The 71,656-nt window shown below is 42.5% G+C and overlaps 2 protein-coding genes across 2 annotated transcripts in view; one reads left to right on the top strand and one right to left on the bottom strand.

Annotated features, from left to right (window-relative positions):
- Window positions 1-18,040: 18,040 nt before the first annotated feature.
- On the top strand, window positions 18,041-56,238 carry EGLN1 (egl-9 family hypoxia inducible factor 1). The gene is made up of 5 exons (XM_071549545.1): window positions 18,041-19,441; window positions 47,658-47,777; window positions 49,759-49,895; window positions 51,227-51,294; window positions 53,566-56,238. Exons 1-5 carry the CDS (start codon window positions 18,524-18,526, stop codon window positions 53,628-53,630), a joined length of 1,308 nt encoding a protein of 435 aa, XP_071405646.1. The 5' UTR covers window positions 18,041-18,523; the 3' UTR covers window positions 53,631-56,238.
- Window positions 56,239-67,313: 11,075 nt separating this feature from the next.
- Window positions 67,314-71,656, bottom strand: part of SPRTN (SprT-like N-terminal domain) — a 5,115-nt gene continuing 772 nt past the window's right edge. Inside the window, exons 2-5 of the mRNA XM_071549544.1 lie at window positions 71,297-71,396; window positions 70,378-70,506; window positions 69,069-69,336; window positions 67,314-68,783 (exon numbers count right to left, since the gene is read on the bottom strand). Coding sequence (XP_071405645.1) covers window positions 68,053-68,783; window positions 69,069-69,336; window positions 70,378-70,506; window positions 71,297-71,396 — 1,228 coding nt within the window. The 3' untranslated portion in view covers window positions 67,314-68,052. The remainder of the gene's footprint in view (window positions 68,784-69,068; window positions 69,337-70,377; window positions 70,507-71,296; window positions 71,397-71,656) is intronic.

Here is a 71,656-nt window from a genome sequence, read left to right as displayed (position 1 = left end):
ATTGCCAGTATCTTCCCTTCAGGCAGTGTTTCTGCCACCCTGTTCCCTCACTGCAGCCAGTGAGGAGGTAAGGAGTGTAGTAGCTCTCTGTGGTCTTCTGTGGTTGAGAGAGAGGGAGGTGCCTGCAGAAAGCAATTTATCCCTCCTAAAATCTTAACCACTTCTCTCTCTGAGGAAGTGCCAAGGACAACTGTGCCCCAACTTCAGTGCTTCATTTTGGACACCTAAAATGAGGTGGGGATAAATCCACACCCTTCTGCTTCTCAGGCATCATGTTTCACAAGCAGAAGTGTTGTAATTCTGCTTGTTGCTCTCTGCCACTAATGTTAGGTAGGATGTTAGATAAATTACATCCTCCCACATTCTGGCAGAGCTCTTTCCCCTAGTTGGCATAAATGATAACTTTCATCTTGCTCACTGGATATTCAACATTGTGTAGTGCAAAGGGTGCATATTTTCATATCTGGCTGTGATCAATAATACAGTTCCTATCTACGGCAACTACTGCCCACAACACTGAGGGCTTGTATTTTATGTGATGGTCGTTGAAATGGCTATCTTTTGTAATCAATAGCCTGAGAGTTTTTCTCAGGAAGATTTGCATTGCATGATCAACAGCAACAGTAGTCCAAGCCAACTTGATGAAAGGGACAGTTAATCCCAAAGAGCCAAGTCATTGGAATGTGCCCTGCTCTGGGAGGGCATCACTCAGCTACGTGCATACAGCTGGGTATGGCTGGCGTAGCTGAAGCTGGTAGTTAGCCAGAGGTTTGAGGGTTGGTTGATGGTTGTGGGGTTTTTTTTCCTGGTTGTTTTTTTTCCTCTCTCCTTTTTTTTTTTTTTTAAGTAAGAAAAGCATCCACGGTTGTTCCACAAAAAAAGAACAAATAATCTACCCACATGGAATATATGTTTTTCTCCTTGTTTCCTCCTTGTTTACTTTCACCTTCTCTTAATGTAAGTTGGGCGACAAGATTTTTAGGATAAACAGTAGTTGGTGCAACAGATGAAGGGGAATAACTGGTAGGCTTTTAAAAAATCAGTAATACAGGCACAGGGCAGACACTGAAATGCATAAACCTTGCACTGTTTTACAAAAGCAGACAAAGGCAAAGCCACACAGGTAGAGTCCTACAGCTGCAGAGTGTCTCTGCTTCACTTTCCACTACTCCCTTTCCTGGAGGCAGCTAGTGCTGAGCTGTAACAGCTGAACTGCATGTGAAGCAGCTCCTAAACCACTGAAGTTTTCAACCTGACATGTTAAATAAACTCCCCCTCACCCAAGCAGGAGAGTTAAAAGAAGCCCCAAGGCATGATTCTTTACGGAGGTAAAACACCTCAAGTGACACAGTCCCTGGTCCCCAAGCAGGGTCATTTCCACATATGAATGAAGGTGGTTTGCACCTGTTTTACCCAGAAGCACATGCCTACTCACTGCCCAGTGCAGTGAGGGACACACTCTGAGTCACATTCATAGCAAAGTAATGGTCTGAGCTGACCACATGTGAAACACCTGCCAGAAGCCAACCTGTGAAACAGGTTCTCCTCACCATTGCTCCTCTGGAGCTATACGCACACTGGCAATTGGGCAGAATCTCTGAAAAGCATCCCAAACCTAAGAGGAAACAAGAATAACAGTCAAAGCTAGAACCACGTGAAACTTCAGAGGTTGGCAATATCACCTCTGATGTCTCAGCATAACTTGCCTGCAAGCAAAACTTTTGATTGACAAGTGTGAAGGCCTGAATTAAATGAGCTTTAATTTGTTACTGTTCTCTTAGGTGAGGTCCAGTCACTGACTGTAGGCACTTTCCTAGGTAAAGTAGGTTGGTGTTGATCTTAAGTGAAGGTACAAAAACATGCCAATCCCATGCATGGTACTTGGTAGAATGGACCCAGATAATGTAGCTCATTAGGGCACCTTGTTGGGTCTGCCCAGCCAAAGCCATTTCTCAGCTCCCCAGCTGAACTGGCAAGGCTCACTTTTGCCACACCACAAGGAAAAAAAGGCCAGGACTGGGACTGGCTTACACTCAAAGAGAGTATGGAAACGGCCAAACTGTTACAGGGAGCTGGCAGAAGATCTTGGAGAGCTGGATATGCTGTCCTAACACCATTGCAGGAGGGGGAAATAGCAGAAGTGGGACTAACGGAGTAGTTTGTACCCTCCCATTCCAGCTGCTTACTCTGCCAATGGTGACTCACATTAGCACTCCCTTCGTCTTGCTGCCTCAACACTCAGAAACAACTGCATTTCTGCTGATGGAGGGAAGATGATGCTTTTATTACTCTATCAGGCTTAGAAAAGCCAGAACATAGCAGAGCAGATAGGAGAGTCCAGATAAACCTCACAAAGGGAAAAGAGCCCAGGCTGAGTGTGGGGCCAGCTGCCCAGCATGTCCCCAAGCCGTCCGTTCGCAGGTAACCTGGCATGCCCTTCACAAGGCCACCTGAGCCCTGGGTGGAAACCAAACCATGGGACTGGGCAGTTGTGCAGCTGAGAGGGATTTACGTGGTTGTAAGCTTCCACTGCCTACATGCTGTGAGTGAGCTCCTCCTGCCCGGCACACAGCTGCCTCAGCCCTGGGCTGCATTGCTGCCCAGCTCATGCCTCGGCCCCACTTGGATTCACACATGCCACACAATGCCTTCACACAGATATATTTATCAAGCTAAAAATGTTCTGTTTAGCTGTTGCGTTGACTGTGAGGCCACTTGGAGCTGTAAAAATCTTGTAAGCCTCATAAGGAGGACAGCATGCTGGTGGGAGGTTGTATACTTACTGATGTGGCAGAATTCCTGCAGCAAGACAGAAATTACTGTCACTGCACAGTCCCTCCCCCAACTATTAAGAATACTTTACTTTTTACATATGTCCTGGAATATGTGATATTAATAAAACAGCATTTTAGGCCCCTATAATGAAAGTGGATCCAGTCCAGTGAGACAAAGTCATTCTTGGAATAACTTTCAATGAATTCAAGAGTTACAACTGGACTGACTTTGGTGTATTAAGTCCTCAGGATACTGGTGGCAGCTGCAGTCATGGTTTTGTAGGCAGTCTGGATCTACTGGTTTGCCTAGTATAATAATTGCAGTAAGAGTTGTGATGTTTTCCAAGCAAACTCATTTGTACTGGCAAAATCCCTACTTTGGGTGATAGAGAGGTGGTTACATTGCTCACTTTTTCCAGTTTTTATCTGAAATGGCTGTTTGATTATGAAATGTCTTTATGATGTCTGCACAAAAGATGCAGATGATTACTTCTGCATTGTTTAACAGTACCCTGTTCTAGCATAGACAAGCCAATATGTCTACACTCTTTTATTTTGTATAATACAAATACTAGAATATGGTTGGGGAAGAAAGAAACTACTATCTTAAGACAAAACAGATTGATGACCTAGAACAGCCTGCAAGGCAAATTCTGTGTAACAATAAGAGACCAGAATTCACCAAAATAATCTAGAATTATTTTGTTATTATTTTTGTTATTTTTATCAGAGCTGGGATCCTTATTTCCTAAGCAATCTGCATAAAAATCTACAAGAACTTATAGCTTATATATGTCTGTTTTCCTCTCTAAGATCCAAGTTAATCTTGTTTGCCGCATGCAGAGAAACTGAGCAGTATGCAAACACCACTTAATGGCATCCCCATTTAGAAATGCAATAGCACTGCAGTATCACTGCCTGGCCAGCTCAAGGGACAGTTGGACTCCAGCAGCCTTGCCATTGCCAGTTTGGCTGCAGATGGTCTAAGGAGCTTTCAGGAAGCAGATGTTCCCTGGTGCATCTCCTGAAAGTGAAAGGCAGTGTTATAGAGAGCACAAAGTTGAAGGGATAAAATTTATATGGGGCATCTCCTTGAAGGTGGGATTTCACCTTTTATTTTGTCATGGAAAGAACTGAGATAGGCTTGGAAGGCTTTAAAAGCAAAGACAAGCAGCTGTGTTTGATGGTTTAAAATTAGGGGAAACTCAATCTGTGCTTGTTGAGAGCAGCTTTACAGTATTTCCACGTGTATGGCATACACCTCAGAAAAACTGCAGATCAGTAGCGTACTGTTCCTGAAAATGAGCCCCAGAAATAACTCACACAACGCAGAAGAGACAGGAGAGCTGATGAAGGAGACTCTAGGTAGTATCTGCCAGGAAAGAAGGGGCTCTGGGGTAGATGAATTTGCAGATTGCTTCTGAGTGGCCCATCATGGATTATATTAATGAAAATCAAGTCCTTTGTCCTAGAGGCTCCCCTTGACAACCTGTTTCTTGAGGCACCTTGGAGCTCACAGCAATCAGGCTGATGGGAGGACTATTCTGGCACCCTGCAGCTGTCTTTCCCCAGGGCTCCTAACTCTCCTGCCCATCATAGGAGTGGTGTATATGCTTGATGAGACAGCAATGGGGCCTTGGGACACCAAGAAAGGTGGTGCTGGAAACAGCCACTGCCGGTGATTCAATGGCCTGCGGCTCATTTGCAGTGAGATCTGAGGGGTGCGCTGCTTGCTGCAGCAGCCTGGAGCACAGCAAAGTCTCTCCACCCGTTGTCTGTGTGCAAAGAGGTCCATCTGCATGTATAGAGCAAGACCATCAGCCACAACATAAATGGACAGGCACAAATTGGGTTGAGTACTTCTCCTGCTGAGATGAGGAGGTCAGTGGAAAGGGGCAACAAAACAGCAATTAAAGAGAACCACTTTTGCAGCAGACCTGTGAATGAGTATGCAGCCACAAAGTAAATGTGTAGGTATCTCACAACCAGAGAAATGATGTTTCAGCAGTCAAGTTATATGAGAAGGAGAGTCTGGCAGTTTTGGCTGTGAGTCTAGCTAAAAAAAGACTGTATCTTGTAGATATTATCCAAAAATAGTCTACAAGACTAAAAATAGCATGGATATAGCAAGTTTGAAAGAGATCAGAAATGAAGCCTATAAAGATTTTAAGTCGTATGAGATGCAGCTTATACAGCTTATAAAAGACAGTGACGAAAATTAAATTATGCTAATTCACACTACCTAGTTTCAGTCACCAGCTACCTGAGGTAAAACAAGCAGATATCTTTATTTACTGTTTTTTTGTTTTTCCTGGGATGTACAAACTAAAGGTACTGCATGCCAGACCTCCCGTGTTCCTCATATACAGACCATGTTTCTTGCTTGCACAGACCTCTCTCCTCTGCCAGCACCTCAAGCATGTGCTGTGGTGGCTACCTCAAAAAGTGGAGGACTAAAAATGGGAGAAGCAAGAAGCTGTCTGTGTTTGGAGGAGCAGGCTGTGTGTGAATGCCACTGCCTTCTGCAGGTCAGATACATGCCTCAGGTTTGCAGCATTTTGCAAAGTATTTCATGTGCCACTTTCTCTTGCCAGTGGGTTAGGATGAGGCTGGTGTCCTGGTCTTGAGCAGGAAGCTGCCAAGCTACCCAGAGACCAGCAGCTCACACAGGCAACTGCCTAGCAAATCTTGATACCACCACAGGTGTAGCCAGCTGCCAGGGGGCATTTCAGACTTTAGTTGTAGACTCAGGACCCTTAGTTAAGCATATATCCTGCTAAGGTACTCTGATCTTTCATCTGATTTAACCCTCCATCCCTGCTCAGGGGTATTAAGAGTTTAATTCTGCATTTGCAACAGCACCCAGATAGATGAAGACCTTAAGGTGAAAGAACAAGGCAAGCTGGGGGGTTACAGCAGAAGCTGATCCTTGTCCCATCTGGGGGACAGCACAGTGCCCTGCCATTTGGTCTGTGTGTTGCTGCAAGCACTGGACACGAGCCGGCTCAGCAGTTTGGCTAGCCCCTCCCTGAATGAGCAGGCAGTGCTCAGTCCTGGGAGAGACAAAGGAAGCCACAGAAGGAGCCTGCAGGCAAGCTGCTGAGGCAGCTGCAGCACCTCCTGGAGCGGCATGCTGGGAGGAAGGGAGGGAACAGCTCTTCTCAAAGCCCTGCTTGGGCAGTCATAGCCTGTACACAGCCACATGGACACAACTGGCCTGGAGATTCAGGTCTTCTTCCAGCTGTTGTTGAAGTGTCAGTACCCCACATCAGCCTAATCCCACTCTGGCTGGTACCATTCTCCTCCTAACCACCAATACCCTCTCAAGTTTGTAAGCAAAACTGCTTGTACGTGCTCCCTTGGACCTCTATAATCAAAGCAATCCACACCAGCTCAGACAACTGAAACACAAGGTCTGCCTGTATTTAGTTCAATGCTAGTAAATAGGTCAAGGAAAGCTGGCGGGGGCGGTGTGTGTTCCTGAGTGCTGGGTGAGTGGTAATCTCTTCAGCCAACAGACCTGGAGTTTAAAGATTGACTTACACACCTCTGATGATTTGCCCCATGCACCCAAAAACTGGCTTTGGTTGTTGTGTTCAGTGCAAGCTACACCAAGAGGGTGAGTCTGGTCAGAGAAACTCCAGATGTGCCTAAAACTTCTTCATTCCCACGTGTTCCCGGACTGCCTCTTCCCTGCCCTGGCAGTTGTGGAGAAGTTTGCATGTAGGTTCACCTGGGGGCAAGCAGAGTCACACTGTCCTGCACACGCTGCCAGGGGCACAGTCCCTCCCTGCTGGAATAACAAGGTGTGAAAGCAGGGGGTGCGGCCATGCACAGAGCACATTCCACCGCCTCAGCAGGACAAGAGGGCAATGCTGCTGAGCTGCCTTCTCGCACCAGCAATTTTCATACCCCTAGTTGCTTGCAGCTAGGGAGAAATTGTTTTGTGCTGCTTTAAACACTTCTGTCTTGACTACTAGGCCCTGGCAATGCTCTCCTCGTACATGTAATACATGTCCTGTGGTGCAGATGGGTTTCGGGCTGAGCTTATGAGAGCACAGAATTTGCAAGTTCTCACCTCTTCCTTCTTTCTCAAAGCACTCTCAAACCAATATGCCACAAACAAACCACTTCCTTGCAAGCGACTGTACCATGTTTTATGTAATTCAGAACTGCAAAATCACTTTCTCTGGGTACCTCACTGGGCATCAGTGTGAGATACTCTGAAAAGGGATCCAAAGAGACCTCGTGCTGACTTCTCTGTACAAGCAAGAATCTTATTCTCTCTAAATAAGATAATTATCAAGGGGGGGTTTGTGCCCATTCTTGTTTTTGGGGACTCTCCTTTCCCTTTGCTGCCATGACTCATAAAACTTGTTAAACCAGAGTATGCCTAGCAGGAGAACATTTAATTACACAGCAGTTGCACGGTAGTGATGGAATTTATGCTTGACAGACTGACAGCAAGATGGCTTTATCTACAAAGTTGTTTCGATGTCAGTATAGCAAATGCCATCCATAGGGCTGGGCAAAGCCATACCAGGTATCAAACCAGCAAGGAGGAAGGTAAAATATGTGCCATGAGGAGGCTCGAGACGCTAGTGATTTGCATGGACAGCCTGAAAACATGCTTGCCATCACCATGTCTGGGGCAATGTGTGGAAACATTATCTGGTAAACCAATAGCCTTGCACTGCACAGTGACCTAGATAGAAAATGCGATGCAAGGAGGGAGAAAGTGAGACTGTGCACTGTTGTAACACATAGATCAGGTCATTTGCTGTTGCTTTTATCTGGCTATAAGAGTTTAATAGTCAATGAACCACTTGAAAACAAGTTCTGGCCTCTCCCTTACCTCTCAGGCACTCTCACAGCAACACAGTGTGCAGTCAGACCAATTTATGAATAATGTATTTCAGCACTTAGCAAAATATTAACAAAATATTCTGAAAATCACTGCACATCTCAGCTGCGTGTGCGCCACTTCAGGAGTACAGCCCTTAAGGTGTCTCTGAAGGGGCTCAGAGGGACTACACTGACGTTGGAGTGACTACTGATCTCTTGTGTGTGTAAACAGGTTTGTTTACATGAAGAAAACACTTTCCACTCTGGCCTTTGAGATTGCAGTAGATGATTCAGTTGAAGCAGGCTAGAATATGCAAGGATGATTTTGCTCACTAGAATAAAAAAGCAAAGGGAAGTGTCTGGGAACTAATGCCTGATACTTCCTGAAATCCTTGCCCATTTGCAAATTTTGTCACAATTACTTAGAAGCCAAGCATGACGAAGTGATTTGTCATCAGTTTTGGTTTTGTGAGTTTTTTTAAACTTGTAATTTACCTTATAATTAGCACATTGTATCATATATGCTATCCTGTCTAAGATCTGATTTTAAAACTGCCATAAAACCTTAGCATGCTGAAAGCAGTAAGTACTGCTCAGGCACAGAAAACACAACTCCCTCACCTTTAAAGAAATTGTAGCTGGATGACACTTTCAGGAAGGCAGAGGAATAACCATGTAGGGCAATGGCTCAGTGTTCCCATATTATTATATTCACATTATTTTTATATCAACAAAATAAAAATCTCTCAATGATGAAACTCTGCTAGCAGGAAGAAAAACATTTAAAGATTGCGTATCAAAGGTCTTTGAGGTCAAGCAACTTATCTATAGCCCAGTGTGTACAATATGAAGTCTGCGAGTGGGAAAATGATTTGCTTTCATTTTTCATTCTTCTGTAGACAGAATATTGTCTCCCAAATTAGCATTGTTGGCTCCATTTCACTGTGCTTAGCCAATATTAAGCCTCTTTTTTATATTTTCAGATTTTTTCCCCAAAAAGTAAGTAAACAAGTAATGGAGTATTCCTCTTTCAAATGCTCAGTAAAAAATACTTTGATATTACCATAAGGCTGAGCAATCAGAAAACAGAGTGAAATTTTCCTTTTTTAAAGTTATTTCTTTTGAACATAATACATGAAACTTGACCCCAAAACAATTTTGCTCCCACATTTAAATTGTAGCTAAATCTTGGAAAATACACAGTACCTAAATTTTGGAAGACAATGCTTTTTAATCTGCCACCACAATCAAGGGCCCTACATTGATGAAATGGAGAGTGTTGGGGCAGATTCTTCTAGCTTCTGTAACAGTCAGCTGGTTTTCTTCTATATTTACATATTTTTTAGAAACAAAATTCCAAGTGTTTTGCTCTTGGGACTTAGTCCAGAGTTATGTTTGTGACTGTTCTGTCACATATTCTCTCACTCAGGACAGTCCATCAGAGCAATTCAATAATTTCTGTGTGGTAAACTACAGTAATCCTTACAGCATATATTGCTATTTTCACTGATCCCAGTGAAACCATATCTCCATTTGTCACGGAGAGTGAAAGATCCTCCTTCCAGGAGTGTTTCTAGACAGATGGAGGCAGGTATCTTTGTCATTTTCCACACTGCTGCCAGTAGTTTCTGCATAGCATCCAAGGAAATTTCACCCTGCACATATGTACTTGGGAAGAACTTTACACCCTAATTATTCTCCTCTCAAGCTGTCCTCATACCTCATCTCACAATCAAGGAGATCCTGTTCCCTTTCTTGGTCCCACCACACAGCTCCTTAAGTCTTCCTCCTCTGCCTCCATCGTGGCTCAGCACTACTCCCCCGCAGAACAGCAAAATCTCCTCAGGGATGAAGACCTCCTCTATTTATAGTGCACTGAGGCTACATGAAAGTTTCCAGAAACTTTTCTGGAAGAGCTCCCATCTAGCTGCTCTGAAGGCTTACAAAGGGAAATTAGCTTGCACCTTGCTTCAAAGCTTTACTCTACATCTGGCAATCACTAAACCTTTGCAGTACGACATGTACTGCACCAGTCAAGCATTTGATGTTATGTATTGGCATTTATAAACCTCTGAAGAGGTTTTCTTTCTGACATGTCTTGTCCATATCTGGATTACAAATGCAAAATCAGAGGCTTGGGGCAGATTGTCTAACACGAACCCGTATTCTGAATTGATTTTTGTCCAAGGTCTGTCATTCAGGGCCATCTTAAGATAACAGAGGAAAAACTGTTTGTAGTATTGTGCTGCAGTTTTTTGTTAAAAGGCCAAGGCCAGTATTTTGAAATCAGAAATAAGGTTCCATTAACAAAAGCACTGCTGAGTGTTGCTCCACAAAGATTTGATTCAGCTTTTCTCATGTCATAAATGAAATACACAATAAACTAGTGTAGAAATGGTTACCATAGCTAAAATAAGGTAGGAGTCAGGCTGGATGCACAGAGTGGGCATACCTACAAACGAGTCTCTGTGTGTATATGAGCTAGCCATGGTTTATTTAAGAAAAAAAAAGCATCAAGCCCTTGACTACTTTTGCCCACAGCACATGACTTTTATTGGAGGATGTGTTTGCATAAAGGGAGGAGCATTGTCTCTCCCACAGGAATTTCAACACCCATTTTCACCATTTGGTAAATAGGTGAGGACAGTCTCTATCTCTTGCCTCCCTATCCCCTCCAGTTCAAACTCAATCACACAGTGAGGAAGCTCTAATCTGAAGAACCCTTTTTAGGAATCTGCCTTTTAATGAAAAGTCCTGAACATGGTCCAAGCATTATCAACAGTCTGAGCATACACACACAAACAAATAAACAAATAACACAACAAACCCCAAACAACAACAACAAAAGAGAACAATTGAACGGAGTAAATACCAGCCTAATGAAATAGTAAGGAAAAAAGTGAAAACCACCTCCTAACAAGATAAGCATTATCACCTTCCATTGCACCGTGAGTGGATGAAGAGTGTGCAAATTGCTTGTTGACCTGTTTTTTGTGCTTCTGCATAAAAATGAAAGGCCATTTCTTCCAGTACCAATAAATGCCACCTTATCTGTAGGTCACTAATTAGCTACCTGGATGAGCAAGGAACAGGTTCAGAAGTAGTAATTCTAAGTGACAAACTGATGCAGCAGGATAGCAAGACTCAGATACAACCCAGCCCTAATTACAGCTCTGTAGCACCTACTATACTCTGAGGAGAAAGCAAAGAGGTTAATAATACAAATTCAGCTGTGTCCTTGCACAAACTCCTGGTAATTTTAATTTTCCAACACCTAATATTTAGGTATTGCTTTGTAAAAGCTCTTCAGTGTACAATTCCAACGTTATGTTTCGGTGGATTCATTCACAGCATTGTGCCACATGAATGCCCATTGAAAGAGATGAAATGAGTAGTGTCAATTTAGATCACGCAGTGGGAAGAAAACAATTTTTCATAAGAATATAGGAATTTAAATTACTGAATATCCACTACTAGCATTCCTGGTTTAGTAAATATCTGTCCTTGGTATAAGTTGCTTGGGATGTACTTTAAAACATGATGAAATATCTTACTCTGGTATTAGTCTAAAAGTATTTGCACAGAGGGTTGTGTTTGTTAGCATAGGAACAATAAGAAGAAACAGAACACCATCATAATAGCTATGCATCAATATCACAATTTTTTCATACCGTATTTGTTCAATTCTAAAATATCGAGAACTATTTTAATCAATAGCCAAAACCTTTCAACTGCTACAACCTGAAAAGTAAAACAAACAAAAACTTAAAAAATCTGAGTCATGCTGTTACCACCATCAGTAGCTTGAACACCTCTCCTTGCATCCTTAAATAGCAGAATGAGCTCATGCTGATTGCATTATCCTGTCTTATATTATCCCATCCTATACAGAATATACTGCACTTTGAATCTGCTGATTCTCTTAATAGAGTTTCAAAATGAAAAGCTTCACTTCAGTAAGGGAGAAAGTAGAAATGGGTCAACTTACATAATATGAAGTAAATAAGAGCAGAGTTACATGACAGGACTGAGTCAGCTTATCATTCTGACTTGGGTGGTCTTGCTTTTCCCTCCCCGACTCCTGGCCCTGCTAGTCCACACCCTCTCTTGCACCACATCAAACCACTTGGTTATCTGATTCAACTTGTTAATCCAAAAGAAAACTATTCTCCTGAACTGACTCACCAAAGGGCTTGACAAGAGTGGTGCCAAGGAGGGAGCGGAGCAGAACCACCCCTTCTGGTGGGCAGCAACTCAACACCATGTCTTTTACTCAGGATGGAAACACAGGAATAGGCATCACAAAGCCCTTGGGCTGGGGTAGACACTGAGAAGGGCAATGGCAGAAGAGCAACGGGACACTGCATCCTGGTATGCATCAGACAGTAGCATGGGAACACACAGGCACTATCCTGGCAGAAGGAGGAATGAGGAGTGACAGAGAACACAGTGCTGAGCTGTATCAATCCCACGTGGATTGCAGCAGCTCTTCAGGGTTCAGGCTCACAATGCTTGTGCACATGGGTGGGTCAGTAGCCAGCCCTGGAAAAGGTGAGCTCTTCAGGACAGATATACTATCTTGATAATTTTAACAAAGCACAGGCTATATTTTATCCCCATTAGTCAAGAAAAGAGGGAGGACACCACTGTTCACTCAGAAAACAAGTGAAAAATAAGGCCTGTCCCCATTCTTCGCAAGAAGCTGCCTTAAAAAAACCCCACAAAAACCCCAAAACCCAAATCCAAAACAACCCCACTAAGTGGTATTGAGGAGTAACACCTAGTTGGTCTTATCAGCTCAAACCCTCAATCACTATTGTCTTTTCCTTCCTCTCTTAAATTGTTGAGACAGGTCTCTCCTTTCATAGCAGTAAATGTTTTAAGTTTGATGTTTTCTTAGAATCTCTCCTACTGGAACAACTGCCTCAATAAGAAAAATTAATTTAAGGATATCAAAAATTATGCTAGTCATTTGGAGAAAGGAAAAAGAAATTGCATCTTCAACAAAAGATAAAATGTCCAGTCTTCTCACAAGTACATCTTCATAGTTTGAGGAACAGTTCTTGAGTTCCTCTCTTTGAGCTCTGGGTAATAGTTTCTAGGAAATCAGGGAAAAAAAAGAGGGGCGACTGTAACACATTAAATAGCAGGATATATTGCAATGCATGAGCTGAGGTACTCCAGGCTTCCCAAATCAAGGGGCACAGGGCAAACTGTCCTTGCCTACACCCCAGGGCATCCCTGTTCTCTTTACTGAGTACAAGACCAGAAACTGGCAGAAGTAAGAACTACGTGCCTGGCAGCCAAAAGATGAGGAAAGAGCAAATATGATGTGCAATAAATCAGGTAGATGCAAAATAATCATGGTGCACCACATCATCCTAACACTGCTCGGCATTGTTTCCACCTTAATGATCTTTCAGTATGTCACAATGCTGAATCATGAGGACAGAGGGGCAGGAAGCACACATCAGATGCAGAATGAAAAGGTCTTTTTATGATTGTGGCCCTATGAAGCACTGGACTTTCTAGAGTGGAATCCCCCGTTCTCACTCTGGAAGACTTGTCCGCACCAAAACTGAGAAAAGCTTCCGGAGCAGTTCAGATAAATTTGACCTACACACAGATAAAGAAGGAAACTCTCTTCCCCACTCCCCCACCCCCAAACTGCTTATCATTGTGTCAGTATATGAATTTCAAACAGGTTTAAAAATACTCTTTAAAAGTAATTTTCTGTTCATAACTGGACTTTTAAGCACCCTGAGGGCCTTCTGACTTGCTTAAGTTAGAGGCCAAAAATGAACATAATTGTCAATCTTTAGCAAGACAGGGAGTTCTTTTCTAACCAGAGCCAAAAATACTCCCTCTGGAGAAACCTCACAATGTGAAAAAAAGCTTTTGAACTTTCAATGGTAGAAACTTTGAAATGAAGACAAAACGGGAATGAGTCAGTCTTGACCATTTTCTAAGCTATTCTGCATTTCCATAGTTTTACAGATACAGACATCTGGAAGCAGCATTTTCAATAAAAAAGAAAAAAGACATTGTTTTGTACTTCACTAGCATAATTAATTTTCCTTAAACATGAATAAAATTATTGCAGTAGACAAAAATTTTAATATGTATAAATCTCTCTGGATAAACCCTCACCATATTTTTGGTGTAATAAAAATAGGCTATATTCCCAGATATTAAAATGCATATCATTTCACACAGATTCAGGGGACAGCAAACACAATTTTAGTTGAATAGCCTGGAGGAATCCTGCAATATTAAACACAGTATTAAACACAAGTTTATATAAAGTAATTGCAAATACTTCTCCTTATAATTTAGCCCAACCCTTATAATGTCAGATTATAATGAAGGGTTTTTTCTTTTAAACACTAGACCATTATGATATTCAGTGACAAACAACCAAATTATTCTATTACTTTAATTTCAACAAAAACTTTTAGAGAAACTCTGCAATGGCATTATCAAGCACTAAGTGGGTTGAGAGGTGTTCCAGCGTACTCCAGAGAATTTTCAGAGCGCAGTTCTGCACTGTCCCAAGGGCTGGGTGCCACTTCTCACTGTGGCAGGAGAATACAAAGTTCTTGGCATATCAAAAAGCTAAAGCCTGGATCCTGATAATTTCTGAGATCCCTTAGGCTGTGCTGGCCAAGTGATTTGAGGGGACCCTGTGTTTGGTCATGTGCTCTGCTGTGATGACCAGTCAATACCCCCACACCTTCCGGACCACCTCTAATAGGTGACCACCCCCTGCCCCCTTCCTTCTCCTTGCAGAAACGGGGGCAGGGGAGGTGTTTGGGAGATGAATAAACCACACTAACCCTTTGAGTACCTCAGGAAAAGAGTGTGCACTTAACAAAGAAGCACTTACATAGCCTTGCGGAGGTACTTTGTACAGTTTGTCCTGATTAGAAAGGAAGTGAGTTTAACAGAGAATCGTACTCAGACAAACAGTTCTCTCATTTTATTTGGAAAAGCTGCAAACCTGTTACAGTTCACTTGCCAGTATGAAAAGCAAGCTTGAAAAATGGCACTGTTGTGATCAGTGAATAATGGTTTAAGTGGAATAACAGCAGTCAGGCTGAAGAACACAGTGTAGTGGTCTGGGTGGAAGAGAACAAACGCTACGAGCCCCAAGTTCTGATTTTAACCATGACACTGTTGTGGACACACATCTGTCTCACTGACACCTTACACTGCCACCCACCTCAGGAGTACGTGTAGCTTCCAAGTGGCCTTCTGGCAGCTGTGAAAAACTTAGCCTAGAGTCCCAAGGACTTTTTTCTGTTCACAGCAAAACTATATAAAGATGAGATTACTTTTCATTTAAACTTTATTTCTAAGTGGATTTTTTTAAGCTTCTCTAATGTTCTTATTCTGCACTCCCCTTCTCCAAAGGCTTCAAAGATTCTTTTTTGGTTGCTTATACAGCCTCACCACTGCAGTACGCCAGATATCTAAAGCATGGCATAAATGCAGCTGTTATTACTACTTAATAAAAACAGAAAAGTTATTTATTGGCCAACCTTTTTTTTTCCCTTTCTAATAAGCATATCAGATTCATATCTAAGTGGTGATAAAAAACTATGACCTTGCACGAAGTTTATCCCACAACATGGTTCTTACAACTGGTATTTAGTTTTAAAGACTTTTCACCTGCATTCCCTGCAAAGCAGTATGTCTCATTACCTAATCACAAGTTCTTTGTCAACATTCACTGACACAGACAAGAAATTAGCTGTCTTAGAAAGTCCACATTAGGGAGCAAGTGAAGGGTAACCAGCAGAAAAGAAAGAGGGGGAGTCCTTTCCCCTTCAGTTCTGGAAACCATCATGTTGGTCATTTTGCTTTGTGTACCATATTTGCTTTTTGCCATGCTTTGTCCTTATGCTGTCTTTTAAGGAACAAGCTCTTTGGCAATGAATGGTCTTTATATGCTTGGAAAATATTTCTACAATGTTGTAGACACTATTGTAATACAAATACTCATTGTCTTCCAGAGTTTCCTTACCAACACCACTCTTCAGCACAGCTTTGTCACTGTAAAACAACCGCTATTAAATTGTTTTGTGCCACTGGCAAAGTGCTGTAAGCATAAAATATGGCAAATGCTTCATACACTTAAAAATGGATTTTGTTGAACTAGGTATTTCTGTTGACAATATTGTGGAACACTATGATGTCAAGACAACCTGAAGTAGCTTAGCACATTGGCAAATGCGAAAACTAAGACCTTTAACTGCATCCCAAGACGTGGAAAGAAAGAGAGAAAGAACAAAAGATTTTTGAAGCCAAATTAGACTGTAAATTAACAACTATCATTACATTTTAGCCAGGCACCATACTTGTATCTTGGTCTTAGTTGTTTCACAGTTGGATGATTGAATTTTGAGTCTGTGACTTTCATCTCCATTATTGCTGAAAGACTACACAACAAATGCAAAAAGTCTTTAACTCTTCAGTTTCTATCTAGTAGAACATCATTGCTTGCATTTCTGAAGTTTTTGAAAATAACAGCCTTGACTCTTCTCATGTAGCCCAGTTTAACAACACTGCAAGACCAAGGAAATCAGCTGAATTAATCTCTGTTCAAACCAAGCTAGAGAAATGCCTAAACCTAGTATTTCTGACATATCTCATATACCTGTAGTTAAAGAAAAACTCTCATTAAACCTACATTAAAAATATGCCCACTTTATGCTCTGGACTTAAAACTTGCTTTTAATCCACTTGCCTCTGCCTTTACCACTTTATTTTCCTTCCCTTTAAGAGTAGTGAACAAAGAAATGACTAATCTGAAACTTTTAGTACCCAGCTTTTCCAGTCCATTCACCATTTTGTTGTTGTTGTTGTTAATTGAGCCTTGGATCTTGTTGGTCATATTCTCCTTGAGAGCTTTCATGACCTTGTCCTCTCAGTACTCCTTTTACCTTTCTAATAATTCACTCTGTTTTTCCTTCTCATTTTTCATGTATGTTCCACAAGCACTTGTAGCCTTGGCACACTATTTTTCTCCTACAACTTTCACGTAGTACATTCAATACCCAATGTTCCTCCAAGCCCTAGTGCTATGCCAATTAATTTTAAATCCAGTTCTACAGGAGCGATGATAAGAACCAAACCATTTTAATTGCATACATAAAACCATCTCACTGCAATACAAGCATATTACAGTCTTAACCTCACAACAGCCTGTGAGGAGCAAAAGCATTAGTATTTGCCTTTTATAGTGACAAAGAAAAAATCACTTATCCAAAGTCATGTGAAAGCCTGCGGCAGCCTGAGTTACCAACCAGGGCACTCATTTCACCTTTCTGCCTCCAGATCTGTATATGGGCTCATGTATAATTACACTTCTTGGGCTTTAAAATGGACTTGCTTAACTTACAGGCAGTGCAGACCAATGGCAGGCTGTGTGTCTCACCAGCCCAGCCGATGGAGTGGAAATTTGCTGTCTGTTCACCAAATCATTCTGTGAGAAGATGAGTGGGAGAACCCATCCAGGAGGAATCCTTGCTCTGGCTTATTACAAGGCTCTGGAGCACCAAGCACCATGTTGGGCTGCACTGCAGGGAATGGCAAAATACCCTCCACTTTCATAATATACACCCAAGGCAAGAAAAGGCATGGTTAAGCAGATTGATTGGAGCTAAGATATCAGGAGGAGTCTAGGTCCCCATCTGGCTTCTGACAGTCGATGTGATTATGTTGGGGCTTTTGTCCCTCCACCAGCACTGCTCTGCCAAACCAGCTTCCTCTTCCCTGTCAGGGGCTTTGCCACGTTGATCAAAGAATGGGCCCCAGCTCCTGGCCTCTCCTTGTTTCGACAGCCACATCACTTGCTCCTTCTTTGTGCTTTTTATTTTTTCTTTTATTAATCGGCTTGGCTCTGGCCTTCATTATCACGGAGTTAGGTGGGACACAAGCCACGTGTTCGGAGGGAGCCAGCCCACGTCGCTCCCGCTCTGCCAGCTTTCTGGCAGGGATATATTGGGGCCTGTGGGACTGACAAAACCTGGCCCTCCACTGTGGCCATCGCCGCCGCCATCCTGACTGTCATTCAAGGCGACAGCGCCCGGCTTCCATGTCTCCCCCTGCCCCTCAATGACCTGCGGTGGGCCTGCACCCCCACGGGGCAGCGGGACAGCTCGGTACTGGGGTCAGGGGCACCCACAGACTAGTGACCCATTACCCGCCCAGCGACGGCGGGGCGTCCGAAGCAGCCCGGACCGCTGACATGCCCCCGCAGTCCCGTCGCTGCTGGGAAGGCATCGGAGGGAGGCGACAGGCCCATCCATTCGCCGGGAACGCGGCGTTGCCGCTCAGCCCCCCGGCAGCGTCGCGGAGGACGCGGCCAGCCCCGGCTCAGCGGCCCCGCCCGCCTGGCCCCGCCCGCCTGACGCGCCGGCGGCGCTGGCGGGCTGGAAGTGGCGTACGTGCACAGCGGGCCGCTGGAGTGGCGCCTCCTCCTCCTCGCCCGGCACAGCGGCGGAGGCGCAGCGGGGACAGGCGGCGGCCGCGCCGTCCGCGCTGCACCGGGCACAGAGGCCGGCGGGCAGCGCAAGGCAGCCCCGCAGCGCGCCAGCCCGCGCCCCCTCGGCCGCTCCGCCGCTGGCGGGGCGGCGATGAGGCGGTGCTAAGCGGCGGTAGCGGCGCAGGGAGGGCGGCGGGGCCCCCGCGCCCCGGCCGCCCCAGAGGAGGCCGCGGGCCGGCGGAGGCGGAGGGCGGCGGGGCCCGCGGCGGAGCCGGAGCCGGAGTTGGGCGGCCATGATGCAGTGAGCGCTCCCTCCCCGCGCGGCCGGGCGGGGGCCGCGGTAGCGCCGCTCCCGCCCGCCTCCTTACATAACACAGCCCCGCGGCGCAGCGGCTGCGGCCGCACCACCAGCGCCATGGCGAATGACAGCGGCGGCGGCGCCGGCCAGGGCGAGGGCAGCGGCGGCGGCAGCGGCAGCAACAACAGCAGCAGCAGTAGCAGCAGCGAGCGAGATCGACAGTACTGCGAACTGTGCGGGAAGATGGAGAACCTGCTGCGGTGCGGGCGCTGCCGCAGCTCCTTCTACTGCAGCAAGGAGCACCAGCGCCAGGACTGGAAGAAGCACAAGCTCATCTGCCGTGGCGGGGGCGCGGCGGCGGCGGGCGCGGCAGGGGGCGCTGCAGAGCCCCGCGGCGGGCACCCCCCGCCCCGCGCCCACGGCGGGGCCGCGGCGGGCGGCGAAGGCCGGGTCGGGGCCGGGACCGGCAAGGGCGCAGCGCCGCCGTCCCCGGAGGGCCCCGCCGAGGCCGCCCAGCTGACCAACAACCATGTCGCCGCCGCCGCAGCTGCCGGCGGTGAGGCGGAGGCCCCGGCTGCAGCCCAGTCCCCGTCGCCCTCCGCGGAGGCGGTGCTGCTATACCGGGACAAGTCGAACCTGTACCCGGGCGGCGTGCAGGCGGGACCCGGCGGGGCCGCGCTGCGCCCCAACGGGCAGACGAAGTCGCTGGTGCCGCAGCGGCTGGCGCTGGAGTACATCGTGCCCTGCATGAACAAGCACGGCATCTGCGTGGTGGACGACTTTCTCGGCAAGGAGCTGGGCGGGCTGGTGGCCGAGGAGGTGCGGGCGCTGCACCACACCGGGCGCTTCACCGACGGGCAGCTCGTCAGCCAGAAGAGCGACTCCTCCAAGGACATCCGCGGCGACAAGATCACCTGGGTGGAGGGTAAAGAGCCGGGCTGCCAGACCATCCGGCTACTCATGAACAGCATGGACGATCTCATCCGGCACTGCAACGGCAAGCTAGGCAACTACAAAATCAACGGCAGGACGAAAGTGAGTGTGGGCGGGAGGGACCCCGCGGCGACCCCCGGCCCTGCCGCCGTGCGGGGCTGCGGCCGAGGGGGCGGGAGCGGGGCCGCGGAGCCGGCGCTTCCCCGGGCGCGGCCGTGTGTGCGCGCACGTGTACGGGTGCGTGCGGGTCCGCACGTCCGTCCGTCTGTCTGTGCGGGGCTGTGTGTGTGCACTCGCTGCCGCTTGGCTCCCAGGAGCCCACTCATACTCCTGAGTCCTTCCTAGTGCTGGGCTACCGTGTCCACTTCTGGGCTCCTCGGTACAAGAAAGGCAAGGAGCTGCCGGGGAGGGTCCAGCGGAGGCCACAAAGATCATTAGGGGGCTGAAGCATCTCTCTTGTGAGGAGAGACTGCGGGAGCTGTGCCTGTTTAGTCTAGAGAAGACTTCTAGGGGATCTCGTTAATGCATATACATATCTCAAAATCGGGTGCCAAGAGGATGGTACCAGACTCTTTTCGGTAGTGCCCAGTGACAGGACGAGGAGCAGTGGCCATAAACTAAAACACAAGAAGTTCAACCTCAGTATGAGGAAGAACTTTTCATTGAGGGTACCAGAGCACTGGAAGAGGCTGCCCAGGGAGTTCGTGGAGTCTTGCTGTCTGGAAACATTCAAAACCCACCTGGACCTGTTCCTGTGTAACCTGCTCTAGGTGACACTGCCTTGGCAGGGGGGTTGGACTGGATGATCTCCAGAGGCCCTTTCCAACCCTACGCAGTTTTGGTTCTGTGACGCCGGGCCAGCCACGGCAGGATTCGCAGTTCCAGGGCGCCCGGGCCGCAGCCTCGTCGGTGGGCGGGTGTTGTCCTGCGCTCAGCCCGGGGCTTTCTCTCGGCCGGGAACGGGTGAAAGGGTTTGGTTGCCTCTTCACTATTCTAGAGCAGGAATATAAGGCGATCTCATATCCGCGCGTTTTGTTAAAATACTTCACTTGGAATCTTACCTGCTAGGTGATGAGTATTGAAATGCAAGTTTTCTTGTGGTCTTCTGGAGAAGAGGAGGTGTAGAGGTGACCTCATCACTGTCTATAACTACCTGAAGGGAAGTTCTGGCCAGGTGGGGCTTGGTCTCTTCTCCCAGGCACTCAGCAATAGGACAAGGGGGCACGGGCTCAAGCTCTGCCAGGGGAAATTTAAGTTACATATCAGAAGAAAATTCTTTCCAGAGAGAGTAATCAGGCATTGGAATGGCCTGCCCAGAGAGGTGGTGGATTCACCATCCCCGGGGGTTTTTAAACTTGAGATTGGACGTGACACTGAGTGCCATGATCTGGTAAATGGACTGGAGTTGGACCAAGGGTTGGGCTTGATGATCTTGGAGGTCTTTTCCAACCCAATCGATTCTATGATTCTATGAAAAAACGGGTAAGGGTGCTGTGATGGGCTCCATAAAGGTGTGGGTGGCACGTGCAGGGCACTGTGCGAAGCCTCCCGGCAGCGGCGCTGGCTGGGCAGCGTGGAGCAACCTGCGTGTAGCGTTTGCAGGCTTGCATGAAGGGACCACGTTTTGCTAAGCCTTGGGTTAGGAGGTGGCGTGCCAGGTGCTGGACTTAAAATGTGGGTAAAGAGACCTGCATCAGTGAGCTGCAGTGGCACAATAATAAACCTGTGAGTTACAGTGCAGCCGTCTGGCAGTGGTGCTGCAGGTGGGCAGCAGAGTCACAGCCGTAAGGAGCAGTACGGCTTCGGGCTGAGATTTTTCTGTTTTACTGTCATCAAGTCTCTTTTCCGCAAAAAATCTTACTCCTCAGCTCTATTTTGAGACCAGAGAACTGAGTCAAAATCTCCCGTTGTATTAGCCTAATTTGAAATTCCCTTCCAGCCCTTTAAATAAAATTCTGGCCCTTGGTAGAGGACTAGTAATGAATATTCATCAATATCTTTTCAGTTAAAAAAAAAAGAGGGGTGAAGCCCTTCACACTTTGCTACCTCTATTAAAACATAAGGAGACTAGTGAATTAGTAGGAGCCATCCCACCGAGGTGGGTGCTCTGTCACAGACGGACTGTTGTTGTTGCAGCTGCAGAATCTCAGCTGGTAGGAAGCTGCCGGAGGGAGGAAGGGAGAAACTGGAAGGCAAAAAACAGTCCTGGATTTGTTCAGGGCACGGGAAACTCCCGTGATAAAGAAAAGTGGGTGGGAATTTATTTTTTTTAAATTTTAAATGCTGTTTTTGCGTACCTTCGGTTAAACCAGTACTGTGCTAAAACTTTTTAACAGGAGTGTGACCTAGGGTCGTCATAGATCACTGTGGCACTTTACTAAGCCAACTTATTTTTCAGACAGTCTTAAATCTCTTAAAGACTTCAAACTTGTACTCGAAAAATATCAATGGTTTTGTTGGGTTTCAGTTTTATGCAGCAAAGAGGAATATCACATCTGTTTTTGTCTGCAGTGGTGTGCTTCTGTTAAGAATATGTGCCAGGGCTTTTGGAGTTGTAATCCTGAATCATGTGTACATTTCCTAGACTACTGTATTTTACATTTCTACTCTTGCTGATTGTGAAAGATAGAGAAAAATCTCTTCAGATGTCATGCTTTTGTGGAGCCACAGCAAAGCAGTGAGGTTGTTTAACCTCACCTGGTTTTTAATCAGGGATGAAATCTCTTGGTATCAGGGAGATCAGAACTAAGTGCAGGGATCAGATCAGTAAAGGTGCAGTACTTGGCTCCTTGGTGGTACAGAAATGCATTGCTTTCTGTTTTCTCACCTTCGCTTGCTTATTTCCCCACAAAAATCAGTGCTTTTAGTGCACAGGAAAGCTCAGTGCCTTAAAATTTCAACAAAAGTAGAATGAAAACTGTCAGTCACTCTCATAGAATCACCCCAGAATTGAATAAACTGAAGCAGATGATACCTAGAGATACCACTTAAAATAACTTGTATACCTGTTGGTGCTGTTGGCATTGAACTTGCCATCACTTCTATAAAGTGTCTAGAAGCAGTTTATGAAAATGAGAAAAGAAATGGGTTTGAGATGTACACTGTGCATCTCTTAGCTTGTAAACCTACCTGTCAAGGGAAAAGCTATGTTGTTTTAATAGAATCTAATTCAAACTGATTTACATTCACCAGAGCCAGTCTCTTAAGGTGAAGGACATGAAATAAGGTAAAATGTTAAGTGTGAGAAACCTGAAATTTTACAGTTGAAAGTCTCTGGTAGATGTTTTCTCTAGACTAACTGGGTTACCTGGAACTGATCTACTTAAGCTGATGTGGTTCTGCTTGGTCCTAACTGTCAGCAGATGACTCTCCAGCCAGAAAGGTATCTATATAGCAGTAGGTGTAAACTAGAGAAGTACCTCTGAGGTGTGTGGAGACTATAGCAGCAGGTATAAGAGAATGGCTTACCATCTACTCATCTTGGAAGTCCTGAATTACTGCATTCCTTGCTTTTGTTCTCTTCCCAGATTCTGCTTCGTTCTTTTCCCTAACAGATGGTGGTACATACTTGCATACATGAGCTGCAGTGTCGTTCTCCTGCTTCCTGTTATTTTCTAGTTTTTTCTTCTTTCATCTCTTCACAAAATACTCTCTTTTTTTCCTTTCTCTTATCACTTGCCACACTTGTATGTGCATGCATTTCTGTTTCCTGCCTGTCCTGTGGAGGTATAAATGTGCTCATCTAAGTCAGGAAAAGAAATGTCTTGAATCTCACCCAGGTGAGAAGGTTTTTCCTCCTTCTCCACAAAGAGGCTGAGAAGGGGTTAAGGGAGGGGATAGCTTTATGATTCTTTTGCTGTTTCGCTTTCCTCTCTTGTGTACTCTGCAGATTTGAAGCTTGCATCCTTCACTGGTCTTGCAATAACAGTGTGACTTCCTAGTCATGAACTGGGTTCCTAATAATCACGGTATAACCGGACATCTGATCCATCAGCTATTCCTGTTTGAGCCCTCTGTTAAACCAGTGCCACCCATCTCCTAAACCCTACCCTATGCCTTTTCTTGGAAGGAGATTTAATAGACAGTTTGACAGGCCCTGTTACATCCCTTTGATTTTTTTCTTCATTCCTATGCCTTGAAACATGTCAGAAGACTCACTGTTCAGATTGCTGCATTTTAATGCTCTCCTGTCTTTACCAGTAGGCCCGTGGCATCTGCTGCTTCTCGGCCACGAGTAGCTTAAAAATTTGCTTTATTTATTATACATCATGCAAGCTTGCTTTTCTGATTTTTCTTGTAATTACTCATCTCTTACTCTCTCCCCACCTCCAATCTCAAAATAAATTGTCCTGATTGGAAGTACTTCAACTGCTGTACATAATTTCCTGTGTGCTCATCAGTTTTCAGTGTGAGCATCCTGGAGTTTTCTGAAGACCTAGAGGACTCTGGATTCAGACTAATCTGAAGGTGCCCTTTTAAATTAGATTCTTTTGAAGGTAGTAATGCTTTTTCAAAAAAATAATTCTTCAGGAGTGAGTGGATTTCCCATACTCTGCTGTTAGCTTTTCTATAAAGTGGAAATAAGAGGTTGTCTGTTCTTGCCGCTTATTTATATTGCGTCTTTTCTACTAACATGTTGGATTAATGCTACCAAGGAAAACCAAGATTTATGGATGTTCTTTCTGCTGTAGCTTATTCTGCAAAGTGTAATTGTTAGCATATGTGGCAGTAAGAAGACAAATGAAAAACGATAGAGAATAAGGGCTTGGCAACCAAACACGTACTGGAAAGTGATGAGGATGATAACGACAAAATACTGGTCGAAGGAAAGGAAAGTGAACACAGGGACAGGTGTGTGGCTGTGTTGCAGCTCAGGTAAGTCTTGCTGTAATTGTAGCTTAGGAATGTTTGTGAAGTGGGGAGCTCCCTCTCAATTTGCTTGTGGCATGTGCTGTTACTGAGATCCTTCTGTATCACTCTGGAAATTAATTTCGCTGCCACACCTTGAATTTATTTCTTGGTAGAAAACTTAATCATCTCTTTGGTTCCTAGTGAATGACCATATGTGTGGGTTTGAATTTGCCACTGAGTTGTGGGAAGGTGCGGCCAGCTCTCACAGTCTTCCAGTATTAGCTTGAGTTGCTTGTCTGTTGGTTCTTTCCCTGACAGCAATATTTCTGCTGGTGATGGTGTTCTCTTCTAGATGAGTGTGTTGGTCAGTGAAGGATTGTATGGTGATTCATGGATACTCAACAGCCCCCACACAGTTCTTATATCCCTGTTGGAATAGAGCCCTGCCATGCAATGAGTATAGATTTCATTTGTTGTTCCTCATGTACAAACATTTCGGGTCCCAAATGGAAGAGATGATCAGAAGACTGGCTGGGGTCTCTCCTGCAGGGTGTATTTTGATAAGATACAGAGCAGCATCCAGGAAAGACTCCTGTTTACAGCCAACTTGAACATTGCTTCTTCATTCCCCTGTGTGTTAGGTTGTGGTTCCGTGAACACTTAAAGCTGGCGCTGCTGGAGAAGCAGTCACCCTTCTGGGCCAGCACAAGTATTTACATGGCCATCCTGTGAACTGGTTGGGGGAACTGATCCATCTGAAAAATAAACTGGCAAAAGAAGTGCTCCTGGTTCAGTGTTCGGATGTTTGTGCTGGCACAGGGGACTGGCAGATGGTGAGACTTTCTTTCAGCAGCAATGCAAATTTATGCCAGTTTAAAGTGTTTGCCAAACTACAGCCTTAGTTTTACACTTGGAGTCTGATTCCTCCAAAATTTGCCCTGGAAAATTCAAGCACAGTTTAAGAAATCTTTGCTAGCTATGTATTTTTCTCTTTCTTAACCTTTCTTTTCTTTATGTTTACAGTATGAGACTCAGTTCTTGCCAGCAGAAATGCATTCTTCTGTCCTCCAAGAATCTTCCTTGTGACAGTTTTATACAGAAACCTTGCTGGTCTACCCACCAGGTGAACCCACGTAACATGTGCAGTGGAAAACCCTTATTTTCCCCAAAACAAAACTGATTTCCCCCTGCATCCCACAGCTTCAGAGCCAACCTCCTTATGCCTATTGGCTGTCCCTATCCATTATTCTAGAGTTTTATTAGCACCAAAGGTATTCTACCTGAAGAGAAGTTCTAGCCAGGTGGGGGTTGGTCTCCTTCTCCCAGGCACTCAGCAATAGGACAAGGGGGCACGGGCTCAAGCTCTGCCAGGGGAAATTTAAGTTGCATATCAGAAAGAAATTCTTTCCAGAGAGAGTAATCAGCCATTGGAATGGCCTGCCCAGAGAGGTGGTGGATTCACCATCCCTGGAGGTTTTTAAACTGAGATTGGACATGGCACTGAGTGCCATGATCTGGTAAATGGACTGGAGTTGGACTAAGGGTTGGGCTTGATGATCTTGGAGGTCTTTTCCAACCCAATTGATTCTATGATTCTATGATTCTTGAATTCTCTGTTTCAAGACAAGAGCTGAACTGGCATCCCCTGCACTGAACAGTGTGCTGCAACTTTCTTCTTTTTGCTGCTGGTGAGGAAGGTCCCTGCTCAGCCCCATCTCTTCATGCCCCACCCACTTCTTCTGCTTCAGGGGTTCTGTCTGAAATAGGCACTTCCAGCACTATTTCACATTTCATGTCCCTTTCCTCTCTTTTGCCTGGTGCATTAGGATAGCTCTATGAAATTCTGGGTTATTTTGTTGCTTGCTTTTTCCATCATTTTTGAGTGTAACTAGAGTTTGGTTTTGAGAGGAGATAAGGAACCTGTAACATTGTAGTTTGTGCACATCTGTGATTTCAGTATGCTGTGGGTAATTAATCTTTCCTGTCAGTGGTATCAATGATTTAATGACTGTGTAGCTGCTTTGATGTTCAGTGCTGTCTCTCCTGCACAGAATGGGCTTTATTCAATACTGCCCAGAAATCCAGCGGGATGCTTCTCGTGATAGCTATGCAGCTTGAGAGGAAGAGCTGACTTCCCTCCGCTGTGGCCTCTTGGACTGAAATTCCTTGGAAGTGATGTCCTGCCAAGTCATAGGACTGTCTGAACAGCAGTTCTCAGATCTCTGGGTTGGTTGTATCAGTAACCTTGACTGACTGAGAGATGTTTTCCCTTTTTCTAGGTGATGCTTAATTTCTGAGTAGGTTACCAGCTATTTCCTGCAAAAAACCCAGCAGCATGTTATTCACTTCCATTGTATTTACTGTGTTCATGGTGTTTGTAATTCAGTTGTGTTTAGACTGTCGTGGTTAATATCTGACAGCTTTTAGGTGGAACAGGCTAGGTTGCTATCGGAATTTTGCAGGATGCCGTCTGTATAGTTGCTACCGTCTTATTTTGTACTGAGTACTAGTGTGTATGTTTGGACCTCTAGGTATATACATAGTGTACTTGGAGTTTAAATAAAGGCTTTCTGCTGCAGCAGAAAGGAAACTTGTTATAAAAGGGAAATGGATACTCTGTATAGGATAAAAATTTCTTCTGGCCCATCCAGAGACTAAATCATTTTTCTTTAGACTCCTTGGAGAGCTCTTTTACAATGACAGCACTTTTTCACTGCAGAAATTCACTTTGGAACTGTTGTGAACAGGTGGAATAATTAATTCTTCAGTGGGACACTCATAGAGTTCTCTGGTTCTTGTGCTGCAGAAAATGCAAGGATTGTATAAGTGGTTTTTGGACATAAACTTACTCAGAATATATCAATTCAAGATCTTTATTCATTAACAGGTTTTTCACACTGCACTAAGACAGTAATATTTTTGAAGTATTTTCAGTTAACGGAACAGTTGAAGTTATTTGACTTTGCAGCTACTACTAAGTTTAATGGTCATTATTTATGATACCCTTTTTGTCTTCCACATTTGTGACTTCTTACTTATACCCCTCAAAAGAAGGACTAATGGTAGTCTTTGAGACTTTTTGAAAAAGTCATTTGGTGCTCATTAAATCCTTGTAAACTCCTTCCAGTTTCTGAAGATTGTTGGCTAATGATGGGTGGTCATGCATGTTTTCAGAGCAGGCTTGTGCCAGAATTAGCTGGTAAGTGGCAGTCATAAGCTTCTGGTCCAAAAGGAATCCACTCTGGTGTTCCAGGGCAGTGTCTGTCAAAAATAGAGCAATGCTTTTGTGCACGTAACAGCTGCTTACACTTGAAGACTTTCTTGTTCTTTGGTATTTAACTTAAAACTGCTCAAGAGTATTTTTGTTAGCATATGATGTTATAAATAGGAATCTGGTATAAATGTGCGTGCCTGCACGTCTGTGTGGACACTGTGTGTGGAGGCAGGGCAGTTACTGATACGTGTGCATAGTGCTCCAACAAAGAGATGATGTCCATACCTGTAGGATAATTCATCAGGCCTAAAGAACAAGGTTATTTAACACCCAAGGATTAATTTTACACATTAATTTAGGGTCAGACTAGCTTAGAGCACATAGTTTGACCATGAAGGCATTCCGGACTGTACAAATTATGTATGACTGACGAGATGCTGCGATGTGGCCCCAGCGTGCTGCTGTGAGAGCAGAACCCAAGATTGCCTTGTTTCAGCAAAACCAAACATATGTTGAAAATGATACAAAGGTGAACACAGTGAGGCAGTTCAGGAGGCTGTTTTCCCTTTTGGTCCTAACAGGTTGGAGGAATCGTTGCATTAGTTGTCAGATGACATTGAAGTTATAAAGTGCCATAAGCTGGCTGAAGACTTGAGAGGTTTGTGTGTATTTGCTTGTTTTGGTTTTTTTTCCTGGGTTTTGTCTTTTTTTTTAATGTGAATATATTTTAAATCTGTTTACAGTAAGAGCTTGTATTATCAATTCACATTACTTTTTTATGTTGATAGCTTGAAATTCATGGTGAAGTGGCAGCAGCTGCAGATTTCTCTGCTAGGCATAGTCTTGCTGTGGCTTGCTGACCTTGGGGTCTGTTATCATCCTGCTTGCATAGGTCAGAAGGCTGCAGGTAGATAGTTTGAACAATCCTGAAGTTACTAGTCAAATTAAACAAAAAAATTACAATAATACATTAATCCAACTGTTGTGATAATGTGGAATTTAAATTGCTATAGATTAAAACCTTGGTCCATACTAACTTTGAGGCTGGAATCCTCATATGTTTAAGTTCTCTGCACTGTGAAAAAGCCCAGGGATGTGAGAGGTTTCTAAAGCAGTTTATAGTTTGTTAATAACATATCTTTCTTGTTGCTGCTCTCTGTCTTGTTCAAGCATCTGTTCAAGCAGCTAAACCTCGCTATGGATGCCAAGATCCCTCAACAGCTTCTGCTGTATTCGAACAGTGTGTCGTCTGTGCTCTGCTGAAGGCATCGGGCCCTTCCAGTTTCAGTGGTTGCTGCATTGTTTTTCAGGCAGCTGGCATGCAGCCTTGCTGCTGTGAGAAAGGAAGCTGTGGCCAGTTGATAAGGGCATCTTAAACTGACTCAGTTTCAGCTGGCGTACTGGATGATGCCCAGTGAAATAGATGCTCACTTAATGGTACCTCTGTTTGGCTTAACCTTATTTGTGTCTCATTTTAGCCCCTATATGACAGCACATCAGCCAGTCAGTGCCACTCTTCATAGTGGTGGATTTGCTTTTTCAGGTCATAGGGCAAAAGACTGAGAGAGCTAGGGCTATTTCTGCTGGAGAGTAGAAGGTGTGAGGGGACTGATCATACAGGTGTGTACAGATACCTGATGGGAGAAGTGAAGAAGAGGGAGGGGAGCCAGACTCTTCTCAGCGGTGCTCAGTGACGAGGCAGATGCAAGACATTTAATTTAAATGTGAGAAATGCTTTTTCCACTGTGAGGGTGATCAAATGGAGAAGCAGGTTGCCAGAGAGGTTGTGTAGTCTCTTTCCTTGGAGATATTCAAAAGCTGATCACTTCTCACCCAGCCTGCTGTGGGTGACCCAGCTCTTAGCACGTGGCTGGATCACATGATCTCCAGAGGTGTCTGCCAACCTTAGCCTCCTGTGGAAAAAAAAGTGATGCGGTTTGGAGTGGAGGAGATACAAAACAAGCCAGTTTTTGCAGTCAGTTAAAATACTTTTTTCCAACAGTGGCACTGTTGGGATAAGTCCTGCTTATTGCATCTCTGAGTGAAGTGGCCAGAAATCTGTCTTTCTAGTAGTGGTCGTTTGCACCATAAAGGGTCATTGTGGTCAAATATATCAGTAATGTAACTTTTGGAAATATTCCTGCCTTGGATCCCTTTTGGTCATCCAGGTAGTCACTTGTACTAAATCTGTGTTCCTGCCTCTTTCCTGATTTCTCCCAGGTTGCCTGTCAGTTTATGGGTGCCTGTACACATAGCATGGTCCTTTCCTAGCATGGCTTGCAAAGCATGTGTACAGTTCACAAGACTGGTTTAAGAACAAGTTTAAGAAGTTAAAATCAATTACCGGGGGGTGTGTGCGCGCGTTTGTATGTGTGTGTGTGTGTGTGATACTTTCTCTCAAAAATTACAATAGTATTTTAAATTTATAGGTGATTTTGGGGCCACTTTTGTACTGAGAAGGCATAGTGCAGCAGGGATAGGTATCCTTTCTTTGCAAGACAGACAGAAAAGTGAAATATGCTGTTTCAAAGCCACAAACTACCAACAAATGCTTTACTTTATTATTTCACGTATTTTTATTTATGTAGCAAATTTGTTACAAACCTCTGGACAATATTGCTTTCAGTAAGTTTCAGTTTTACTTAAGAAAAATGCCACCTGCTCGTTATTGAAGAAGTTTCAGAGAAGTGTGAGGAGGGAACCTTCAAACAAGTAAGAGTCAGGCTCATATATTTTATTTAGGCTGTTGAATAAAATAAAAACCTGCAGCTCTCAAGTTAAAGTCCTCACCCCCCATGTACCTTCCAGTAATTTTCTTTCCCGTGTCTTGCACACATAAACTTGCTATTCCTGCCCACTTCCATCCTGCCTGTGTTCCCCTGGAGACCTTATTCTGCAGTGGTGGGTTCTTTTTCTGTTGAGGGAGAGAACAGGCAGACTACCCCAGCAGGGGTGCAGAGGACTAGGCTTGCCTCAGTTGCTGTTCTCTACCAGATACTCAGCAGCTGCAGGCACCCTGTCAATGGTCTGTCCTCTGCAGGGGCTGTGCTCAGAAGATAAGAGCCACGTGTTTCTCGGGAGATGCCAGTTTGATCATCTGTGCCATGTATCGAGTTGTGAATTGAAGCCAGATGGAGTTGTGCTCGTCTGAAGTGACCTTCTGTATGAACTACATGCTAGAGCATCCCTGAATTGTAGGTTAAAGCTATGTGGTTTTGAGGACTATTCAGTCTTACTGTAAAAAAAAATAAAATTAAAACCAGTTGTTGTTACTGTTCAAACGCTGAGGACCCACTCTGCTCAAAGACCCACTCTACTCACTTTTTGCACTCTGGCTAATTAGTTTCAGATTCTAACAAGTTGCCTTCTCATGTTTGCTCTGTGGGAGTTCTTCCCTATGAGGTGTCTCCATTTCATACAAGTATTGGTCATGTGTGTTCATACCATTATGTATTTATTGTAAATACTCAGTAATTGGTGTGTACATAAAGCTTCAAGGTGTATATAAACTGATGCTCTTGCCTCCATACACCATCCATCTCTGTTAGTTCACGAGCTCTGAGCCAGAGCTTGCATCTAGACCACTGTTCATAATACATGCAGATAGATGGACATATTTGCCATTAATTTATGTAATCTTGTTTTAAAAGCCATTTGTACTTCTGGCCTCTGCAACATCCTGTAACAGCGAGTCCTGCAGTTTGATTAGGTGGAAAAGGAACTTCCTTTTGTTTGAAACCTACTGATGGTGATTTCAGTGTCTCCTGGACTCTGTATTGTGAAAACTCATTTCCCAGTAGTTTTACTTGTAATGTTTTTTAAAAAAGTCTGGTGTTTGCTTCCATGCATTTTTTCAGTTCCCTCCTAAACTGAAGAACTACAGTGTTTTTAGTGTTTATCCAGTGGATACTGTTCCATGCTTCTAGTCATTCCTGCTGCCCTTCTGTGCAACTTTTCTGCTACTAACATAAGGCAAGCAGAAGCACAGTTTTTAATGTACGAGTATATCACGTGTTTGTGTGCTGGCATGGTGGTATATTCTGTGCCACCTTTCCTTGTTTAGTGATATGACACTGTAGTTGCCTCCTCTGCTGCTCTGAGGTGATGTTCTTAGGAAAACAGCCTATATTTACTACATTTTTTTCTAAAGTGATGTTATCCATTTTGGAAGACATCACTGCATAAGGAAGCTTTTTCTTTTCCCCAGAGGGTATGCCTTTGCACTTACTCTTTCCTGAATTTCACCTGCTATTTTGTTGTCCAAGCATGTGGTATCATTTTACACCATTCTATGTATCTTTCTGCAGCCAGGACTAGGATGGGCTATGCAGCATTTTACTGCATGTAATGTTGTCACTCTGCTGCTCAACTCCTTTTCACAGATCACATATGAAAAGTACAGATGTGGGGATCCTGCTGGTAGCTCCTCGTTTTTCACTGAAAGGAGGTTGGTTTGCTGTAGTGAAATTGCAATTGCAATTTACCATTTTAGTGCTCTGTGCTTTGCCTGGTTCTTTACTTTGAAATGTCTTGGAAGTAAGGTCCCTGCTTGAAGTGCTTTGTACTTAAAAATGTCTAATGTTTGCATTAACATTAATGCCTTGAGCAAAATTTTATTAAATCTCCATTATAACTTGGAGAAAATGACATGTAGTGGCTCCCGAAGGCCTCCTTACACCTGGCACGGACTCAAGAACAACACAGGAGTTCCTATACTGGAGTTCTGACTTTGTCATTTTCCTTAGTGAAAATAGAAAATGGGAGTGGTCTTTCTCATGAGCCAAGGCTATGCCAAAATTAAATTGTAAGAGGTAATAAGATAAACATATTATTTTTACCTGTTTAGTCCTATGGCTTTATAGAGAGCCTTGTAAACATGGAAAATAGTCTGCCACTGCAAGACAAGAAATGTAGATGAAGGTACTATCAACTAGCTTTATTTTCAGTTTAGTCTTCTCATATAGCAACTAGAATTTTGCAGATTTCTTCTTTTTACTGTGTGTTTTACCCTTTACACTCACATCCTGCTACTTTGAAGGAACACACCCATTGAAAGACAAAGCTGCTATTAAGTGATCATTCCTCACCCCTGAGATTTCAGCTTCAACAGTTCAGCTTGTAATAGCTCCATATTAAAACCCCAGAGAAAACAGGCCTTTGAAGACTGAAAATTCCAGTGCCTTTTCCCCCCTGCCTTCAGCCTACCCCTGCTTTTGGGAACAGCTTTCTAGAAGGAGTGATGGAATTTTTCAGGGGCCCAGTGGAGAACAGAATTGGCCAGCAATGAGAAAATTGAGTCCCTTTGAGATGTTTTTCTATGAAAAGTCTCTTAAATGTTTTTTCCTTATCTAGCCTTCATTTTCAAGGAAGGGTTATCTTGGCTTGGGAACCTTTAATTAAGTTTGCCTTTACAGAGGAAGTAGATTCTTCTTTTCTGGAGTAACTTCTGGTTGTTTTCATGGTAGCTGTATATAGCATTGCTTATATTGATCCTGGGGGTAAAATATATTGGTCTTTTTACTGATTTATGTGTGTGCTAAGTGAGGGGTAAAGTCGATAGATGGGCTTGAGGGCAGAGCTGCCATTCAGGCTTGTTGCAAGGCTGTTCCATGTGAACACTTTATTTGGGAGACAGATGATGTTAGCAGCCTCCTGCACGCAGCAGGTGGGCATGAGCATGGTACTGCAGTGCTGTGCATGGAGCGGCGGCTTTTTTGTTGGCTTCGGCCTCAGTTCTGTGTGCTGAGAGTACCCCCCGATGTCCAGCATGTTTTGTGGTGTGGTTCATTAAGGGGCTGGAAGGCACACAAAAGAAATTACAGTTGAGGCCTTGTGGGGTGTCTCAGTCATTAGTGCTTGCAGCTTGATTTCGCGGGGTTAGGAGCAGGGCAATCACAATTAAAACCTGTGCTATGGAACTTACTCCCTTCATTACCACAGCGCATGGTTGGCAAGTGCATCCACTGTCCATTTCGCCTCTTAAAAAATCACGGAATCACAGAATTGATTGGGTTGGAAAAGATCTCCGACATCATGAAGTCCAACCCTTGGTCCACTCCAGACCGTTTACCAGATCATGGCACTCAGTGCCACATCCAATCTCAGTTTAAAAACCTCCAGGGATGGTGAATCCACCACCTCTCTGGGCAGGCCATTCCAATACCTGATTACTCTTTCTGGAAACAATTTTTTTCTGATATCTTCCTATTCTTCCCTGCAGCCTTTTTCTTGGTTCAGAATAGCCTTGCCTCTTCTTTGGTTGCCTCTATCGGAGCAGCTGTGACTTAGGAAACAAAATGAGTTTTGGGATCTGTAGTGTCTCAGGGCCATCTGCTGTGTGTGAGAGAAATTAGTATATCAGCTGGCTGTCAACAGATAATTTCTTGAAATGAAGTCTCCTATTTAGAAACTGCTATCCACTGATATTGTGCAGTACTAGATCGATGTTTTAGAAGACATGTTGTTTGTTCTCAGTAATTATGGAGAAATTTCATTTTAAAATATGGTCTCTGCTTGGAAGACTTGTTTCTGCCTGTCCTGAAATCTGAAGTGATTGCCTGCTGACTTGATGGGGAGGTTGATTTCTTGCACAGAAATCTGGAATCTAGGGTTTTTAGGATTGATTACTGTTCCACTTGTTCATTAGTTCTTGTGATACTCAGCATTATTTTTCCCCTTCCAGTCATGCAGACTTCTGTCAGTGTTGCTTTTCCTTCTGGTCTCTGCTTCTCTCCATCCTCCTTTTGTTTCACTGTGCATTGCAGGTCCATCAGGCATTCCACTGCTGTTGCTTGAGGTGTTGATGAGTTCATATCCTTATGTTGTTTGCAGGTATTTGCAGACTGAGTTAAACACTTCGTCATCAATTATGTTTTTTTCTTTTTTTTCCTGTGTTTTTTTGTTTATTTGTTTGTTTGGTTTTTAATTAACACAACATTAAGCTGGGAACAGTCTTTACTTAAGCTCTGCAGATCTTGCATCTCGGTTGCATAAATATGTCCTGTGGAATAGTCCTCTTGGTCTGACGTGACACCTCTGATCTAGGCTACTATTGTTAATCCCTGCAGTCGCTCCCCAGTAAGTACAGTAGATTGCACAGCCCTAACTGTCCTTTGGTTTACCAGAAAAATTCCTGCTGATTGGATTTTTAGGGACATACAGATAAACTTTTCTGCAGAAACACAAAAGTATGAGGTGTGCACATCCTGTCTTGAAATCCATTATTTCTAGGTGGGGTGTGGAACAGTGTGCTTCCCTTTTTTATCCAATGCAGTGCTTTTAAGAAGGTTTAAGAATATGTAAGTGCTGGCTGCACACAGCTGATGTTGTGATTTCTAACTTTCTCTTCTCTCTGTGTGCTCTTCTGAATGCCTTCAAAGAGGGGAAAAAAATCTCAGTGACTAGTTGTTTCAGAGAGGCTTTCTCATTCTTGTCAGGCTTTTCTGCTTACATCATCACTTTGTGGAATTTGGGTTCCAGCTTTGGATTTTTAAAGTGGGAAATTCAGAGTTTGAGGTTAGCATCTGAATTCTAACCACAATACTTGATGAGTTATAGACAGTCATTACCATGTTGATTGACAGGAGCCTTGTCAGCCTTAACAGGCTTTTTAGTTGCTGTTCACAGGAAAGGGCTGATTTGTGGAGAAGCCTAACTTGCCTTTTAGGAAGGATGACTTTTTTGATTAATATATTAAATACTGTTTTTGTTACTGAAATAGTGACAAAAAGGAAAATAAGTACCGTTTTTTACTGGATTCATTTTCTTATAGCAGTTTCCTAATGCCAAGTATAAACAAACTTGGAACATAACAGGTAGGTCCATTTTAGCCAATTTATATTGCATCATATTTTATTTTTCCCAAAGGCAAGAGAGTGATGTGTTTTTCCATCATGCTGGTGATGCCATGAGAGACCTCAACAAAACAGGACTCTGAGCCAAGTTAGTGTAGGATAAGATAAAAAGCGAAAGTCCTTTAATATCAGGCCTGGGACCTACAGGAATACTTGATAACATGCACGTCCCAAACACTGGTTTCTATGGCTTTTATAATGTGATCCACCCAATCATTACTTTACACATCTCTCGGACCAGCCCCGTCCTGCCCCTGATCCCACTCCTGTTTCACCCTCTCAGGATTTGAGTCTGGGGTCGGTGAGACCTCCTCTTCATCAGTCCTCCTCTTCCTCGGGCTCCCGGAGTTCTTCCAATGTTCTGATTTCTGGGTCACTCTGCGCTGTGTTTGTCTCATTCTGCAGGCCTTTCTGATAGTCTTCAGCTCTTTACCTTGAAGAGAGTCTAAACAAGACTAAATAACTAAAAGAATTTGAGCTACTGATATGTGGCATAGGTTGACATGTATAAACATTGAACTTAAGCTGCTAGAAATATTAGCACACTAAATCTACATTTGACTACAGTTACAAGTACTTCTAAAATCTATAAAAAATGGAAAAAATCAAAAGTCAAAAACCCCATAGGCATTGCTCGTCTCTTGGGGCATAAATGGTTGTGATCAATGTGGGGGAGACTGGGGAAAAGCCTGTTGAAGCAGCACCAGGGAGCTCTGCAGGAGGTCCCACTAACCTGGAGTTGGCCTTGTTGCTGCCTTGAGTGAACACTTGCTGTAGGGTCAGCTGAATTGGTGTTTAAGAAGGAAGAGTGGGGCTTTTGTATCAGCCAGGTGAGCACGGGCAGTTTGCTTGGGTGTTTGTGCTGCTTGGACTCAGTGTTGGGTACATTCAGATCTTTCTTAAGTTCACTGAGCCAGCACAGCCTCCTCACTTCAGCAGAATGGCTCCTTAACCTGAAGTGACGTGGGTGGCTCTGCTGGGACATACAGGGAAGGCTTGGGCTTGGGTATCGCTTTCCTGACTTGCATGCCAACATCACCAGTCCTGCTCCTGGCATTTGTGGTCAGCCTGTAGCTCTGTGGTACCTCGGCTGTTCTTAAGGCTTTCCCCAAGCACTAGTGGGGACCTGGGACAGCTGGAATACCAGCAGATTTGTATAATGCCTTCTTGCATTTAAACTGGATATACTGAGAGTTCTAGTTAAACAAAAATAAAGAACCCCAAATCCTAAGTGTTGTTTATACCAGCTGGGAGAGAGGCCCTATTAAAGGGCCATGGTGGGACTGTAAAGAAAGGCTTGGATGGAGATGGTTTGTGTGAAAGCCTAGAAAAGGTAGTATGGGCAGAGTCAGCATTTTTTGCATTAAATTGTAGCTGGCTTGAAAGCTTATTACAGGCTGTTTGTAGCCATTTGGCTTTAGACTTTAGTCAGACCTCTGTGCAGTGTTAATATAAATTAAGTCAGTGTCTATAAATAAATGTCTGTTAGAATTTCAGTGCATAGTTATTTAATAATTTCAAAGAATTGTCTGGGCTTTATTAGTAGAAGTGAATGCTCTAGTGTATGGTGTGAAGTTTGGAATTCTATGGCCATGATGTGTGGAGAGAAAGATAGTTGAGAACAAGGGTTTTCAGAATTGCAGGCAGGTTCTAAGGCCTGCTGGCAGGTGCAGGTTTAGTTCTGTGAGAAAAAGACCAACAGCTTGCAAAAACAAAGGAGATAGGAAGGCTTTGGGTCATCCTGCCCATGGGAATGGAATGTTTGGAGAGATAAAGTTCTAATGACAATAGTGAACATCTGCCCAAAACTGTCATCCAATTAAGAGCTGTCATGAAGGTTATAGACACTGTAGTTCAGCCTATAGGAGGGAGCTATGGGTGGGAATTCGGGATATATATTGTGTAATTTAAAGTTAGAGGGAAGCTTTAGTTTTGATCTTTGCATGTCCTTTTTCTCTCCATGGAGTTATTTAATAAACTGTCTGTGTGTGACACCTGCGAGCTGTGCCGCGATTAATCTTCTCTCACCACCAAAATTTACTGCTGAACTCCCACATTTGTACTCTACAATGATGAATCATATATATCCCCTTGAAAATATCCTTAAAAACGGTTTAAAAAATAATTTTCCTCAGTATACTCTTTGTGGCAGTAAATCCTTTTGTGGTTAAAATCTAGAGGTGGTGCCTGAGACCTTGACTTGGACGCTTTGGTAAATGTTCTTGTAGATGCAGTAAACGTAGGGAACTTAAGGACATGAATATTTTCAAGTATCTGGCCAACCATAATTAGTGCTAAACATGCAATCCTGTTAGCATGCAGTTGCACAACATTCAAATTTATATAAAGATACTTTTCCTGCAAGCTAAATTTTAGTTACATTGTTATTTTGCTCCCTGAAGCAGAAACAAAATTGCAGTTTTAAGTGAGAAATTAATATCCCTCCTGGTATTGTGAAAAATGGTAACAATTTCTTGTCTTCTGTAAAAAAGAAGTTCCAGGCTTCTCAGTATGTGTAGTTTTGGTGGGAGATAAGTGATATTCCTTAATTGGCAAATTTCTCAGTCATTCACTTTCACAGATAATACAGTGAGGTTTTGTTTAAAAACAAAACCAACCACCTCTTGCCCACTCTTAATCTGTAGTGTTTCTTCCTCCCCCGCCTCTCCTGGTATTAAGTCTCCAGCCTTGAAGTTTGTGCTAGTGCGCATGCTTTATTTTTAAGGTAACATAACACAGATTCATTAAGGTTGAAAAAGACCTCTTAAGGTAGAGTCCAATCATTGTTAAAAGTTCAGTTTATCCAATAGATCTCTCAGGGCTGAGCAAATTCGTGGCTCATATGTAATAATCTTAAAATAGGTACCCAGGCTTCATCATGTCATGCATCAGTGTGCCTGCTGATGTCATGTGATGGGGTCTGGAAACCTGGTGTGCACAAACTGCTGTCAGAATATATTTTAAGTGATGCAGCAGATTGAGACTTAACTTCTATTTTAGTGCCCTGTTGTAATTTGCTTTAGTGTTATTTTTAGTTCTTAAAGATGTTGCTTCTCTGTGCCCCTTTCTGAATGGATAGTGATGAAACCAGTAAGCTGAGTAGTCTCATTTGAAAGCAGAAGGTTCTGCTCCATCTTGGGGAAAAAAGTTTCAAAGTACTTATTTTCTTAATGGTATTATTTATTTCAAAGTATTTCTGATGTTTAATCAAAACCAGACTCTTAAAATCTGTGTTGACTGACTTACTTCTCTGTCAAATTTTTGTGCAGTGCCAAAACAGTGAGTCATGAGTCTGCTTCTCTTGGAGGGAATGGGGAGTTAGCCATGGAGACCTGCCAGTGTTACAGATGTATTTAACCTTATTCAACAGTTGTTTGAGTCTGAAATGTATTGGCCAACTTATTTAATAATAATGTAGGCATATTTAGTCAGACACAAATCAAAGTGTGCTTTAAACCCCTCCTTGCTGCAGAGTGTTGTGTTTTGTCTGGGCTTTCAAGAGAGAACTTTCTGCCCCTGCTGGCAGTGCTTTTCATCTGCCTTCTTTGCAAAGCCTCAGTTAAGTCTATCTGAGGCATTCTCTTGGGTTACTTTGTTCAATGTTGTTGATTTATTTTTTTTAAGTTTGCAGTAGAATTTGATATCAAAACGTGCTATGTTGAACCTTAGGGGGGGAGCTATTAGTGTTTTGAAGCACTGAGATATCTTGGATGTGCTCTTTTTTTTTTAAGGGAATGCAGGTGGCTTAGGCTTGAAGACATTGTCTATATTCAAAGATAAGTTAGATAAACTTTATTTTTTTAGTATCCTATTTGTGCTAGTGCAAACCCTCCATACTCTTTTAGATTTGAACCCCATTTTATTTTCCTAATTTATTTTTCTGCTAAGCAGTTAAGTTAATGGAAACGAGGCTTTCATAAGATTGAAGGACTGCAGGGGTATTTGCAGTGCTTTCACTGATTCGGTTTTAAAACAGCACCTTTTGATGAAACTGGTACAATTTGGAGAATGGGCATGTCCCACCTATCTTGCCTAGCAGCCTGGAAAATGCCAGTGTGTTAACTCCTACTGAAGATACAATCTTTACTTTCCCCCCCTGCAGTTTGTAAGCTGACTCAGCCACCTCTTTGCCTTTGGAGATTTGAGACTTGAAACTTTAGGAGTTCAGGTACAGGAGAGCAGAAAACCTCGTTAATGTTTAAACATTTTTATCTCAGTTTAGTAGCTGCAGTACCTCAACTGCGAGTTAGGAAGTGTGTTTTAGATATTCTTGTTATGTCTGTCTGCACTGGTTTCAGTTGTTTATTGGTTCACCTTTGGAGATGGTTTCTTTGATTGCCCAGCTCTCCTCAAGGCTCACTGCTTTGACTGAGCCTTGAAGAGAGCAGGGCATTTGCTGCCTTCTGTCCCTGCCTTGAGAATCTCTGTCTCCCCCAAGTTAATGCCTCTTGCTTGGTAGTTTCATGAGAGCTTCTATTTTATTTTTTATTTGTTAGATGTATTCACCAAAGTGTAAGCACTCCATGGGCACAGTCATTTCCTGAATATCAGACTTAAGCAACTGCAGTTTTGTTTCTTTTTCTTACTGTGCCACGTGTAAGAACTGATGAATCATCTGGACTTGTATGCACATTTCTTTTGCAGTTGCCAGGTGGGGGTTGGTCTCTTCTCCCAGGCACTCAGCAATAGGACAGGGGGGCATGGGCTCAAGCTCTGACAGGGGAAATTTAAGTTGGAGATCAGGAAAAAATTCTTTCCAGAGAGAGTAATCAGGTATTGGAATGGCCTGCCCAGAGAGGGGGTGGATTCACCGTCCCTGGAAGTTTCTAAACTGAGAATGGACGTGGCACTGAGTGCCATGATCTGGTAAATGGGCTGGAGTTGGACCAAGGGTTGGACTTGATGATCTTGGAGGTCTTTTCCAACCCAATTGATTCTATGATTCTATGATAAGAGCTCAAGAGCATTTCTTGGAGCCCGTGTGCATGCATGGATTAAAGGAGTGGTATTTAGAAGTCAACTTTGTGTGATCCCACTGCTGAGCACAATTAGAATTGAATGGTAAAGGGGGAGTACTGAACTTCATGTTGCTACAGTGAAAAATACCTGCACTGGTTTGCTGAGTGGCACCATGGTTACCCTCAAGGTGCTTGGATCCAAACCTCCTGTGGATCTTCTGGCCCTACAGAGCTGGACTGAATGTGGACACTGAACAAGCATGAAAGTTGCTGCTGCCTTCTGACTTGTGTCAGTTTAGTAGGGTATTTGAAGTGAATGCTGGGAACAGGGAAATGCCGTGTAAGAATTGAAGACAGGAGTAAAGCAGTAACTTGAAGAGAAGTTGAAGAGCTTGCTGCTAAACTGCTGCATTGGACAGCCTTTTTCTGAAATTCAGTCTGAGAAAGCAGCATCTGATTGGCAAATTAGAAATAAGCAGTGTAGTACGTTGTGCCAAACTTCTGATAGTGTGGTGTGTTACTTGATTTTGTGTGCTTATGGAATGTTTCTGTCCAAAGCAAGCAGAAATCTTGTGTTGGCCATTGCATTGAAGAGCCTGGAAAGGAGGGAGGTAGTTTGGGTTACTATTAGTTTCTGAACTCCCTAGAAGGTCATAGAAGATGTAACCCATGTACATAACTCTGTGCTGATTCTATTAATAGTGTAAGCAGCTATGTCAGCTCTCAAAGTTTTCCTCTCTCCCTTCCTATCTGAGTTCATTTTTCATCTCTCAGTTCAGTTTGGCCTCCCTTTGCCAAGCTTTATAACTTTTTGCTAAAAGCTGCAGTAGAAGGTGACCTGTGTTTGTCATTCTTGCCCTCAGTTGTCTTTCCCTGGAAGAGCAGCTTACTCAGTGCTTGCCATAAGATGACCCAAATAGCTGGGGGGTGATGCAGTCAGGGTTTATTGGGTTTTTGGTGGTTTGTGTTTTGGTCTTTGTGTTTTTTTTTCCCTTCAATCTGCAGCTAGGTGTTTACCAGAGAAAAATGCAAGGGAAAATAATGGCTCATAACTCCTTTTCTAATGGGCGTCTGGAATGGCTGTGGTGGTACCTCAGTATTAGGAGACAGGGCTTAAAGAGCAATGCCTCAGAGCTGCTGCAACATGTCAGTCTCTTCTTTATGTTAGTTTCTAACTCACCTAGAGACTCCTGTCCTCTCCTGGGGTTGTGTGAGCTGCTGCCTTGCTTAATTTTTAAACTGCTAAGTAGTAGTTTGCTTTCCTGTTGCAGATTGTCCAGTTGATGATGACTGCAAAGCGTGAATTTTTAATGAGGAATCTTTGCAGGGGTTGATATTTCTCTCCAGCCTCTCTAGTTTCACATTGTTGACTTGTGTCAAAACTTGATTCTTCAGCCTTGCTTATTAAATCATGGAGGACAGCATAGCATCATGAGGTTTTACTCAGGTGAAAGTTAGTATGGAAATACTGGAATTAACTGTGTCCCAAAGAGTTTATTTTACCTCCTTTAGATTCTTCTGTTTTGGGTAACACTGACAGGAGTTTCTCCCTGTTGATATTTTTGTTCTGTTGCAAGTTTCTGTCTATGCTTGTGAAGAGTTTGCAGAGGAGTTATGACTCCAAGCCAAGCTGTACCACATTAGCATGTTTTAACTCAGTGATCTTGATGCTTCTCACACAAGATGCTGCTAAACCAGTTTTTTGTTCCTTCAATTTGACTTACTTTGTTCAACTTCTGAAAAATCATAGCCTGTTGTGTGCTTAAACTGAAATTTATTTCTTCAGGACTGTTTGTCATGGATGAACAAATTTTTAAACTAGAAATAACACCATAGATGGACAAAGCAGGGATGGGTCAGATTTTTTATTTTAATTTATTTTTCTTTGGTTCTTCATTCCAGTGGTGTGTGTCAGTTTTTTCTTAGAATAATCTGTCAGGTGACTCATGCCAAGCATTTCCAGTGAAGTCTTTGTGAGCACATCTGATAAATTTTGGTAGGAAGTCATCGGTCTTGCATTTAAACATCTTGTTTTGCTCACTGAGATTTGCGGTTCCTTCAGCAAAACAGCAAAAGTGACATCTCCTTGACTGATGCAGCTTTCTTTACTCTGAGCTAAACAATAAAGTTATTTTACGTTAATAAGTCAATATGACAGAACACATGTCCTCTCTGCTACATGTTTGGGGTGGGTTTTCCCCTCTTAAGAAATTTTACATTCTCATGTTATTTTCCTCAATTTCCCTAAACGTTTGCTGTTACTGCTTTCATGATTTTTAAGGAATGAAACTTAAATTGCAGGTATCCAGCTGTGAGAGGAATGGAGAGGATAGAGGAAAAAACCCTTAATTTGTTTACCTGCAAGTCTTTTTATAGATGAGTGAGACTGTCATACTTGTCTGTGAGCAGAGGTTGAAGCTAGTCCCAGATGAAGTCATGGTTTCAGCTGCACTGGTGTGCTGTAACTCCCAGGGTTGTTGTCTTAGCTGGTGCATCTTTACATAGTGAAGGGCGGTCCCGTGGTGTAATGGAGAGCACTTTGGACTCTGAATCCCAAGGACCTGAGTTCCAGTCTCAGTGGGGACCGTCCCCTGGCAGTTCAATGCCTCTCTGCCATCCCATCCCGTCACATCTCGAATGCTCAGCAGGGTCAGCCCCGGTTAGTACCGAGTGCTGTGACAGTCCCGAGGACTTCACTGTCACTGTCCAAGCTCCCTCGGTCGTGTCAGATGGACCTCAGGACTTAAACGGTGGGGCCAGTTCTGCACACGCTGTGCCTCACCTAAAAAATCCACTGTGCAGGCTGGAAGGGCACACCCACGTGGGGAGAGCCCTGCCCAAATCTGCATTTGTGAAGTCTGGCCATACATACATAGTGAAGAAAACTGTATTGATTATGGTTTTATTCCCCCTGATGTTACCTTTGTGTATTCAAGTTATCAGAGCAATGGCTGTCACACTAACGTTGCCGATGCTTAGCAAAAAAAGTCTGTGGTTTCCCTCAGTTCTTCTGTTAACAGTGTTGCTGCTTTGGGTTGATGGCCTAATTTTTCAGTGTTGAAACATGTGAGAAGAACATCTCTATGTGAATGAGCCATCAGCAGCCTTTTTAACATGTGAGTACTTCGGATTTGATAGGCACAAGTTGGAAGATATCACTTTCATGCTTTCTTGATTACTCATGAATTCCAGAGGGTATCTTAGGACACTGCTCATGTGCTCAACAGGAGTGCTCAGCCTAAAACGGAACGCTCTGGGGTTAAAGAAGGTTAATATTAAAAGCGTTTGCAAAGGAACCCTGTGGGTAAACAAATCCAGCATGTGACTTTAATGTATTGCAGAAATTAAGTTTACTTAGTGCAAGAAGCACAAAAAAGGAGATCTAATTCTCTGTTAAGAAAATGCAAGTAATACATCGAGTTGAATTTATTGATTACTTTGGTGAGGGAACTGATGAGGTGGGCAGCGCTGTGTTTTGGAGAGTTAGCAGCTTTATTGTTAAATTGCCTAAAATATTAAAGTCTTGGAGACTCTGGTCTCAAATGCCTGGCTCTATTGGCAGCCATTAATGGTGTTTGGGGAAAAAAAAGGAAAGCCAAATAGGCAATTTTTTTTTCTCTGCTTGACGTACATTTTATTGCTTATTTATACTGTAAAATGTTTTAGCAACAATGAAAGCATGTAGCTTTATTATTTATGTGGATCACTTCTTTGTCCTTTCCATGTGGGTAATCTTGCAGTGCATTACAGTTTGACATGAACTTTGTTTATATTGTTGCATAAAGCAATATATTTCCCATGACCGATAAATTGTTACATTTTGTACCTTTTCTTATCACAGGTTAATTGGGGAGAAGGAATTGTCAACTAACGGGCAATGTATGTTATGCTCCACCCACCCAGTCCTGAATTTGCTTTCCAATTTGCTGCTAAGGGCTGAGTCATTCCTGCTGTTATAACAAATATGTATTAGATAAGTAATCGCAGCAAAACTGTTTCTTGTCTCTTGCAGCTGATGATAGCAGAAATTTCAGACTTTAAAGTAAAAAGGGCTCTTATTAAACAATAAAAATATTTTAGACTCAAATAATTGTATGGAATGCTTCTAACATTGAATAAGCTGCTCTTTATGTGAAGTTGGTGGCAATTGGTGCTTCCCCAGAAAAAAGCACTTGTGGTCCTCTTTTTCTTCACCAATGTTGGTGTTTTATATTCTTTTATTGCCTTCCCTTCAGCAAAGAACAAGTGCCCATTTCACGACTTCATGAAGAACATTATAGCAATAGGATGCAAATTTATGTTTCTCTAACTGCAAATCATCTTTTTGAGGAGCAGACCAGCAACCAAGTGCCTCTGAAAAAAAAAATCTGTATTGGCCAAAGAGACTTGAGAACTGTCCTAAAATTTCAGCAGTAGGTTATTTAACTCAGTGACATATATTTAGGTGTTTTATGTGCCTGAAGACATTTTCATATCATTGTCAAAATCCTTGTGATTTCAGCGAGAATTGACATTGCCGTAGCTACTTGGTCTCAAAGTTTTCCTCATTCTAAGTTTTAGTTGCTGTTTCACACAGGTATTGAGCAACAGTTAATGTCAGGGTTTCATTTGCATGATACGTCTCAGTAAATCCCCTGAACTGAAACTTTCCCGTTAGTAGGAATGCTGTTACAGGATTGGATCTGGCTCTGCTTTCAGCACTGTTTATGCTCTGTGAGAGCTTGGTAAGATTTATGTGGTTCATGGGACTTCTTTCAAGAGTGTTTGCTTTCAGTGGAAACCAAATATCTTCCTCTTCCAGCCCAGCTTTGCTTTTGTTTCGTTCCTTTTTTCTCCCTAAGAAAGGAAATTACAGAGCCTTTATTACATTGGTATCTCTAACTCACTGTTTTGATTTTTGTGGATTTATCTTCCTGTAGCAAAACTGCTAAGTCATGACTTTGCCAGCTTCTAGATCATATTCTTGGTATGGGTAATAGATTTTCATAACATGAACCTTATAATGGTGACTTCATTGTCATTGCAGTAAAGAGATTGAGAAGCTGAAGTGCCTAGTCTCAAAATTAGAAGTATATTTGAATTTTGTAATTTTTTGTACTTTTCATACAGTGTAGTCACTTCCAACTGATGTAAATGAAGTTGGGCTTAATTTTTAGTTTTCTTTGTAACCAGGGTGTTACAACTTGGCAAATACTATGTGCTCATTTCTGCGTAGACAGAACTACCAAAACCTACTGTTTCCATTAGTACAGTATATATGGAAATAAAAATTTTAAAATGGTTGCTGCTATAATAAAATCCATTCTCCTTCTGTGTGATATGCGAATATTTTACTGATTGAACTGCAAGTTCTTTAAGCTATTTTTTAGCCTCCTCAAAGCGGAGTTTACCAAGCTACATGCACCTATATACAGGAAGCTCAACGTGAGCCAACAGTGTGCCCAGGTGGCCAAGAAGGCCAATGGGGTCCTGTGCTGTAGCAAGAATAGCGTGGCCAGCAGGACCAGGGCAGTGATCCTTCCCCTGTACTCTGCACTGGTGAGGCCACACCTTGAGTACTGTGTTCAGTTCTGGGCCCCTCAGTTCAGGAAAGATATTGAAGGGCTGGAGCGGGTCCAGAGAAGAGCAACAAGGCTGGTGAAGGGACTGGAGCACAAGCCCTATGGGGAGAGGCTGAAGGAGCTGGGGTTGTTTAGCCTGGAGAAGAGGAGGCTCAGAGGTGACCTCATCACTGTCTAGAACTACCTGAAGGGAAGTTCTAGCCAGGTGGGGGTTGGTCTCTTCTCCCAGGAACTCAGCAATAGGACAAGGGGGCACAGGCTCAAGCTCTGACAGGGGAAATTTAAGTTGGATATCACAAAAAATTCTCTGCAGAGACAGTAATCAGGCATTGGAATGGCCTGCCCAGAGAGGTGGTGGGTTCACCATCCATGGAGGTTTTTAAACTGAGATTGGACATGGCACTGAGTGCCATGATCTGGTAAATGGACTGGAGTTGGACCAAGGGTTGGACTTGATGATCTCAGAGTTCTTTTCCAACCCAGTCGATTCTGTGATTCTATGATATTCCTCAACATTTGCAAGTAATGCAAATTGTGGAAAGGGGAAGTTAAAATTATCAGTATAAAGAAAAAACTGCACTGAAACAGTTGATTTGAAATACTTCAGTATGATTGGTTATGTTTTCATAGTTAACACTTTATTGGAAAAATATTTTTTATATTTTACCTGAGAGGTGAAAGAGCTTGAGTTTGCAGTGCAGAGGTCTGACTTAGAATTCTGTCTTAACCAAGTTAAATCTAGACAGGAATGTTGCATTTAAAATGTTTTTAGGTTTGCTTGTTTGGGTTTTTTTTGAGGTTAGCCATGTTGGTAGAAACAAACTTTCCCTCTCCCCCCCACTCCCGCATTTTGGTGGGGTTTTTTTCCTTTCCTTTAAATTCATATTATGATTACTTGCAGGTAGTGTATTGTCACTGGAGACATTGAGTACTGTGGTGGCAGTGGGTGCCTTGATCTGGAAAATTTAGTTCTGTTCTCTCTCAAAATCATTGCTGTTCCCAGCAAATGGGTAAAGGTGGAGTGATGGGTGTGCTGTACAGGGAACCAGCGATGTGCTCTGATGGCTAATCAGGCTGTCTGTTTACAAGGGCCAGTTGGTTTCACACACACATCTGCATGTCTGAAGACTCAAACCATCTTGCAGGGGTCTTTCAAGTCAGCTGAGCTAAGTGCAGCATGGGATGTTTAATACACTACTGCACTGGGCATCGTTTGATGTCAGAAGGTTATTGCAGATTACTGTTCAGTGTCTGTTTTCAATTTCTCACTTCTTGACTAAAAAGGATGTTTTTGTTGTACATGTAGACTTGTTTCAACAAAGGTTCAAAGACCTCCTAAGTACAGGACAAAACACAAACCCAAGAATGCACTAGGAGTGATCAAATATTGGTCTTGTCTAAAAGTCTCCCAAAAATAAGATTTGACAACATTTTTTGAGGAGAAATTATTTGAATTGGAAACATGGGGAAAAAAGTGATAAAAAGATCAGCTGTCTCTGAACTTGAGTCTGGAAAACTTCTTATCACAAGGAGAAGCATGTGCTACTTAATTATATACAAGACATGTTTCCTCTCTTCTATTTCATTCAAGGGAGGGAACTCTGAAGGATTAGTCACAACATGGGAGTAGCCCCACCTTAATTCCATGCCTTAATTGTTGCTCTCAGTGTCTTTCATTCCTTTGTTGTTGACATCTGCGTTCAAAACCAGTTTTTAATTAGAAAGAAAACACAACTAAAAAAAATTCTTAGCCCAGCATTTCTAGTTTAATTTTTCTGTTGCTTCTGTATTAATTAGTTAAGAATTAATATAGATAAAATAGACTTTTCACACACACACACAGATAAAATTAAGTGTTGTTTTTGTTTCTTTTGACTCCAGGCTATGGTGGCTTGTTATCCAGGCAATGGAACAGGATACGTGCGCCATGTTGATAATCCAAATGGAGATGGAAGATGTGTTACATGTATATATTATCTTAATAAGGACTGGGATGCCAAGGTATGCAATAATTTCTTTCTAAACAATTTTTTGTTTTGTTTTTAGATATACCTGCCTAGTGCACCTTTGCTGCAGGAGTATTTGTTCATGGGCTTTAGTTGTGTTCTTGACATTATGTTAGCTCTGGGTATCCTTTGTCCTCTCTCCTGTACACAGAGTAAATAAGGAATTTATGAAATTTGCTTTAGTTTATTTGTCCTTATTCCTGTTGAATCTTGAGTTTACTGTTTGTACAACTAGATTGCTTAATTGAATGTGCTTATAAAGAGAGAGATGCTGTAGCTTGAGAGTCTTTTCAGGTAAGTCAAGCTTATGGTCATTGCTGCATCAGCATAGTTCAAAGGAGCACAAGGCTTTGTATTATTGTAGTTACAGAATGTAGAACAGACTTAATAATAAGCACAATTCAAGTAGTCTAAGACTTTAGTACGACTGATTGTGATAAAGTAAATTTTTAATAAGGATTTTCCTAGGGATGCAGTCAGACTAGGTAGATTGTAAAAATGGATGTAGCTAAGTGGCTGTATTGAAAGCATGAAAGAATAATGCAGGGACAGCTTTAACTGTACCATTAACTGTGGAGAAGTTTATTCTCACTGTGTGTGGGGAAAAATAGGATAGAACTACTGATACATCTGTCATACTTAGGAAGTAGCATGTGGAAGAGCACATTAAAGCAGTCAGTTTCTGTGAGTTGTGTGCACCAGATATGGATAACACAGGCTGCAGCTGAGAGGTTTTATTTTTCTTTTTTTTTTCCCCTCATAACATACTTGCATGAAACTGGTAAGATCAGAGAGTTGAGTCAAATGAATGCACTTGGGGCTTTCTGTTTCTGATGTGCTCTTTGACGTGTCAAATGGGATCCTGCAATTAGAAAATAAACTACCAGCCTTTTTTTGCAATGGTAGTGTCTTTGCCTGTAAGTGCACTGATTGTATGGAGCATCTTAAAATGCAGCTTTGGGGAATTTTTAATTGATTAATGGTTTCTCTTCTGGAAAAAAATAAATACATACCAGAGTGCAGAAATCAAGCAAATTGCATTTTCACAATAACTATGAAAAATTTACTAGTTGGATATTTAATTTATGAATAAAGGTATTTAATTTCCTGCAAAATCTATTTTAAATTTCAAATTAATGTACTACCAAGTATATTGTTTATTGAAGAAAGAAGCTCAAACTTTCTTTAGGAGAACAACCGTATCTAAATTGTCACTTGTTCACTGATTTAGATCACAATTAAAAAGCAGTCATTTCAATCAATTTGCTTTGTTAGTACTTGCACTGTTGACTTTTGTGACATGAAGGCCTATAGTGGCCATCTGTAGTTAGATTTAGTAACATCAATACCATCAGTAAGAAAATGTTAACATGACTTAAATATTTAAATCCACTACTTGTGCTAGTTTCTACACATACATAGATAGGTCCAACTGTTTTCAAAACCTGGAAGAGATCTAAATTGATCATGAGTCAGAAGGATTCAGGCTTTAGTTTGAAGTTTCCTACTCTTTCCTTGTTTTAATTACAGAAGCATTACATAAACTTGTGCTGCTATTAAATGAAATAATCTCTTTAATGGGGAAAAGTGAAACTCAGTTGTAAAATACAATGTTTTGCTCATCTATATTGGAGTCTTTTTAACCACCTGTTTAATATCAGTCACTCTTGTCCATTTTCTTGCAAGTAGGTAATACAGCTATAAACCCCAATGTAAACCCCCAGCTTTTACTTAAACATGAATGGAGGTTTAATGTTTGCAAGCATTCTGAAATTACTCAATGAAAAATATGCAAAAAAATTTGTTAAATGAAATGCATTGACAGAAAACCCCATAGATTCATAATGTCTGTAGCACCTGATAAAGGCTTTTTTTTTTCAGTTCTAAGTGTCTGAAATATTTCCAAATGTGATACTTGGTACTTTTAAATACAAGACATTGTTCTTAAGCATTGCTTTAAAATATTTAATTTGTAGGTAAGTGGAGGCATCCTTCGGATATTTCCAGAAGGTAAAGCCCAATTCGCTGACATTGAACCCAAATTTGATAGACTGCTATTCTTCTGGTCTGACCGCCGCAACCCTCATGAAGTACAGCCAGCCTTTGCTACAAGGTAGGACTAGTGGACTCTTTGCTGTATGATGGCTGTTTTATCAAGAAATGAGTGGTTCCTAATGAGAAATGGGTGATGCTGTGAAATTATGACCTGACAAAAAAGTTGGGTTTTTGTTGCGGGTTGGATGATTAGGCTTCCGCTGTGCTACTGAGTTTGGACTGACGCATCATCTCTTATTTTGGAGAAAACATCCTCTTAGGTGAATAGGTGGGAGGACTGGAAACACCAGAAGTTGCTGAGCAAGCGCTTGGCCAAATTGAGTAGGAGCACACAGGGCTATAAGCAGGCACCAACTTAGTCAGAGGATGTTGTCATCATTATATCTCTGTAGTGGATTTACACTCCTTTCCCTTCCCTTTGTCCTTAGCACCTTCCTGTATTCTGGAAGATTGACTAGGTGCTTCAGTTTTGTGTCCCCTCTTTTTGGGGGGGAGCTGCTAGAAAACAGGAATTTTCAAACTAAGCTGCCATATGCTAGTTTGGGAATTGAGAGAGAGTAGTAGAGGAGTTGCTCCCAGTCTGAGGCATAGGGGAAACTTGGTACCTCCTTTGTCCCTCAGTGCAGGGCAGTGGATGATGCTGAAGGTACCCACATTCAGTGCCCCCACGTGGTAAGGGCCATTTCCAGATAGGAATAGGTAAATAATAGGTAAATCCTTGGAGTAGTCGATCCAGAATTCCTGTTCCCCACGTTCTAACACATTTGGATGGCCAGAGCACTGAACGTTGACTGAAGCTGTGAGATAACACAAGTACCTTTGCGAGAAGTAACTTGAAGCTGCCTTGGGTGCATCCTCTTGCAGCCTTTCAAAAAGCTGTACTGCTCTCCCCTCCCTCTGTGCTCCCAGCAGAGTCAGAGGTTGCAATGCCATTTACTGAAGCTCCTTAAAGTCTTTTCTCAATAGCTGGCATTTTGTATTTAAATTTGTACAGACAGTGGAAAACTGGAGGAGCTGTGTAAGAAGGGGTAGTTAATTGTCCCCTGTGCCAAATGTCCAAAAAAAGAGGTTCTTGCAGTGTGGCTCAGTGATGGACTTGACCTAGTAAAAAGATGAGGTCACAGGGCAAGGTGATACAGGCAGAGACTCTGTTACATCTGGGCACAAACTGTAATAGCAACTCATTAGGAAAAAGAAGTGTAAACTTAGAGCATCAGCGTCACCCTTTCAATGACTGTTCAGACAATACCTACTAATAGGAGAAAAACTCAGAGCAGCCACTTGCTTTGTGAAAACTTCATTCTATCAGACTGCAGAAGTATCATCCTCTCATGTAGGTTGTGTTTCATGTCAAGTGCTTCACTGTTCTTTCTCCTTCCATTTCCCTAGGTACGCAATAACAGTGTGGTATTTTGATGCAGATGAAAGAGCACGTGCTAAAGTAAAATATCTAACAGGTAATCTCTTGTTAATATCTTCTCTGTTGTTTGGTTTTTCTGATGAAATAACAGCTAAGTAGTCTAGCCTCATCTCCTTGGCCCACCCTGTACATGAAAAGAGGGAGAAATAGGCATAACTCAGGAGTCAGGTTTTACAGAAAGGTGACCCAGGGATAGCTCCGTGGCAGTGATTGGGGAAATCCAGGTCAGTGCCTGTCCTGTTCACACTTCCTCAGAGACCTGAGGCTGCTTAGCATTTTCACTTGGGGGATACAGCATCCCCCTGGTGTTGTCTCCCTAACAGGTGCAGAGGATACTCCAGAGACTGTGAGGCACTGCAGAACTGAGAGCCTTGGAAATAGTTTTGATTGAATGTAGTGATTCAACAAGTGAATACAGCTTCACTTGACTAGAATTTTTATATTGGAAACACAAAAGCCTAAAATTAAAATCTGGAATCAAAGAATGGACTTACTTCCTCAATTTCCAATTTCATATATCTAGCATCTGTTTTCTTTTTCTGGCTTCTCGCTCAAGAGGAAGTTGATCTAATTTTCCTGTTCAAATTAACATTATAAGGAGAAATGGTCTAGGACTTCTGCCATGCTCATAATTGCCATTACAATTTTGTGTTTGTTACAGTAGTTTAAAAATAAACCAAAACTAGGTGTACTGCAAATGCACACATATGTGGAGAAGAGCTCTGAAACCAGTGATGTTGAGACACATGCCAGTCATTTGCAAATGGGATCTCCAGGCAGTGCTGTTCAGTGTCTGAGGCTCTTAAGTAGCCCCAGAGCTATGTGGCAGCTACGAAAGCTGCAGGTCAGTTCAGTGCCCCTCGGTGCAGCCAGTGACTGTGTTTGGGGTGTGGTGAGAGCAATGCAACTCCTGCCTGGCTTTTGAGGGGACTTTATCAGCTCCTGCCGAGTAGGGTGGCACATCCCTGGCAAGGCATGGTGACTTTGCAGGCAGTCAAGTGTGCCAGGTAACACCTGCCTGGTCTCCTCAGGAAGCCTTTCTGTCCCTAAGCTGGCCTTCATGTCACAGCTGTGTGACTGTGCAGCTCCTGGAGCCGACTTTACTGGGTCAGAGCTGTTCTGTTGCCAATGCACAGCTTCAGCTGCTGCCCTTTCAGACAGAGTGAAAGGAAGTGGTTTGGGTGGGCTTGTACCTAAAGGGAAAGTGCTCCCCCTTCACCCCTAAACTGCTGGCACTTAAGGAAGGAAGGCTAAGTTGTTTAAATTCCACAGAATCACCGAATCAATTAAGTTGGAAAAGACCTTGTGAGATCATCAAGTCCAACCTTTGACCTAACACTACCAGGTCAACTAGAAAATGGCACTAAGTGCCACATCCAGTCTTTTCTCAAACACCTCCAGGGATGATGACTCCACCACCTTTCTGGGCAGTCCATTCCATTTTTTAATCTCCCTTGCTGTGAAGAAATTCCTCCTCCTCCTTCAGTAAGGGTTTCCCTGTAACTGGTTTATATTATCATATTGTTGTGGTTTTGGTTTCGTTTAATTTTATTTCATTAAAATTGCATTCTTTCTCTTCATCAAGAATTGTGCAAGATGGTTTTTATTTACTACTGACAGTAATATATAAAATAAAATGTAGTAAAATCGACAACGATTATTTTTTTGAAAAGTGTCAGTCTAACTAAAGCCATGTAGAATATGTGTGAGGTTTTCTTACATATGGAATATTGTGTCTGTTACTGTTTGGATAGTCAAACTTTATTTGGGGCAACCTGAACAGGTCAGTTTTTAGAAAAAAGGACGGAAGAGATGTGGGTTGGTTGGTGGTTTCAGTTTGTTTATTTTTTGAGCAGCAGTTCAAATGAATTGTTGCATTTTAAAAATCCCTCGGAGATGTTTTACCAAGTTAAATACCGAGAAACTCTGGATAATCTGATACAGAAAAATGGACAAAAATGGACAGTATCCTCAAATTCTTAAATTGTCCATTCTTAAAGCTTATCTTTATAAGGACTGAAATGATGAGCTTCAGAACTGCATGTATGATGTGAAGTATCAGGTTTTCTACCCGAGAGCCAAATATGTGCTGCTTTCAGAGATGAAGAGTAACCACAGCTTGTTAGCTTTGCACAGCACAGAATACAGAGCATGTATACAGAGATCCCCATCTTGATAGAGTGTGTGTTCCAGGCTGTCTTCAGAGTTCTCTCTTAAAACTAATCTGGACAGTAATGTAGCAATTGTAAAGACTGTACTTTGACAAATGCTGAAAAATAACACCAATTTCCTTTTCATATTTCTGCAGGTGAAAAAGGTGTGAGGGTTGAACTTAATAAACCTTCTGACTCAGTTGGGAAAGACGTTTTATAAGCCTTTGATTTAGCAACTCCCCTTGCTATTCTCCCTGATAAATCTTGATGCTATCTATTAACTTTTGAATGTGAATAACAAGATAAAGGAAAATCAACAACAAACCAACATCTTAATAAAGAAGCAAACAGTGTTTCAATGTTGCATCAAATAGAAGGTTCTTTGACTGCTGAAGCATCGTACTATGTGATTGTGACTCCAGGCCTGTGACTGCTTATGTGAAGAAGATAAGCAATCAGTAAGAAACAGCATATGCATCTGGACATAAGTGCCCTACATAGAATTTGTCCATTCTTACATTTTGCCAGACCTGTCATCCAGCTGAATCCATTTCATCTCTCCCTTTTTTTATATGGTAAAAGTTTGAATTTTGGGTAATTTTTGTATGACCAGGTACAGTTTATCAAAATTGAGTCTTAAAAAAAAGAAAAACTAAAAAAAAAAAAGGAAAAAAAAATTTGCAGTATTCTCCAAAATAACATGGATCTATTTTTGTAAAACTGTTCATACTGTTCTCCTCTGCCATGAAAGACCTAATTTAATGTTAGGGTTGCCAGTAACTGGTAATCACTTTAATTTTCTTTACACCTTAAGTCAGAAAAGGAGTACTTTAATTACCAGCTAAAACCCGATTGTTTTATATCATATCTCACACTAATCTTAACTTTTAAAGATTGCTGCTGTATTGTTTTTTTTGACTGTATTCTCTTGAACCTTATTAACAGAAGCAAACCAGTATCTTGCTATTAGTAACATTTTCAGTTTGTGGTTTTGTATGTTGAATCCACAGAGGGGAAGTTTCTGTTTCTTCATTTTGTTTCTTTTTTTTGTTTTGTTTTGGTTTTGGTTTTTTATTTTTAAGTGACTGGCACTAAGTGAACTTGACACTATTGGTTGCTGTCATTGGCTTTGGGGACCTGGTTAAATACCATCAAGTTACAAGAATATACAAGGGCTTTCCTAGGCTATTAGAGGTACCCAGAACCTCCTTACTTACTTGACAGAAATCTTCGAGCTTTCTCCCTTTTCTAAAAAATACTTGCTACCCCTCTTTCCCTTGTATATAAGTTAATGGAATATCTAAAATTCCCTTTTTTAATTTCCTTTTCAAATGTTCATGTCCCATGCAGTCTGTAAGTTGACACCTTGATCTATTATATAGTATCAAGGAGATGGTCAGCACACTGAAGCTGAAGTGCATCACTCTGTAGGCTCCTTGTGCAATACATCTTCAATTTTTCACTGTGCTGAAGGACTTTCCCAAAAAGGCACTGGCCCTTGATCAATACTGAAGTATATATTTAGTAAGAAAAAACTTATTGTTATTCTACATTGTTTTCATTATATCAAGGAGAGGGGGATCACAGAATAAAAGAGAGATGTGCAGAAACTTTGATATTCTTATTTTTAAGAAACAGATGTTTTGGACACTGATTTTTTTTCTTCTTCTTCTTTCCTTTATTTTTCCTGAGCTTTAAAAGCTTGAGAAAACAAAAGCAAACCTATCAACCACAGCGTTTGTATTTACAGAAGTTTGAGGGTTGATCAACTTACCCACTGCAGTTTTCTATCTGTCCTTTATTTCCTTACTTAGCCAAAACAATGTGAGTGTACAGAAGTATTTCTGTATATATTACAACTTGTGACAATTTTAGCATCTGTATAGTTTGTATTCAATTAGAGACCTTTTCTATGGAAAGCTCAGTAATTTTTTATTAAAAACATTACTATTGTTCATGTAAAACATGAAAAAGCTAATTGTTTAGTAACAAACTGACAGAAGGGGGGAAAATCAGTACTGGTATATCATTTAGGAGAACCAACAGAAGTCCCAGTTTTGTTTTGATTTCGCTTTTCCTTTTTTTACTAAGTTCTTGCCCTGTACAGTTTTCTTCCTCTTTCCTCTTTTTTCCCCAGAAAAACAGACAGGATAACTTTACTGTAAGTGCCTCTGCCAACCTGGCCACGGAGTGCAAATCTTCATTACTGTCTGGTCTGCAGTGCATTTAGGCTACTATGGAAACAAGCAAAAAAGTCGCCTCTTCATCTTCTTTAGTACTACTTTAACAGAAGTTTGTTTGTTTTAGAAATGTAAGCATAAGCCTTTAAACTCATTTCAGTCCCTCTGTAATTCAAACTGCTGCAGTTAAACAGCGTATCAAATTCTAATCACACTGTAGGTTTGTGCTTGCCAGACAGGTTTAAAAGTGCTTAATTTTTCACTCCATGTAAGTCATTACAACAGGGTCAACAAATCAGGTCAGCCATTTCTTCCATGTCCTTCAGAAACTGTTCATTTCATGTCGGTTGAATAATCAGTCTTGAGCATCATCAAGCAGGTCCTTGTTTTAAAACTATTTTTTAAACTGTCTTATGATCTGTATGTGTCTAGTCCTGGTTAAAAATAAAGCTTCATAATACTATTTTTATTCATGATGTTAGCTGGCTGTGAAATATGAGACCTTTATCTATAGCAGGCGAAGAAATTCAGGATTCATTTACAGGTTGCCTATAAAGTTGTGTAATTTCAAAAGCAGTGTTCATTATGAAAGAGCTCTCAAGTTGCTTGTAAAGCTAATCTAATTAAAAAAGATGATGTATAAAGGTTCTTGAAAGCTATGTGGTTATTTGTAATCTTTGTAACTTTTAACACTACTCTATAGCAACAAATTTATACATTCCCCCTGATAAAGGTGTTATGTGGAATTTTGGTTGTTTTATGGGCAGTATTTTGTTTTGTTGTGGGGATTTTTTTTGTTTGTTTTAATTCTTCTGGTTTTGTGGGCTTTTTTTTTTAAATCAGAGCTGTTTCTGCTCTGGAGAAGGATCTGGGCTTTTTTATCTTTAGACTGCCTACAGTTAGCTGGGTGTGGTGATCACTTTCCTGATGATTTCCTCCCTCAAAAACAGAACCACAGTTCGGCTTTTTGAAGAGCGATGATGGACTTAGAGTCAGCTTTAGTTTTTTCACCACTTTTGACAGGTATCTGCGGTGCAAAACAAAAGTCCTCTTAAAACAGGATTTGTAAGGTTTAGTGGGAGCTCCTCAGTTTTACATGGCCCTAATGGATTATGTGCCCTTCAAAGGTGGCAGAAGAATGGTAGTCTACAGATACAAACCTGTGTGAGATAGTACGCAGTTTCCCTCCCCTTTTTGATGAGGTTTGTAATGACTGTATGGTAATCAAGGAAACATTTGGCTGGCTGTGCTTCTGCCATCACTAACTCTTGTCAAGCCCCCCTGCATGTGCTTGTCTGTCTTCTGCGACTTCAGGAAGAGTTACTTGGATCTCCAGTGAGTCTCCAGCCTTCGTACACCTTTCATGGCACTTGGGTACCAGTTGTGCTCAGTTCTGCTCTAAGGTGATGGTTCTTGCCAGTGTGTTAGGCTGAAACCTTAAGTACAGCAGCAGTGAGTTGATCCCAAAGTGCTTTGAAGTGCTTTCCATGCTTCCAAGCTGTATAACTTACTTGTTCTCCTCAAAGTAGCCTCTCCCCCATCTCTGTTTTATATTGAACAAGGAAGAAGCCATTCTAGCACTTGTAACCCTCCTATGTAGACCTGTTTGAGTTTTTTTGTCTGGTTTGGTGGATTTTTTGTTGGTTTTTTTTTTAAATTATCATACTGAGCCAATATGTAGGGGGATTGTTTTCCTCAGTAAAGTCAAACACTGCAGGAGGGAAAGATAAAGTGTTTCTTTTGGGCGTTTCTCAAAAAAGACACTTGCAAATCTGAGAGGGAGCTACCTCACAGCTTGTATCAGATGTAAAACATCTGGCTGTGCTGTAAAGTCAGAAGTGGAAAGATCACAGCTCTGACATACCAATTGGTACAATCAGACTGAGAAGTACCATTTGTGTGCATGCTGAATGGTTCTAAAAAGAGAGGAGAATGTCAAGTGACAATAGCAAACTCAGTCTCACAACTCCAGGGATCTGGCATGTGTATCTTGCCTGCAGGCACGCAGATAGCTGCATGCACGTGCAAATACCTAGTGGGAATTCATGAGTACTGAGCCGCAAAGACTTTGAAGAAATTCATGGGTCTGAGCTGGATTTGGATCTTCTCTGCTTTTTATGGTTGAATGGGGTAGAGGTTTGGATCTTTGGATCTCTGGATCTCCATCAAGTTCTTTTGTTGGGTTTTTTTTCAGATTTAAAATAAAGCTTGAATGTAAGTAATTACTGCAAATGCATTTAAGCCTGTTTGTGCAGGAGCTGTGTTCCCTCTGGAATATATGCTGAATCAGAGTTGCTTGACCCTATCTGTTGGGGGTGGATAGCAGCTGGCAGAAGCAGGTTTCAAGGTCATATCTCCTACCAGACAAAACCTGTTTCAGAGAATTTACTCTGTTGATTTTTACTACCACTTACTTTCATCTAGCTTTCCCCAATAGCTTTGAAGTTGAGTAAGTATACAGCACATTTATCCCTTTCCTGAAATAAGAAAAAAAAAGCTCTAGTTCCCAAACGAGTTGGCTCCAAAAGTGGAAGGGATAGATGGGATGCCAATTACCAACCCATTAGGGGTAGACTCAAGTACTTAGCAGGACAGAGAGGAAGTAATGAGTTGAATAGAACTGGTAAAGTAGGATGGGAAGAGGCATGAGACCAAAATAAAATGTGGAGGGGGTGGGTATAAGGAATATGGGACATGCCAAGTGAAAATATGCTACGGGTGTCCACTTCAACAGGAACATGAACTGTAGAGAGAAAGAATACACGTGCTTGCCTCAGGAAAGACACCTGTTGTTGTATCCCATACATCCTTCCTCTTCATGGATGTGTGTTGTAAAACAGCCTATTTTTATCTCTGAAGATGTGATGTTCATAACTTTACTTAAACAAGAAGCTGGTTTACCTGCCTATTACAATAGTAAGCTGCTGGCATTTGGGGAGGGGGGTTTCCCTTATTAAATGTGCATCTTGGGATTAAACGTCTGTTGATAACCGTTTATGGGTGTTTCTGGAGAATTTACTGTAATTATGTTGCATATAACGTGGTGATAAATGCTGGCAGAGGTGAGCAGCTCATTCAGCCCAGGAGCCCAGTACCAGCCTCTTCACATGGCTTAAAGTTTGCAGGGCATGTGTCACATCAGAGTGGGGAGGGATGTAAAGGGCACACAGAGGGGCTAACGGCTTGCCAGTGTCACATACAAAGAAGCTGTGATACAAGGCACACTGCTTCAGGGCAGTGTCTAAACTGAAAACTTGTATTTCTTTCAAATGCTGCTGGAGATGGGAAGTTAAATTTCATCTCTGAATATTCACCATGTGGATCCAGTACTCCTCATGGGCCTGTATGTGTCAGTGTGGTTTGTCAGCGTGGAACCAGTTCCTCTCCTAGGTTTGTTTCAAGGGCTGATGTGGTTTGACTTTATTTTTGCTTCTAAATAAAACATGAATCCAGAATAACTGAAATGTAGAGATTTGACTCCTACTCACAAAGAAGAAGCCTAATACCTGAAAATTCTATTAGGTTGTGAGCTGGTGTGTTGTTAGTACCTAAAGAAAGCAAGGGTCAACCAAAAAGCCAAGCAAAAAACAAACTATCTTAAGGCAAGTCAGTTTGGTTATAAATGTGTCTTGCTTATGCTACTTTCTGTAAGCAAGTTTTATAAATCTATTAATAAAGATTGCACTATGGCAGAAGACATGGCGACAGCCCTAAAAAACAGAAGGAAATTAGGATTTTTCAGTTGATTAATTGCTGTTACAATCCTGAAAAGTTTTTTTCATGCAGTAAGGTAGGAGTGAATGTGTCAAAAACCCCCTAACCAACCACTATTGCAACCAACTAAACACCACCACCCTTAGACCTGGAAAATGCAATCTTAGCTGTTGGTGAGTGCTGTACTGTGGGTAACCAGAACTGAAAGGTACTTCAGAATAACTGTTAATTTGAGCACTTGGCAACACCTTTGGACATCAAGGAGGATGTATTTCTTCAGGGAAAATGTGATTGTAGATACTACTAATGTTTGCCAAAGGGCCGTGGGTAGTAACAATCTGTTTTCTGAGATTAGAGTACAGCTGATGGTGTTCCCGATAGCAAAGAGCGAGGTTTGAGCTGTCACATTAGGCATATTTATTTTCCCATAACTTCCCCTTCCCCAGCCACAACATAATAGTAAGTAATGTGGTGCTGGGCACGTGTTCTGCACAGTCATCTTTTAATGAACAGGCAGAAACTCTGTAAGTTAACACTCTTTGATCCTAAATACTTGTTACATCTAGAAAAACTCTTGAATGGGTGTAGGTAGCAGTTTCTCCACTTCTTTGATTATTTTTTTCCCATCTGCACTATGAAAACATTTTAGCTTTGCCTTTTTTTTTCATTTTTTTAAACCTTTATTTAAAATAGCACAGTAGGAAATGACTATGTAGCTGAGAGTTCCTGCGACATTTCGCAATGACATGAGGAGGGAGGGCAGATACTTTAAGGTAAACCAGAGGCTTATACAAACCCAGGCGAGCAGGATATGGTCGGGGTGGGGGGATGCCACTCGTGGCCAGGCTGTGAGCTGGGCACCGAGAAGGGGATGCAGGAATGCTTTGGGTTTCTGCTCTCGGGACCAGCTGGAAAGGAGAATGAGTGGGGCCCCTCAGTGTCCTGTTCGGGACAAGGACACACGTCAGAGCAGAGAAACATGTTCTGCACGTCCCAGAGATGACATGACAGAAAGACACGTGGCCCTTTGCAGGTGAAGGACATTGTGCAGCACAAACAAAAGTTGCTTTAACTTGTAGGAGTCAAAGGATGCGCATTTTTGTTGGGAGGCTTTTTGCTGCTGTTCATTATGATGATGTAAGCTGTTGTTTAGATACCCTTTATTGAGGACTAACCATCCACCCGTGCAGGGGTGCAGGAATGGAGGACAAGGGGAAGTGGGAGATGGGTGGTTATACCTCCAGTGCTTACAGTGTGAAAATTTGCTCGTTTCCTCGTAAGAGTGCCTGGAGAGCAACTGCTCTGCTTCTGACCTCCCCTTGTCATTCCTGTTCCTGCCTGTGCACTGGGCCCTCTCTGGTCCCTTACTAACCCTGTGTTTTCCTTCCATGGCTCCCCGAGCATTTTCCCACCTGCTGTCAACTGAGCTGGAGGCTCTTCTGCCCTGCCCCTTGGGTGGGAGTCAGCTGGCCACAGCCTGGTGTTTCCCAAGGTCTTGGCTGAGAGTTGCACAAATGCCTCAAGAGGAGTGGCTACCAAGTCATGGCCAGCAGTGTAGCCTCTGGCTGCTGCTGCTGCGTGCCCTGAGGTGGTGCTGCCTGACAGAAGCTCGATGTGCCAACTTGATGGCCATCTCTGGGAGGCCAACTAAGCCTGAGTTGCTGAGGGTGCTCCTCCTCTTCTGGCAAAGCTGGGCGTGTAATACAGGACACAGCTGAACTGTGGCAGTCCATGGGACAAATCCTTCACCTGGCACTCAGTTCAGTGTATCTTAATCATGCAGCAGCCACCCAGGAGCAGCTGCAAACCAGGCTTGGGTAGTCTTTCTGTTGAAGAAAGGTAGAGAGAAGACTGAAAACTGGTTCAGGATTCACAGACAACTACTTGTCAAGCTCCAGAAAATGGTGTCACTTCAACAGAAATCCCCAGCCACGAGTGAAAATACACTCGGGGCTGGGATCAAACCATCACAGCCAAGTGAGAATGCCTGCCCAACAACAGACTTCCAATCCCTTTCCTCTTCCTGAAGAAGTTAAGGCAGTGTTTCCCTCATTATCTGCTGCAGGGCATGCATGGATTGACAGCAATCCTCTGCATGGTTCAGTGCCTGCACAGGTGATGGTGCAAAGCACTGGTTTAGAGTGAGAGCGTGCTGCTGCAGGAGAGTCTTGGGGAAGATAACATTTCTGGGGCCTGTACAGGGATTAAGAGAAAGGTGGCTTTAGGGCAACAAATTTTGAGTATTCTCCTCCAAGCTGAGGTCTCCTCATTCCTGCAAGGGATGCTTGTGTCCATAATGCCTCTCTAACAGTTCCAGAGTCACAGCATTGCTGACCACTTGGAGATGTGTGTCTGCTTCAGCAAAACTGCATCTTATGACCCAAGTGTTAGCCCAGGTGTTAACAGTGAGACCCCTTGGTTGTTGTCTTAGCTCAGCCAAATTGTGGGGGAAATGTTGTCCAGTAGCTTGAATAGTCTTTTAGGGTTTTGCAGCACCTGAAATACCTCCTGTTTCCTCTCATGGGGTGCTTTTCCTGCATTCTAAATCTCTTCCAGGTACATTCAAAGTTAATCAAGTCTGAGTTTTAATTCATGCTGTCTGCAGGGCTGATAATCCTTCTGTCCCAGTGCAATTTGGCAAGGATTCAGCAATTAGTCTTGGCAGGGCAGAGCTTCCCTGTACCTGTCCTTGTGTCGGGGCATGTGTTTGGCTCCTGCCTTAAGTCCCCCCGTCTCTGATGCATGGGACAGGGGACTTAACCTTCATCCCTGTGGTCTGGGTGGTGACAGTGATAAGCGCCGCCCATGGCAAACCTTATAATTAGAAAAAAATGTGCAGCTGGAAGTCAACTGGTAGTTAGAGATGGTGTGAGCACTCCTGGGCTGTGCCAGGGCAAGGGCAACCAGGTGGACCTTAATTTCCTTCAGCTATAATTGTAATTTGTCCTGAAGTGCTCTTGGGGTTTTTAGGCAAAAAGGTGGGAAGAGGCTCCTGGAGATGGTCTGGGCCAGCTCCCCTGCCCTTGACCAGGGGCACTCAGATCTGACTGTCCAGGTCCATGTCCAGTTGGCATTTGAGTATCTTGAAGGATGGAGACTCCACAAACTCTCAGGCAACCTGTTCCTGTGTTCAGCCACCCTCGCTGCAATAACATGTTTTCTCATGTTTAAATTAAATTTCCCATGTAGGTATTGCTAAATGCAAATCAAATAACCGAAAGGATTCTTAGCATCATATCCCGAGGAACACAGCAGACTTAAGTCCTTTACTAACAGCTATCCATACGTCACCTGGTACATGTGCTGTCCTTTCTGAAGCCTCTGGTGTGTTGATTTATCCTCAGGACGACTCCTCCCTTTGGATGTGTTTCCATGTGCTACCTGCCAGAACAGCCCAGAGTCTGTGCTGTGTCCTTCCACAGACACGTTACCTGGAGCAGCCTGTGCCAAGCCACGTGGCCCTGTCACACAGCAGGGAGCTTGTCCTGCTGTTGGTGTTCTGGGCTGGCTGCGTTCCACCCTGCCCTGGCTGCAGGCAAGTGCTGCAGAGGCTGCCCCGGCATCTGCAAGTGACCATGCTCTAACCAAGTGGTTTGCACGGCTTTTTAGCTTTGTGCCTCCTTCCAAACAACCTACACCCTCCCAGTGAACCAAAAACTGCTTACAAATCAATGGCTGCACACCCACTGAGCGGATCCTTTAGGGAAGAAAGCAGGTCGTTACTGGGATGCTTCTGGGAAGAAACCAGCATCAGTGGCAAGGCAATGGCAGGGGACTGAAGCAGTGGCGGGGAAGTGGGATAACAGCAGAGAGGCCCTATGCCCATTCCTGCCATTGGCAAGCTGCTTAATGAAGCCACGAGAAGCATTAAAATCCTCAACTAAACCATGTTCCTCTAGCTCAGATCCTGAACTAGGCCTTTAAAATCATAGAATCGACTGGGTTGGAAAAGATCTGACATCATCAAGTCCAACTCTTGGTCCAACTCCAGTCCATTTACTAGATCATGGCACTCAGTGCCACATCCAATCTCAGTTTAAAAACCTCCAGGGATGGTGAATCCACCACCTCTCTGGGCAGCCCATTCCAATGCCTGATTACTCTCTCTGGAAAGAATTTTTTTCTGATATGCAACTTAAATTTCCCCTGGCAGAGCTTGAGCCTGTGCCCCCTTGTCCTATTGCTGAGTGCCTGGGCTTTACTGAGCTTTAGTCCAGATACGACCTCAGACCTTACCCAGGCCACTAGTGGCAGATCTCTGAAGTGAAGGTATTTGCAATGAACACAGTAATTATGATCTGGAGGTTGACATCAGTCAAAGAAAAGGAAAGGTGGAGCCAGAGACTTGGCTTCTTGGGTTTTGTCCCTTCTAACATTCTTTGTTATGCAGTTTAGGAAATGTCATGTCTAAGACTTAGTAGGAAAAAAAAGCAGGTGAAATGACATGAGTGATAGAGGATGGATGGAGCAGAAACAGGGTGAGCTATTCAGGCCAAGCTGCTGCACCTGCTTAGAAATGTAATCTAATCTTAAAGCAGCCTGGCCTGGCAGAAGCTAAAATGAAACAGGAGTTAAGGTCATGGCCACATCCCATTTTAAGCTTTCACACCTGTAGAACACTACCCTTCCCTGGCCCTGTCACACCCCTCCAGCTCCCTGGCTTAGCTGAGGTGCAGGAGTCAAGTTTTGTGTTCTATAAACCCCTCTGACTTCCAACTTTGTCCTGCCTCTCTTGCAGAGCTGGGTTGATGCTGAATGGTGACAGAAAATTAGCTTTGTCACTGCAATGGATGCAAGTGGTGTGGTACCTGTAGTCCACAAAAGGATGCCTTTGGGGTTTCTCATGAGCCCTGAATTAGAAAAAGGAGCTACTCTCTAATCTTCCAAGTCCCTCTTGCAGCAAATCTAGAAGAATTGCTCACAGAACACATAGTTAGTTGTAAATTTACTTCTCCTAGCTAGTTGCAGATATTCCCTCACGCTCATTCCTCCTCCTTTAACTTGTTCGTAGTTCAGTCAGGGTTCTTGCTGATCCATGGTCAGCCTGAAGTGCACGTGTAGGTGAAATACGAGCCTGCTAATCCCGCACTGCTCTCTCCCCGCGCAAATCAGAGAGGAAGAAATTAAGTATTCCTTACGTGCAAGGAGTGCCACCTAACGGCCTGTTGAAGAATCCCAAAACTCCATAGAGCCCAGGGTCTTGGCATTTTTTCCCATAGATACGAGTACATGAAAACACACACGCATATTTTCATGTACATAGTGAAATGCAAGTCTCTTTCATGGCCTGTCTACTCAAAAACTACACTTCAAGGGTAATTTTAAGTAGAGTCTTTACACTTACATGATACAAAATAGTTTCTTCAAGCCCAAGACCTCAAGACAGCTGCAACAATCCAGATGCAAGCAGGAGCTTGGGCATTTCTAAAACTGATGAATTGCTGGCTTGCCGGTAAGAAGCAGCTGCTGGAGAGCTGCTGGAGAGCTGCTGCCTTCATCATGTCAGGCAGTAACAATCATCTTCTTAGGGGGATGTAGGTCAGGTGTAACTTCAGGAGGTCACCCAGTCCAGTCTTAGTGGCCTTTCAATTTAAGATGGCAAAATGTGACAGCATGGACATGGTGGCCTAGAACAACCAGATCCAGCAGTGAGGGAGCAAACTGCTGTGGTGGCACTTCCTTAACATTCTTCAGCCAGCGTAGTCTGCATCATTCCACCATCACCATTAATTTCTCCAGCCACTTAGAAGAAGTGTCCATCCGGCTTTTTCCTCAGAAGCTCACAATTTATTCTTTCTTGCTGCTACCCTTCAGTTTCGCATAACTTGCTTTGCTTGAAGTATATACAGAGATGCTGCGTGTATGGAAAATACAGCAGAATTGAGGAGCTTCAGAAGAACACACGAGGAATAAGAAAACCCCCACAATCCATTTAGTCTGTGGCACATCCTCCTGCTGCAGCAAGAGAAACTTGAAGTATGTATAGCTACTTTGCACCTCAGGAATTACTCACTACTTGCCTGGTTCTGACTAAGCCCTCTCTAGCCTTTGGTTTTGTACCACATTATTACCTGGTGTCCTTCATTACTAACACTGGACCAGAAGCAGGCAGCACAGCCTGTTCCAAATCAACAGTATTTCTCTGGTTACTCTCTTGGAAAATGTTCCTAGAAGTGGGGCTCAGTTAAATGATTCCTGATTACACAGTCTGGGCAGCAGCACCTGCCCTGCCTGAGGGGTGCTGACATAAATAGCTTGCTCATCAGCTTATGGGCATTAGGGTTGAACTTGCTCTGAGAACACTCTTCCCAGGTGACCCAGATATCCTAAGGGAAAACAAACAGTGATTGGACTACCAGAAATGTTCCAGGATAGAGGAATGCACATTATTTCTTTTAAAACATGTTATGAAGCAGACTATTTCTATTATATATCTTCTTGCAAGATACTAATGCATTTTAGTAGTCCAGAGAAAAATTATTCTTCCCCCTGCTTCATCAAAACTCAAGTTTTATGAAAACTTCCTAGACAACATTTCCATAAAGTAAAAAATACTTGAAAATATTTGACCTTCAAGCTTTCTTGCCTGACAACCAGTTTCAAGGCAACTCAAAAGCAGTCTCTTACTATAATAATGAAAGAGCTAAGTAACCCCCACTCAGGTAGTTTAACTTCTAGAACTCTTCTCTGAATCAACTGGAACAATTCTAGTAGATCACCAAAAAAATGAGATGGCTTTTGCCTTTAGTTTGCAGAACCATTTGTTGACAAACAGCATGCACACACTTGACCCCCTTTCATATCTGCTTTGTCCCAGAAATCAAGTCTACTAATTTGTTTCTCAAATTTCCAGTCAGGCAACTTATGCTGCATCTCAGTGAATGGAGTTTGTCCAAGACTGATTACCAGCCTGTGTTGTTCTAGGCAGTGTCTAAACTCACTCAGGGCAAAGTCAACTGATAGAGAAGACGAAACTTCTCACCTTTGACCCAAATTGAGCAGCATATTTAAAAAACATACTGATAATCATTATCATTGTGGGTAGGACACTGTTTTCAAAAACATCATTTAACAGAAACAGCATTTGTAGCAACATACCCCAAGAGAAGGCAGCCACGACACATTAATAATAGCCTGCAATAGCAAAGCCTTTCTTTCTGGAGAAAAGGGATCTTGGTGTTAGAATACTATTTCCTTGTAAAAACACACATGAGCAGAGGTGCTCTTTTTCCACAGCTGGTCCAGAACTGCTTAAACAGAAGCAGTCCCTGCTATTACTAAGCTGGTCCAGAATTGTTTGGATAATAGATCTATTTTAGGACATTTGTATATTAGAGACAGGACTTGCCTATAGCTTGAGTTCCCCTCTCCCTGCCTCAATAGGCTGTACTACTATTCACTAAATTCCACAGGTCAAGTCCTACATTTGTTTTTCATTTGTTGTTCAAATTAACAATTTGGAAGTAAAAGAAGACATTGGAAAAAAAATACCCACATTTAACAATACCCACAATCCTTCTTTCTCATTTACTCCTCTCTGTCATGGTAGGAAAGACAAATGAGGAACCTGATGAGAACAATCACAAGGGAAATGCCTCTCAAAAATGCTTCATGATATCAGAGACCCTTTGTGGTGCAAATCTTGTCCTCATCTTAAAAACATGACAGTACAAATACTTCTGGGTCGTCCTGTCCTTGAAAAAGTCAAGTTTCACTGGAAACACTGATAGATGCTGCAGTTTTAAGAAGGAAGTATGGAAAATTAACATGGCAAATCAAGATTTAGAATCAGTATTTGTATAATTTTTCACAGAAGTGCAACAAAAGCAAATATTTAAAAAATATGATGGAAAAAGCAGAATTTTATGCAATCTGTATTCACTAGCACCTGTTTTAACAGGGAAATTTAAGAAGGAGAAGTACTAATTCAGAAAGGCTCTATTAAACCAGACTGTTTTTAGATATAAGAAAGAATCCACTGGAAAGTAGCACAAAATGGCCAGGCTTAATGGAAATTTAAAATTCAGTAACAATTTATTTAGTGTATACAAGAACAAAACTATTTACATTGAACTTTCATAGTGGCAATATTTAAAAAAATATAAAATGCTTAAATAGAGTTAAGAAAGCAGCAAGTAATGAGGCAAACATACAAACCAGACTGATGCAGCCATTTAAGATGACAGCAACAAGACATAAAAGAATTTTGCTTAAAAACTACTTTTCTAAAACAATTTTGTGTTTAAGCAAACATATTTACAGTTTTGCAAGTAAGGTATCAAGCTACTAAATGTTTAACGCATTAAATGCTTTAGTGCAACAAGAGAACTAGTAACATTTCAGGAAGCTTACACAGAAAACACATGTTCCTGGCACTCCTAACTTTTCATGGCTTTAGTACTCACCTGACTGGCCTCTCAGGTCCTGACCACCAAGCTGGCTGGCTTCCAAATGAAGCAAAATAAAGACTGTCAGGTAATTTAACATTAATCATGATTCAACTTGTAAAGCATTGGAAGTTTAGCTGAACAATCATGAAGGCTTTTATGACATGTGCGGGAACAGCCTTTACCAATATTGCTAGCAGTATTCCTCAGTTTTTACTTCCTAGAGTCAGGATATGGGGGTCAGTAACAGTTTAAATTCCATTTCAGAACAGGCACACAGGAATGTAACCATAACTAAGCAAACCCTGAGCGAAGTAACTTTCAAGCAATGTTTTCAGCCCTGATTTATCTTTCTGTTGTTTCATGCAAGACAAGAATCAAGATGTTCATTTATTTTAGATTCTAAAACTTCAGTCTTGCACACAGGACAACTGACATTTTTATTCTGCCTCACAGGATTGCTGGAACTTGCAGAGGACTGTGTAAATTCAGCTTTGGCTTTCATAGTTGTATTTGTACCTAAAGTGACATCAGTACCCCCTTTCCTAATGAAATACTTTTCAAAGGCAGTTTTGTCTTCCATTTTTGGCCATCGCTGCGGTGTATTAATACATTCTGGGCTTTTTTTCTCAGATGCAACCTGAGCTGTTGTCTGCTCCAAACAAATTTGTTTTGATGGCCAGCTGGGAGATGGCAGTGCCCTCTTGTTATTTGCAGAGCCTTGGTTTGATTTTATTTCCCTACCATGAGCCATTCTAGCAGGTGATCCATGATTGTTCTCATAATCTTCTGTATTGGCAACAGAGGGTTTAGGAAACTCACGCTTTAAAGCTAAGTCGATCTTCTCACTGCCATCATTGGTACGAAGAGGAAAGATGCCACTATGGGGTGATTTTTCAATTTTTATCTCATTTTTAGGGATTGGTCTTGTTCTTACTCCCGAATGATGCAGTGAACCATGTGCTTCACTGTTTCCAGTGCTGCTGCTGGCATTTAATTTTTTTTCTGAAAGTACACGGTCTCCTCCTCCAAGCCGATAACCCGTTCCAGTAAAAGGCATCAGATCTTGAGTACCATGCATTTCTGTCTTGCCTGCAAAATAAGATAAATTAGTAACTTTTCCATATAAAAATCATGGGCTTAATATTTGATGTGCTTCATGCTAAAAATCTGCTTCTTGAAAACAGGGCATAAAACCAAACTTTTTGCAGATAATTCAGCTGAAAAGGAGCCTAGAAATGCACAAAAAATCAGGCCCTGTTCTTTGCTACGTGACAGTAACATTTAAACAAAGCTTATGTAGGTTGGTCCATATCTGTTCAAGAAAATATTTGGACAAAATCAGTTTGGAAAAGAAAAAAAGTATTAATAAAATACCTTTGTTCTCTGACTTGAAATGTGGACGTTTTGCTGGCTCAGTTTTCTGCTTTGATTTCTTCGAGGATTTCTCTGGCTCTTTCACTTTTGTGAACGTGCCCCCACATGTCTTTTGATGCTCATCCCACCAGAGGTCGTTTGCAGAGGGTGCTCTATTCATCGAGCGCTTCACATACCCAAAGTAAGGTCCTCTGTTCTGACAGGGGCCATTGCATCGCCACCAGTGCTGGCGGTACAGATCAATCTCATCATAAAAATTATGATAAATCTAAGTTAAAAAAACCCAACAAAACAGTCATTCAGAAAGTTTCTAATTTTATATCAGTAGCTCTACAATATTTTTTAAAAAATCTATTGTCATTCCATTCTTTCCACTACTGCTGTGATTTTTACATTACTAGTTAAAAGAGCTGAACCCTGGTAAAATTTGATCAACATTTAGCTACCATTAAAACAAAGCTTTAAAAAACAAAAACAAGAAGTATGTCCCAGCTATCTTGTTTGAACTGCAATTAAATCACTTTGGAAATCTATCTGCAATTTCACCCTAAGCGATGAACTGTTTATAATGCATTGCAAATGATACCTGTATTTTCCCTTCAGCTATCACCTTAATTGATTTTATAAGACACATTATTTTTAAATATTGACATAAATATCATTGCCCTTTACTGATACAAATCTAAACTAGATTCCTCTTTCACAAATACTACTCTGAACATTCTGTCCCTGCTATCACTAAGCTGTTTCAAGTTTACCACAAAAGCTTAAAGAAAACCACTTATTGAGAGTATACTTGAAAATTCTGCCTACGGACATACCACCCTGAGAAGGCCCGATCTCATCTGATCTCAGAAGTTCAGCAGGGTCAGCCCCAGTTAGTACCGGGTGCTGTGACAGTCCCGAGGACTTCACTGTCACTGTCCAAGCTCGCTCAGCCGTGGCAGATGGACCTCAGGACTTAAACGGTGGGGCCAGTTCTGCACATGCTGTGCCTCACCTAAAAAATCCACTGTGCAGGCTGGCAGGGCACACCCACGTGGGGAGAGCCCCGCCCAAATCTGCATTCGTGAAGTTTGGCCATACACATACTTGAAAATTCTATGACTAAGAACTCACCACATCTTTCTCAATTTGTTCCCATCACTGTCCCCAACAAAACAACTATGGAACCGGCACACACTTGGATGCAAATTTGTACTGGTACCAACTGACAAGAACGAGCATATTACTCATACCACACCAGGCAACTAAAACACCAAATCAGGAAGAAGGCTCTATTAAATTAGGTTAAGAGGATTATGCTCACTGTGACATGGGCTCCAGTCAAGTGATTAATGCGACGCATGTGTTTGCAGAACTCTGGTCCATGAGATTCACGGTCTTTGTAGTTATGAGTAACAAAGAGCAGGGCATGGATCATTTCGTGCAACAGTGTCTGAAATTATGCAAATCATTAGGTATTTACTGAAAAGCGTTACATATAGTTTCAAAATTAAGCTGCAAACATTTTACTTCTCTACACCGATCGTGGTACCAATCTTATCTTTGTGCATTCTCATGTTCAGTCTGGGTCATAAGAACATAATACTTTCATCTATGAAACCAAATTACATCTATTCCCATGCCACCAAAACATACTGAAGAATATTATTACAATAAGTGACATTGCAAAAGGAAGAAATAATCCTCAAACTTAAATCACATCTTTAAAGAGATCATCCCCTGTACAAGCCAAAAAAAGAGCCACCTGTGAGAAAATTGCAACTCTACAGTATTTCTGTTCATCAGGCAAATCTGAATCTTCAGCCAGCTCAAAGCAGCAGCTCTGACAGTGGTATAAGAAGCAACACAAAGTCATGTTAACTGTCATACCCTATGTCCATATTTTCTGCTGTTGGCCCTTTTGAAACCAGACTCCATGTTTATTTTGAATACTAGAGGACAATTTAGGAGTTAAAAACTTAGTGTCTTTTTACTTCTTTATAAAGCCAGTAAAATAAACAAGTGACTTTAGACTGCTACTTGAAGCTGCCCATTTAGATCATAAAACTAAATACTACCATGATATTGGAACACAAGCGACACAAACAGAACAGTAGAGACACCACTATTTCATGATCTGTAAGTTACTGTATGTAAGAATCCCTCTATGAAACGTAAAATATGCAGCAGGGGGTCAGGCACAATAAATTTTACGTGCAGATTCATGAGCAATCTTCAAATACCTCAACAAGATCCTTCCTTGGTCTTAACTTAAGCAGCGGCTCACTTAGACGAATGGAACACAATCCACTATTTTCATGGTATGTACAGATTCCAGCAGAGCTGAAAAGAGAGGCAGAAAGAAAATATGAGAAACTACCTGTTTATGTAGTACATGAAGAAAATGGAGAATTCAAGTTTAAATGCCGCCCCCTTCCAACACACACTAGATCACTCAGAATATGAATAACAAGCACTTTCAGTAGTTACTAAAAGCAAAGTTAAAAAAAACAACTCACGCGGTCCTTAGAGTAGAAAAACCTGTTTAGGAAGCAGAGGACTGTTTCCTTTGGAACTCCGGATTGAGTGAAATACACTAAATG

The sequence above is a fragment of the Pithys albifrons genome, chromosome 2, assembly GCF_047495875.1.
Source record: "Pithys albifrons albifrons isolate INPA30051 chromosome 2, PitAlb_v1, whole genome shotgun sequence".
NCBI lineage: Eukaryota > Metazoa > Chordata > Aves > Passeriformes > Thamnophilidae > Pithys > Pithys albifrons.
The sequence above is the reverse complement of the archived record's forward strand: the minus strand, read 5'-3'. Positions and strand labels throughout refer to the sequence as shown.

Coding starts and splice junctions, on each gene's coding strand:
- EGLN1 (XM_071549545.1), top strand. CDS start 18,524: ATGGCGAATGACAGCGGCGGCGGCGCCGGCCAGGGCGAGGGCAGCGGC. Junction 47,778..49,758: donor ATAAGGACTGGGATGCCAAG/GTATGCAATAAT, acceptor TTTAATTTGTAG/GTAAGTGGAGGCATCCTTCG. Junction 49,896..51,226: donor CAGCCAGCCTTTGCTACAAG/GTAGGACTAGTG, acceptor CCATTTCCCTAG/GTACGCAATAACAGTGTGGT.